The following is a 72,089-nucleotide window of genomic DNA, read 5'->3' on the forward strand; positions in this document are numbered from 1 at the left end:
CATGACCCTCCAGCATGACAATGCCACCAGCCATTCTGCTCTTTCTGTGCGTGATTTCCTGCAAGACAGGAATGTCAGTGTTCTGCCATGGCCAGCGAAGACCCGGATCTCAATCCCATTGAGCACGTCTGGGACCTGTTGGATCGGAGGGTGAAGGCTAGGGCCATTCCCCCCAGAAATGTCCGGGAACTTGCAGGTGCCTTGGTGGAAGAGTGGGGTAACATCTCACAGCAAGAACAGGCAAATCTGGTGCAGTCCACGAGGAGGAGATGCAATGCAGTACTTAATGCAGCTGGTGGCCACACCAGATACTGACAGCTACTTTTGATTTTGACCCCCCCTTTGTTCAGGGACACATTATTCAATTTATGTTAGTCACATGTCTGTGAAACTTGTTAAGTTTATGTCTCAGTTGTAGAATCTTGTTATGTTCATACAAATATTTACACATGTTAAGTTTGCTGAAAATAAACGCAGTTGACAGTGAGAGGACGTTTCTTTTTTTGCTGAGTTTAGTTTCCCATTAAATGGTCAAAAAGGAATAAAAAAATTATAATCTTGCTAAGGCTGTCTGAGTGGAGCAGGGAAGGGGACCAGAGCAGTGCATTAACCACATATCACGTTTAGGTAAGACCCAGATGCAGACACTGTAGAAGTAACAATAGTTTATTACAACCACAGGGGCAGGCAAACAACAGGTCAAGGTAGGCAGGGGTCAGTAATCCACAAAGGGTGTAAAGTAGAGCTCGACCGATTAATCGGAATGGCCGATTAATTAGGGACAATTTTTTTTTACACCTTTATTTAACTAGGCAAGTCAGTTAAGAACACATTCTTATTTTCAATGACGGTCTAGGAACGGTGGGTTAACTGCCTTGTTCAGGGGCAGAACAACAGATTTTTACCTTGTCAGCTCGGGGATTCAATCTTGCAACCTTATGGTTAACTAGTCCAACGCTCTAACCACCTGCCTGTCATTGCACTCCACGAGGAGCCTGCCTGTTACGCGAATGAAGTAAGAAGCCAAGGTAAGTTGCTGGCTAGCATTAAACTTATCTTATAAAAAACAATCAATCAATCAATCATAATCACTAGTTAACTACACATGGTTGATGATATTACTAGTTTATCTAGCGTGTCCTACGTTGCATATAATCGATGCGGTGCGCATTTGCGAAAAAGAACTCGTTGCTCCAACGTGTACCTGACCATAAACATCAATGCCTTTCTTAAAATCAATACACAAGTATATATTTGTAAACCTGCATATTTAGTTAATATTGCCTGCTAACATGAATTTCTTTGTGTCACTTCTCTTGCAACAGAGTCAGGGTATATGCAGCAGTTTGGGCCGCCTGGCTCGTTGCGAACTGTGTGAAGACTATTTCTTCCTAACAAAGACAGCCAACTTCGCCAAACGGGGGATGATTTTAAAAAAAGCGCATTTGCGAAAAAAGCACAATCGTTGCAAAGACGACTGTACCTAACCTAAACAATCAATGCTTTCTTAAAATCAATACACAGAAGTATATATTTTTAAACCTGCATATTTAGCTAAAAGAAATCCAGGTTAGCAGGCAATATTAACCAGGTGAAATTGTGTCACTTCTCTTGCGTTCATTGCACGCAGAGTCAGGGTATATGCAACAGTTTGGCCGCCTGGCTCGTTGCGAACTAATTTGCCAGAATGTTACGTATTAATGACATACAATTGAAGGTTGTGCAATGTACAGAATATTTAGACTTTGGATGCCACCCGTTAGATAAAATCAGAATCAAATTCTACATAGCTGATAATAGTGCTGTACAGAAACCGAGCTAAAACCCAAACAGCAAGCAATGCAGGTGTAGAAGCACAGTGCTAGGAAAACTCCCTAGAAAGGCCAAAACCTAGGAAGAACCTAGAGAGGAACCAGGCTATGAGGGGTGGCCAGTCTCTTCTGGCTGTGCCAGAACGGTTCCGTATTTCACTGAAAGAATAAATGTTTGTTTTAAGATGATAGTTTCAGGATTCGACCATATAATGACCTAAGGCTCGTATTTCTGTGTGTTATTATGTTATAATTAAGTCTATGATTTGATAGAGCAGTCTGACTGAGCGATGGTAGGCACCAGCAGGCTCGTAAGCATTCATTCAAACAGCAATTTTGTGTGTTTGCCAGCAGCTTCTCGCAATGCTTCAAGCATTGCACTGTTTATGAGCTTCAAGCCTATCAACTCCCGAGATTAGGCTGGTGTAACCGATGTGAAATGGCTAGCTAGTTAGCAGGGTGCGCGCTAATAGTGTTTCAAACGTCACTCGCTCTGAGACTTGGAGTAGTTGTTCCCCTTGCTCTGCATGGGTAACGCTGCTTTGAGGGTGGCTGTTGTCGATGTGTTCCTGGTTTGAGCCCAGGTAGGAGCGAGGAGAGGGACGGAAGCTATACTGTTACACTGGCAATACTAAAGTGCCTATAAGAGCATCCAATAGTCAAAGGTATATGAAATACAAATCGTATAGAGAGAAATAGTCCTATAATTCCTATAATAACTACAACCTAAAACGTCTTACCTGGGAATATTGAAGACTCATGTTAAAAGGAACCACCAGCTTTCATATGTTCTCATGTTCTGAGCAAGGAACTTAAACGTTAGCTTTCTTACATGGCACATATTGCACTTTTACTTTCTTCTCCAACGCTTTGTTTTTGCATTATTTAAACCAAATTGAACATGTTTCATTATTTATTTGAGGCTAAATTGACTTTATTGATGTATTATATTAAGTTAAAATAAGTGTTCATTCAGTATTGTTGTAATTGTCATTATTACAAAGAAATAAATAAAAATTGTCCGATTAATCCGTAGCGGCTTTTTTTGGTCCTCCAATAATCGGTATCGGCGTTGAAAAATCATAATCGGTCGACCTCTAGTGTAAAGGGTCCAGAACGGCAGGCAGTCTCAGGGTCAGGGCAGGCAGAACGGTCAAAACCTGGAGGGACTAGAAAACAGGAGCAGGGAAACAAAACTAACTGGCAATAGACAAAAAGAGAACACAGGTATAAATACACGAGATAATGGGGAAGATGGGTGACACCTGGAGGGGGATGGAGACAATCACAAAGACAGGTGAAACAGATCAGGGTGTGACACCACAGTTAGAATTGGAGCGGGGAAGAGGACCTGAGCAGTGCATTACCATAGAAGCTTAATGGTAGGAATATGTAACCTGAAAGCTAGCGGTTATTGGCATAGACGATTGTTAGAGTCTTTATTATTTTTGCCTGGTGATGTCCTGAGTCAATCCACAGCTCCAGCCATGCAGAACCTGCTGAATGGAAGGTTCTGTGTTGATTTTCAACCGGCAACTATTGGGGAAATAACACTGATCACATGTTTCACATGTACAGTGTTTGTTTCATCAGCTGTTGTACACATTTCATACAAAACAAAGGAAAAACTGAATTTTGGCTACACTGAGCATTTAATATGAATGGCAAAACAAACACAGTAAAAGTAGTCATTCATTACAGTATTCATATTGTTTTTGAATTAAATATAACATTTACAGTGTTTACTACCTACAGCTCCAGTTCTTGAAGGGAACATCACCCATTTGATTCTTCTTTTTGAGGTGTTCATATCAATCGCATGACAAATTGAACACAAATGTCCAGTTTATAAAAAGGCCACCACTACTTGACGTAGCTAAGAGACCAAAAGTGGCAAGTTTAAACACAAACCCATATAGTGTACCGTTAAATAGGCCATTTAGCAGACACTTATCGAAAACAACCTACAGTACACGGATGCATACATTTGTATTATACAATGACCATCTATGGCATAGGCAACGCTTTAGTATCCAGCATCAGAATGAAACTGACAGACGTCAGCCTGCTTTCTGTGTTGTGTGAGGATGCAGGAAGGAAGTCATGAGATGTGACTGATTAGGGAGGCAGTGACTGCGTCCCAAATGGCACCCTATTCCCAATTTAGTGAACTACTTGGGCTCTGGTCAAAAGTAGTTCACTAGAGAATAGAGTGCCATTTGAGACATAGCCTTTCACTGTCTGGGACTTCCTGATCGTCCTGGAAGTGCCTGTACTACTTCCTGTGGTTCTACTTCACTCTATAACCACAACCACCATCACCCCTGTGCATCAGCTCAGTCAGGAGGAGATGCTCCTTCAATTTTGACTCATTCGACCAGGATACCCTCAACCAGGGATGTTGTCATAAAAAAATTGATGCGCAAAATCCCTGAGCTTCATGGGTAAATAGATCCCTAACCCTAAACTGGGTTTACTGTCCACTACCTCATTGACCTCAATGTATCTGCCATGTGTGGGGCATAAGGGAATAATTGAGGCTCCATAGACAAGGAGCAGTAGGGACAAAATAGCTTAAAAAGAGAGTGAACTGAGTATCTTAAATATGAATACAACATTTGATAACTGTAAGAGCAAACCAATGAATTTGATTCAAGACTGTTTCAAGACAGTGTTCTAGACTGTTTCGAAAATAATAACAAAAAATAAATTCAAAAATAGATATAAAATATATACTGTGTAGCAATCACACTCTTCTCTTTCATATTTATATTATTGGCGGTTGGCCTTTGTCCCGATTCTTCAGTTACATGAAATACCTGATTATTTTGGAATAAATATCCTAAAATCACCCTTGGGTGACAAACAACCACTTCGTATAATCCTCACACACTGTGATCCTTAAAGCCAGCAACTTCCTTTAACACCATGGCCAGAAAATCCTTGTGCCTGTTTAGCACAGCCCAGCCGTAGATCTTCTTCTCATAGTCATCACGGAGCACATCTTGGGGCTTAGTGGACGTAGTAGTGGGTGTGTTTGGGTCCAGAATCTGCAGGAGCACCTCTACGCGGCCAGAGAGTTTCTTGAGACGGTTCCTGGAATCCCTCAGGAGGCCCAGAAGAATCTGAGTGTCATTATCTGAGACCTCCAACATGTCAGTCATGTATTTGGTTACCACGTTGATGTGCCAGTGGAAGATCATGGCTTTGTTGGAGATGTTCCGAAGCTTCTTCTTAGTGGTGGAGATAGCGATGGTTGCTGAGGGAACCCCATCCATGCTGGGGGCCTGCTGGCCGTTCAGGAAGCCATTCGTTTTCATCTGCAAACACGAGGGGGGTAATTCAAATCAGTTCACTGACATTCTCCTTGTGCAATTGACCTGTTTTCTAGTATAGTTCAGAACTATGCTGAGCAGTGTAAAAAAGGTACCGTTATAGCCTATGATCTGAATCGGTGGTTGTTACACAGTAGTTACAGCTTTCCCATGAATAATACAGTTCTGAGAAAAGCATATGAAATCATGTGGGTTAACAGTCATCACTGTCTAACCCTGTGGAATATTGGCAGAAAGTTGAGCTTCAAACAATAATTGCCGTGACACTGCGACGGGCAGTTCTGAGAAAACCCACGTGATCTCATATGGTTAAGTCATCACTTCGAATCATGAGGAATTTGGGAAATTCATTCACCAGAAGAGGCCGTCACTACGGTTTGTCACGGTGACCCCCGGTTCCCTACAGGCCCTCAATACTTGGGTTAGCCCACTGAGATAAAGCCCAGTCATTATCCTGGGGAGCTAATGCAATTCATCAGGTCTCGGGCAAAGATATTGACCGAACCACCTCAATTCCATCTTGTTACTTACGTAACTAGTCAGGAGGATGCCAGCTTCATGATCTGACAATTTGGAAAGCTCTATGGTTTGGTCTAAAGCCTTCTGATACTTGTCCACATTTCCAGAGTGGGGTGCTGCACGGGCTGTCTCCAACTTGATCACTAGAAAGACGCTGAGTAAAGCTGGTGAAGGGCAACATGGTTATTACAATGGTTGCTATACAGTGTGTATGTATACTTAGGGACATAACACACACTTTACGCATGCACACAAAAACTTGACAATCAAACAATAGTAGGTTATTCTTTTAACAATCCAAGTATGTCACAAATGGTTAACTGTTGTTGTAAGAGTACAGTAAAAATATTTACCAAACATATTGTAAGTCTGTTAGAGTTCTTCTGTGCTGGTGAGCGAAGGAGACACTTATGATGGCTTGATCAACTCTAGTATAAGAGTGGTGTCTCAACCACAACCAATAAAGGAAATGTCACATTTTCTTTGAATTTCTATAAAAATGTCATGTTTAGTGTGGAACGTTCTCCTCCCATTTAAATGCACACCCACTCATCTAATATAGATTACAAGTCCACTCAACAAGACTGAAGAAACATAACGGTTGTCATGAAGACATTGCATAACTTAGTTTGACAAAGTATGTGTAATGTCTCAAACCCATATCTAAGCTATTTTAGTGTAAATTCATCCATACAAAAGTAAATTAACAATCAAATGTTGACTGGGGGAAAATGAGGTGACAATGTATCCATAATGAAGTCCAGAACCAATACATTATTTAATAATACATTTCTTAAATTGTGCAAATTGAAAAAGAAAATTGAAGAATAAGACAAAGTACAGAAATGTTGACCCTTAAAAAAATATTGATGTTGAAACTGCATCACGGCACTGAATAAAGCTACTCTTTAACCTGGTAATTATGGGATGTTATTTTTTCCCCCTAGTTTTGCCTGCGTACGTTTTTCAAGAAAATATAATTCTGATATATTTAACAATTAACACTAATTTCCACCAATACACCTCAAACTTTACTTTTTATTTTTTGGTATGTCTTTTTTCTCTAATATGATTGTCCAAAATAAGACTTGTGCTGACACATCACTGAGCAGCTTCAGTTATTGGGGTGCGATTATCCCATTTACGTGCCTTACAAGTACAATTTGTGAAGATATGGCGAATAAAAAGCACCAATGGAGAATCATTTTTTACCAATGCATAAGTTGTGCTTCACATAATTCACTCAACCATGAAATAACTTGACCTTTGACACAAAGGGTGGCGTTCTGACACAGCATTACGATATAAACATCACTGGAAGACAGTCGTGTTGTTTATAGTACTAGTAACATGTTTGTGCCCTGCGGCAAGCAGGTAAGTAGCATAAGAAAATCCCTCACGGTTACATTTTATAAACTGCAGGTATTATACATTATTACATGTTATAAACATGTACAAGCCTTTATAATGCGTTATTACAAGGCTTGGGCTATGACTCGATGGCTGTTATTTAGTCAGGATCTTTATGAGACGATAACAAGACATGAGGGGGTTATATATGCCTATAACAAGTCATCTAATGAAAACATAACCGCATCATAATGCATTATACCTGCAGGCCTTAAGTACAGTGTTACCATCATCACAACTGTACTTCAGTTCACCAATCCCCTTGACCCATTGTGTGCATTGGTCGGGGGAACTGGCAGCGTTCAATCAGTGCGTCTCCCAGGGGATTCTGGGAAGACAAGATGCTCTCTTCAGACACCCCTTCCTTGAAGCGCTTTTGGTGGTCATGGCAACAAAGTTTATGGTTAATACTGCTCACGCTGCAGTGCTAGTCTAGGCACGGAGTTCGCATCTCTCTTCAGCCCTGTACTGCCCCAGGACACGGAGAGGGGAGTAGTATGGACCAAGCCGTCAGGTCGCCATCAGCAGGCTGGCTCTTTCCTGTGCTGCTGGAGCATCTTAGTCACACTCACTATGTCCTCTTCAGGTACCTACAGTAGAACACAGGAGAAGAGAACAGAATGGAATATGGTTCCAATTCCTACTCCACCAGCATCTTAAATCAAATGATATTGGTCACATACACATATTTAGCAGATGTTATTGCGGGTGTAGCGAAATGCTTGTGTTCCTAGCTCCAACAGTGCAGTAATATCTAACATTATACAACAGGTCTAATCCTGAATGCTGATAGATTAAAACCACATTCCAACTGTTGTCTATTCCACAAGTTACCACCGGCTAAATCTATGATGTTGAAATGCCTATTTATTCTGTTCCATCTGACTGCGCAATCCACGGTCTCATCAGTCCAGCCAGGCACTTAATAAACTTGATCTCCACTACAAAAATCATCTTGTCATTCTCACATTTCCTTTAGACTAACATTTTAGTTTTCAACAGCGGAGATTTGTATAAACCTTGCTGTCTCTCCGACATGAATCATGAATCAGCTGCCATAATGTCCCAAGAAATGTCATTTAAAAAAAGGTCAAACGAAACAAAATGCAGCTAGTTTGCAGTCTTTCCAGCTTTAGTTTGAAGTGATTGTGTTAGCTGTGTAGTTGGTTAGCTCCTCTGAACGACAGTGTCCAGACGAGTGAGCACATTTTCTATGCCAGGCGAAATCGTGCCTCATTAGCTCATTTATTTATTTATGTAACCTTTATTTAACTAGGCAAGTCAGTTAAGAACAAATTCATATTTTCAATGGCGGCCTAGTGGGTAAACTGCCTTGTTCAGGGGCAGAACAGATTTTGACCTTGTCAGCTCGGGGATTCGATCTTGCAACCTTCTGGTTACTGGTCCAACGCTCTAACCACCTGCCGTGTGTGTGTGTGTGTGTGTGTGTGTGTGAGAGAGACTGAGTGAGTGTATCAGTCAATCACTCAGTCGGAGTACAGACCCAACTGAGTGATTGACTGACACACACAGGCTATCACTTCCTCTCAGCTAGCCCTGCCCCAAAACATGCGTGCACCAGTTCATGCAAAAAAAGTTAAAAAAAAGGCATTTATAATCTATTAATAATAAGAATTAATAATCCACTCGGGCGCATATAGATGTATCCAAATAAATGTCAATATAAAACACCTTAAATGCAAATGTCCCTATTTTGCTGTTATTTTGGCTTTTTGACATGACTAAGTTAGCTGTAGTTAGCTAGCTAGCAACCAAGGGATAAGAACATTGCCAACCAGTATGGCAATGGAACATTTAGAATGAACGAACAGAACAGAACTGAACAGATAGAACGAATGATCAGCCCACTTGTGTAGCAAACCTAGATGTGTGTCGGGATTATATCTACTTGAAGAATGAAATAATATGAATAAATTAATCAAAATATTTTTTTTTAAATACAATATGTCAATTATTATTTGAAAAAAATTAGTAACCAGTTGTATAAGAGTGATAATGCCCGAGAAGCCGGTGTTTGGAGGATATATTGGCACGGTTTGCAGGCCCGGGACAAAGTCTCGGCCCTAACAACCTCCGTGCCAATATATCCTCCAAACACCGGCTTCTCAGGCATTATCACTTAAATATGCAAAAATACACGCAAATTTAAAAGTAAAAGAATGGAACTAAGAAATATTAGGACAAGCAATGTCGGAGTATAAGTATATAGGACGGGATAAAAGACAAAAAATGGACAGTATGTGGATAGAACATATAGTGTATCTGATTAATAGGTAGGATACAATTGTATATGTACAGCAATAGTTGAATAGGATGGCCTTGACTAGAATACACAATATATAGTTGAAGTCGGAAGTTTACATACACTTTAGCCAAATACATTTAAACTCAGTTTCACAATTCCTGACATTTAATCCTGGTAAAAATTCCCTGTTTTAAGTCAGTTTGGATCACCACTTTATTTGAAGAATGTGAAATGTCAGAATAATAGTAGAGAGAATTACTTATTTCAGCTTTTATTTCTTTCATCACATTCCCAGTGGGTCAGAAGTTTACATACACTCAATTAGTATTTGGTAGCATTGCCTTTAAATTGCTTAACTTGGGTCCAACATTTCAGGTAGCCTTTCACAAGCTTCCCACAAAGTTGGGTGAATTTTGTCCCATTCCTCCTGACAGAGCTGGTGTAACTGAGTCAGGTTTGTAGGCCTCCTTGCTCGCACACGCTTTTTCAGGTCTGCCCACACATTTTCTATGGGATTGAGGTCAGGGCTTTGTGATGGCCACTCCAATACCTTGACTTTGTTGTCCTTAAGCCATTTTGCCACAACTTTGGAAGTCTGCTTGGGGTCATTGTCCAGTTGGAAGACCCATTTGCGACCAAGCTGTAACTTCCTGACTGATGTTTTGAGATGTTGCTTCAATATATCCACATAATTTTCCTCCCTCATGATGCCATCTATTTTGTGAAGTGCACCAGTCTATCCTGCAGCAAAAGCACCCCCACAACATGATGCTGCCACCCCCGTGCTTCACAGTTGGGATGGTGTTCTTCGGCTTGCAACCCTCCCCCTTCTTCCTCCAAACATAGCGATGGTCATTATGGCCAAATAGTCCTATTTTTATTTAATCAGACCAGAGAACATTTCTCCAAAAAGTACGATCTTTGTCCCCATGTACAGTTGCAAACCATAGTCTGGCTTTTTTATGGCAGTTTTGGAGCAGTGGCTTATTTCTTGCTAGCGGCCTTTCAGATTATGTCGATATAGGACTCGTTTTACTATGAATATAGATACTTTTGTACCCGTTTCCTCCAGCATGTTCACAAGGCCCTTTGCTGTTGTTCTGGATTTGATTTGCACCAATGTACATTCATCTCTAGGAGACAGAACATGTCTCCTTCCTGAGCGGTATGACGGCTGCGTGGTCCCATGGTGTTTATACTTGTTTGTACAGATGAACGTGGTACCTTCAGGCATTTGGAAATTGCTCCTAAGGATGAACCAGACGTGTGGAGGTCCACAATTGTTTTTGAGGTCTTGGCTGATTCCTTTAGATTTTCCCATGATGTCAAGCAAAGAGGCAGGTACACCTCCAATTGACTCAATTGATGTCAATTAGCCTATCAGAAGCTTCTAAAGCCATATAATTTTCTGGAATTTTCCAAGCTGTTTAAAGGCATAGCCAACTTAGTGTATGTAAACTTCTGACCCACTGGAATTGTGATAGTTAATTATAAGTGAAATAATCTGTCTGTAAACAATTGTTGGAAAAATTACCTGTGTCATGCACAAAGTAGACGTCCTAACCGACATGCCAAAACTATAGTTTGTTAACAAGACATTCTTTACTGTGGCCCTTCGATTTGGATGGGGGCGTGCTCCCTCTGCTGTCTCCTGAAGTCCAAGATCAGCTCCTCATTTTGTTGACTTTGAGGGAGAGGTTATTTTCCTGGCACCACTCCGCCAAAGCCCTCACCTCCTCCCTGTCTCGTCTGTCGTCGGTAATCAGGCTACTGCTGTTGTGTCATCTGCAAACTTGATGATTGAGTTGGAGGCGTGTGTGGCCACGCAGTCATGGATGAACAGGGAGTACAGGAGGTGGCTGAGCACACATCCTTGTGGGGCCCATGTGTTGAGGATCAGCGTAGTGGAGGTGTTTTTGCCAACCTTAACCACCTGGGGGGCGGCCCATCAGGAAGTCCAAGACCCAGTTGCACAGGGCAAGGTTCAGACCGGGGGTCCTGAGCTTAATGATGAGCTTGGAAGGTACTATGGGGTTGAAGTGGGGCTGTTACAGTGACAGTATTACCGCCACACCGGAGGTCACCAATCGTGACCGTTTAGTCATGGTAACTAGGCTTCTTCAAGCTCTGATGCTGCTGGTCATTAGTTAATTGCATTTTTGAATATTTGCGCTTATAGCCATCTGCTGTGTGCGCATTGCTGCGCTTATAAATGTGAAGAAATAGTCTATCAACCTTTTAAGCTAAACGTGTTGCATTAAAAAAGTGTTTTATTTCATGCGAGTGGTTGTATTAATTTGGGATCTATCACGTCCCACAACTGTCCCAGAGTAGGTTTGGAATATTTATTAATTGCACAGAAGGACAACTTTTAGAATAGGTCAACTTTTAGAATAGGTCAACTTTTGTACTAATGGGGGAGAGTAGATTGACATAGGCTAGTGCTTTTAATGTTCGTTAGGCCTACTCATCTTGTTGAAGGTTAAATGTAGACAGTTCTTCTAACATCTTCAATATGCGTCTCAGAATTCAGAATGCAGTTGCGTTCCGATATGTTGGTATTCACTTGTAGCCTACTTTTGTAGCTGAGATACCTGTGAGAAGCACCCGATCACGTGACGGAAATTGGCTAATAAGAATTTAGATATCTGAGCGAGCCATGTGAGGGAGTGCTTCGGAGAGGTGCTTGAGAGGTGCTTGGGAGAAGGGAACTAAAATTAATATATTCAGCCCAAGGGCACAACAGCCACTCTGGCTGCAAAGGGCATGGATTTATTAGATGGCATTACGCTGGAAGCCTGGTTAGTAGATTATCAAGTGCTTGTTAAAAATTGTGCATGAGAGACTGATGAAGTGTATGCAGCCTGCACAAAAAACTAAGCAGAGCTCATGCCTTTCATGCAACTTTTTTCAAAATCATCATTAGTCGCATCATGCAGCCTTAGAATGTATTAAAAATCTAAACATATAACCCAACATTTGTATCACAACTAAAGTTGCAAAGACAACTCTAGATTTTGCATATAGGAGGACCTGTTTCTTTGTTAACCGCTCAACACAGAATATCCGCATGTGCGCACTTCCTTGGAAATCGTTTGAAAAAAATAACCTTTCTATTTTATTCAGTTCAATTGTATTGTACATACCATAAAATAATACCACAGATTTTTAGGCATATCTTGTCTGCTAAATGAACTAGTGTAGCCCATAGCCATATTGGGGCCTAACATACAGACAACTAAGCGTACGCTATTCTGGCCTTCTGAATATTCTGACCCTTCATATCATGTTTCTATGACCCAAAATAAATAATGGATTTATTGTGATGGCATATATTAAATTGATTTATTATACTTTTTTAAAATGTAGATGTTCCAAAGGTCTGCATCTGTGGCTTGTAGGCTAAATGTGTTCACGTAATTAACAGTCAATTACCTTGAGACCGGCAGTTATTTGCTTGACAATCCCCAGCTGACAAAATGTCATAATCGCCACATGTTGAAGGCTGAGCTGTAGTTAATGAACAGCATTCTTACATAGGTATTCCTCATCCAGATAGGATTGGGCAGTGTGCAGTGCGATGGCGATTGCATCATCCGTGGATCTAGTGGGTGTCAGCTAAGGTGATATGATCCTTAACTAGCCTCTCAAAGCACTTCATGACAGAAGTGAGTGCTACGGGGCGATAGTCATTTAGGTCAGTTACTTTTGCTTTCTTGGGTACAGAAACAATGGTGGACATCTTAAACCAAGTGGGGAGAGCAGACTGTGATAGGGAGAGATTGAATATGTCCGTAAACACTCCAGCCAGCAGGTCTGCACATGCTCTGAGGATGCAGCTAGGGATGCCATCTGGGCAGGCAGCCTTGAGGGGGTTAACACGCTTAAACGTCTTACTCACGTCGGCTACGGAGAACTAGAGCTTACAGTCCTCGGGACCGGCCCGCGTCGGTGGCACTGTGTTATCCTCAAAGTGGGCGAAGAAGGTGTTTAGCGTGTCCAGGAGCAATATGTCAGGTTCCGCGACGTGGATGGTTTTCCATTTATAATCCGATTGTCTTCAGCATGAGAAGCATTCTGACTGACAGCTTATCTCTTAGTCAGGTATCTCACGTCAAACTATCGGTGTCATTCAGGTGTCAACTATGCAGATAGTGCAGAAGACACGTCAAACCAACAAAAGCTGGAAAGTCCACAGGAAGCGGTTGATTTAGCATCCTCTGACAAATCAAACATTCATTCTGTCATCTGATAGCGCTGCTGACGTTCTTGTGATGTTTATAAGCCCTGTTGCAAACACCTGCTACTGTATTCTTGGATAAAAAAAACTATCACAGTCATTAAACTACACGTTACCCTTTATCCAGGGGTGAACAGTGCCCTCTGTTGGTCAGAATCAGAACACACCCTCTTCTAAAGTTCTATACTCCATGTTCTGTAGAGTAAAGCTGGGTGCCAGTGGGTGCCACATCAGCAGCTAAAGGCTTGCTCACCAGGGCATGGTCGAAGCTGAAGGTGCTGATATAATAGGCTGAGATGTCGTTGTCGGCTAAGGGCTGGGATATCTGGGCAACAATGCCACACTCGTCTGGAGAAGAGAAGAGAGATGGAGTGATCAACAATTAAGTATTTGTGGTATCAGTATCAGTCTACCCAGGCTAGAGTTGGGCATGATCCTAACATACTTATAGTGGGTCTTTCAGAGGATGGATTAAAAGGTAGTTTACCGAAACCCAGAGGCTGTCCCCCAATGCGCACCATCCTCCACAGCTCCCTGGAGGAACTTGTGAAGAGAAGATCAGCAGGGAACCTAGAATACACACAGACACACACAGTGTTGGTCATTGCTGCTACCAAGTATCACAGGCCTGAATTCAGGAGGAGCAATAGCCCCACCATCTGGCTATCGCCTACCATTGAACGCCTGACTAGCGTCTGTGTGACGCCTGGAGCCATAGTGCTATTATAATACCGTAAAGTCTCAACTGCGGGAGGGTCTACATATTTCTTTATTCTATTTTAGGCTCAAAAGAAGTGTCCTCTTTCATCAGGGGTGTCAAACTCATTCCATGGAGGGCCTAGTGTCTGCTGGTTTTTGTTTTTTCCTTTCAATTAAGACAGATACAACCAGGTGAGGAGAGTTCCTTACTAACCAGTGACCTTAATTCCTCAATCAAGTACAAAGGAAGAGCGTAACCCGGAGACACTCGGCCCTCTGTGAGTTTGACATGTCTTATATGGCACTGCAGGCACATTTTGAATAACAATAGTAATATATACAACATGCATCAATCCACTGTCTCTAAGGTGTCCATCAACTTTTCTACTTTGCTTATAGCCCTTGGGGCCCGTGCGTGATGTCTTCAACTGTGTAGGCCTATCATGACCCGCTGCACTGTTTTCCTCGAAGTCTTAAACTAACCATCGTCAAATCCTTTCAAATAAAACAAGGTGCGAAAAAGAGTCAAATAAGCACTAGGCCTCATGTTATTTGTTGTATTACATTGTTATTGATTACTGCATTGTTATGTTTAGTGCTTGCAAGAAAGGCATTTCACTGTACTTGTGCATGTGACAACTTGAAACATTTAATTTCTATTGTTTTTTTGATATGTTTCTGCTGATAATTTCTGCCATTTGGTAGGCTATTTGTTCGCCAACAAAAATTGGATACATGCAGCTTCTCTTGTCATTAGCCTACTTGTTACTCTAGAATACGAATTGAAGCCTTGCTCACCATAATAATGTTATAAATCAATAGAATGATGAATGCATGAAAAATCTAGTTGACATCGGTAGGCTAAAGTTCTCTTTCATGTCTGCTTCTCTCACGGAGCGAGGACTTTTAGGACCGGAAGCGAGGACTTTTAGGGCCGAGGAGGTTTCCGGGCAAAATTTCTGATACAAGTCATGTCAAGCATGGTGTTGTCATATAAGATTGAAATGGGAAAATAATAGGCCTGGGTAAAAATGATGATGCATTTGATTTCCTAGCACTTTTGGAAAGATCTGGCGAGACTCTCCCTATTGGAGGAAATAACGACCAATATAGCATAATTGGTTCTGTCAAACAGGTAAGACTACCCTACTTATTTCTTAAATAGGGCTCCAACAAAGCTTTTAGTAAATTGGCCTACTCAACTTTCAGCACTGGGTGCTGTCCATATTTATTTTTGAAATACAGTGTATTCTGAAAGTATTCAGACCCCTTCCCTTTTCCCACAGTTACATTACAGCCTTATTCTAAAATGGATGAAATGAAACATGTTCCTATTTTTTTTTTTTTTAAGTAATCCATTTTAGAATAAGGCTGTAATGTAACAAAATGTGGAATAATAACAAAAAGAGTCTGAATACATTGCGATGGCACTTTAGGCCTAGATCCAGGAGTGCCGGCTGCATATTAACTAGCCTAATCTTTTTTCTTATATACCATAAAACAAGTTGTTACTGTTCTTTGTGATAGGCCTATTTTAGCTACATGTACTATATTACTGTCATGCTAAGCATAGGGTTGTCTTATAAGATTTTTTTCATTGTATAAGATGGACATTTCATGTACATGTTCCTTTTATTTTTAAATTTTTTTTTTTTTTTTTTTTTTTACCGTTATTTTACCAGGTAAGTTGACTGAGAACACGTTCTCATTTGCAGCAACGACCTGGGGAATAGTTACAGGGGAGAGGAGGGGGATGAATGAGCCAATTGTAAACTGGGGATTATTAGGTGACCGTGATGGTTGAGGGCCAGATTGGGTATTTAGCCAGGACACCGGGGTTAACACCCCTACTCTTACGATAAGTGCCATGGGATCTTTAATGACCTCAGAGAGTCAGGACACCCGTTTAACGTCCCATCCGAAAGACGGCACCCTACACAGAGCAGTGTCCCCAATCACTGCCCTGGGGCATTGGGATCTTTGTTTAGACCAGAGGAAAGAGTGCCTCCTACTGGCCCTCCAACACCACTTCCAGCAGCACCTGGTCTCCCATCCAGAGACTGACCAGGACCAACCCTGCTTAGCTTCAGAAGCAAGCCAGCAGTGGTATGCAGGGTGGTATGCTGCTGGCAGATACAGATTCATTGTCAGATATGAAATATTAAACTGACACGTAACATGTAAGTGTCACGTGTAAACAACATCTACATGATGTTAGCAATTTATGTCTATTCTTCAATAACACAAACTCCAAAGCAAATCAGGGGTAGAAAAATAGGTTTATTCAGAGAGGACAAATCAAGATGTTATGCTGGGAGGCAGATGTTCAGTCTCCCCCTGTCCTCAGCATTTCACCCCTTCAGAACAAAGGACAGGATGCCACTTATAACCCCCCACCCTAGCCTGGGGTTGACCAATCAGAAGTCCTTACAGGACAACTTGGCCAATGGCCAAATAACAAGTATCCAACTCCAGACTCAATGTACAGACCAATGAAAACGTGGCCCACGTAGAACACGTTGCTCTGAGTTCAGGAGTGACATTCCACAGATGTTGAACTGAAAACCAACTCCTATTTACAATTCGCTATTGACCATTAGTACTCTAATTTTTAGTCCTCTCAAACTCTGCGTTGTGTATTCATCTTCCAAATACTATTACAATGACGTGTGCATGTCACATGACATGAACGCGTCGGCAGTTTGACTGCTAAGAAAAAAATATAAAAAATAATAATTAGGTGGGTGCTTATATGTCCTATTTCCTGTGTGTATTATACGCATGTGTGAAATGGAGATGGGGGAGTTTGGTTTTGCATATCTTAAGACCCTCAGAGAGTGGGGTCACGGCCAGGGTCAGCCATTATCAATGGGGACCCTGGAGCAATTAGGGTTAAGTGCCTTGCTGAAGGGCACAGACATTTTTTACCGTCTTGACTCAAGGATTCTAACTACCGTAGCAATCTTTTGGTTACGCTCTAACTGCTCTAACCGCTAGGCCACCATTGACCACCCACAAAGTGAAACTAAGGCAGCTCAGATGTAAGAGAAGTGAGAGGAGATTAGTCTTACTGTCTTTGTGCCTCTGTGTCCATGACCAGAGAGACGTAGCCATCGATCAGAGAGAAGGAAAAGAACTTGATACAATCCAGGTCCTGGCTGGGAAGAGCGCCCTCTTTAGGACTGGGGAAGAAAATCATTTACACCATAGACTCAGAATAAGAACACTTATGTGCCGTCTTAAAACAACTGTTTTTTTAAACAAAAATATGGCAGAAGCATTACCGTAAGTAAGGATAAACCCGGCATTAACGAGGGATTTCACACTGCAGCCATCTTGACTTGAACTGGTAAGGCAACAACTCTGATAAAAGGGACAATGGAGCAGAGCTCACCTGTTGGAGTAGAAGAGCACGTCGATGAGTGTTGTTGCGATGGCAGGCAGAGTGTCTGGGTCCAGACTCATCACACAGAACTGGTTCTGAGGTATCAGCAAAGGGTGCACTGTCAGCTGGGGGGCTGGATATGAAACAGAAGGTTAATAATAGTTTAGAACCTGAGCCCAACCTGAAATAACCTATAGCACTGGGACAGTGAGAAGTAGTGTTATAGAGTACAAGCATGTCTTCACTTTATCATGTGGGGGGATTTTATTGGAAAACATTGCTATTCTGTTACCCATAGTTCCCTCAAAAAACAGCACAGACTGATATTATATATTCTCTCCGTCTGTCCCTTTCTGTGACTCCCTCCAATACATTCAGTCTCACCCCTCCCCTCCCCTCCCCTCTCTCTGCTGCGACGTACCTTCTTTGCCGTTCTTCTGAAAGCCATTGCGGACATCTTGGCAGAGAACAGCCGAGTACTCTCCCCCCACCTCTCTGTAGATGTTGAACTCTTCCTCCAGTGTGTTAATAACGACAGCCAGGGGTCCTTTCTCCCTCACCTACAGTAAGACAGTATTAATAACGACAGCCAGCGTCCTCTCCCTCACCTACAGTAAGACAGTATTAATAACGACAGCCAGGTCCTTCTCCCTCACCTACAGTAAGACAGATATTATAACGACAGCCAGTCCCTTCTCCTCACCTACAGTAAGACAGTATTAATAACGACAGCCAGGGTCCTTCTCCCTCACCTACAGTAAGACAGTATGAATACGACAGCCAGGTCCTTCTCCCTCACTACAGTAAGACAGTATTAATAACGACAGCCAGGTCCTTCTCCCTCACCTACAGTAAGACAGTATTAATAACGACAGCCAGGTCCTTCTCCCTCACCTACAGTAAGACAGTATGAATAACGACAGCCAGGTCCTTCTACCTCACCTACAGTAAGACAGTATTAATAACGACAGCCAGGTCCTTCTCCCTCACCTACAGTAAGACAGTATTATAATGACAGCCAGGTCCTTCTCCCTCACCTACAGTAAGACAGTATTAATAATGACGCGCAGGTCCTTCTCCCTCACCTACAGTAAGACAGTATGATAACGACAGCCAGGTCCTTTCTACCTCACCTACAGTAAGACATTATTATAACGACAGCCAGGTCCTTCTACCTCACCTACAGTAAGACAGTATTAATAACGACAGCCAGGTCCTTCTACCTCACCTACAGTAAGACAGTATGAATAACGACAGCCAGGTCCTTCTCCCTCAACTACAGATAAGACAGTATTAATAACGACAGCCAGGTCCTTCTCACCTCAACTACAGTAAGACAGTATTAATAACGACAGCCAGGTCCTTCTCCCTCACCTACAGTAAGACAGTATTAATAACGACAGCCAGGTCCTTCTCCCTCACCTACAGTAAGACAGTATGAATAACGACAGCCAGGTCTCTCCCTCACCTACAGTAAACAGTATGAATAACGACAGCCAGGTCCTTCTCCCTCACCTACAGTAAGACAGTATTAATAACGACAGCCAGGTCCTTCTCCCTCACCTACAGTAAGACAGTATGAATAACGACAGCCAGGTCCTTCTCCCTCACCTACAGTAAGACATTATTATAACGACAGCCAGGTCCTTCTACCTCACCTACAGTAAGACAGTATTAATAACGACAGCCAGGTTCTTCTACCTCACCTACAGTAAGACAGTATGAATAACGACAGCCAGGTCCTTCTCCCTCACCTACAGTAAGACAGTATGAATAACGACAGCCAGGTCCTTCTCCCTCACCTACAGTAAGACAGTATTAATAACGACAGCCAGGTCCTTCTACCTCACCTACAGTAAGACAGTATTAATAACGACAGCCAGGTCCTTCTCCCTCACCTACAGTAAGACAGTATGAATAACGACAGCCAGTCCTTCTACCTCACCTACAGTAAGAGTATTAATAACGACAGCCAGTCCTTCTCCCTCACTACAGTAAGACAGTATGAATAACGACAGCCAGGTCCTTCTCCCTCACCTACAGTAAGACAGTATTAATAACGACAGCCAGGTCCTTCTACTCACCTACAGTAAGACAGTATTAATAACGACAGCCAGGTCCTTCTCCCTCACCTACAGTAAGACAGTATGAATAACGACAGCCAGGTCCTTCTCCCTCACCTACAGTAAGACAGTATGAATAACGACAGCCAGGTCCTTCTCCCTCACCTACAGTAAGACAGTATAATAACGACAGCCAGGTCCTTCTACCTCACCTACGTAAGACAATATGAATAACGACACCAGGTCCTTCTACCTCACCTACAGTAAGACAGTATGAATAACGACAGCCAGGTCCTTCTCCCTCACCTACAGTAACACAAGTATGATAACGACAGCCAGGCCTTCTCCCTCACCTACAGTAAGACAGTATTAATAACGACAGCCAGGTCCTTCTCCCTCACCTACGATAAGACAGTATGAATAACGACAGCCAGGTCCTTCTCCCTCACCTACAGTAAGACATATTAATAACGACAGCCAGGTCCTTCTCCTCACCTACAGTAAGACAGTATTAATAACGACAGCCAGGTCCTTCTACCTCACCTACAGTAAGACGATATGAATAAACGACAGCCAGGTCCTTCTCCCTCACCTACAGTAAGACAGTATGAATAACGACAGCCAGGTCCTTCTCCCTCACCTACAGTAAGACAGTATTAATAACGACAGCCAGGTCCTTCTACCTCACCTACAGTAAGACAGTATTAATAACGACAGCCAGGTCCTTCTCCCTCACCTACAGTAAGACAGTATGAATACGACAGCCAGGTCCTTCTACCTCACCTACAGTAAGACGTTATAACGACAGCCAGGTCCTTCTCCCTCACCTACAGTAAGACAGTATGAATAACGACAGCCAGGTCCTTCTCCCTCACCTACAGTAAGACAGTATTAATAACGACCGCCAGGTCCTTCTACCTCACCTACACGTAAGCAGTGATTAATACGACAGCCAGGTCCTTCTCCCTCACCTACAGTAAGACAGTATGAATAACGACAGCCAGGTCCTTCTCCCTCACCTACAGTAAGACAGTATGAATAACGACAGCCAGTCCTTTCTCCCTCACCTACAGTAAGACAGTATTAATAACGACAGCCAGGTCCTTCTACCTCACCTACAGTAAGACAATATAATAACGACACCAAGATCCTTTTTCTACCTCACCTACAGTAAGACAGTATTAATAACGACAGCCAGGTCCTTCTACCTCACCTACAGTAAGCGGACAACATACGGGCTGACAGTCAGTGACATTGAGAGAGAAAAAAAAGAAGCTACATTGTAGTCACTTTTATTACTTCAAATAGACTAATGGCCTATTTGTACTTATAACATTTATTTTACGTTTGGAGTGGGACAAATGCAACTGCTTTGCAAAGCTATACCTACTTCATCACAACTTATCATCGCCGTCTTCCGTTACATGCAACGCTTTGACCCACTGTTTTGACCCATTGCTTCCATCATTGTGTAATATGCTATTTTTTGACACGGATTTGAAGGGACAAATTAAGTGAGGATGGCAGGTTTGAGTTCGAGAATTAAAAAAAAATTCTAACACCTGAAACAGCTTATTCCTGCAATAGAATTAAGCATAATGATTATGGCTCTATGTCAAAAGTCTGTTTATTTTTCTGCATATTAAAGCATACCTCTTGAGCTGTCTGTATCCTCCTGACTGATGGTTCTTTTTTAAAGGAACTAAATATGCTTCTCTGCATCTCTGTTCAAATCTGGGTAAAATATTGAAAGGAATGCGAGTCTTATTCAGTATTTAGTTATTGCTTGTTTTTCTAAAGTCTAGCAACCTTGCCAGCAGGCATGCCAGCTAAGATAATTAGACAAGGTACTCGAACTTAATTAATAGCCTAAAATGGCTTGGTAGCTAGTTATGAGGTATTAGAGAGAACCAATAATACTTTGTAAAAAAATGTACTCATCAAGAAGGAATCAGTAGGCTACATAGCTTGATCAAATTAATTTACAAGCATACCTCCTGAGAGTCCTGCACATCACGGGCAGCTATAGGCAGATCAAACGCTGTGTGTCTTTGCTCTGTTGCGCACCTTGGAAGGAACCACTTACTTGGGAAAATAGGGGGGGGGGTACACTTTACTTGGTCCAGTCAGTGTGCCCCCTCCTCCTTTTTATAAATAATGATAACATGTGGGCTTAAAAAGGAAGATCAGTAATTCATTTAAAATCTGAAAAATTAGGACAAATCTGTGCCCTTGTGCCCCCTATGGGCATGATGCCTATGGCTATCGCTTAGCAACTGTTGTAATGGTTAGACACCAGGGGCACGTTTAGGAGGGAGTAACATTACAGAATGTTCAGAGGCCTGTAGGCCTATTACATTACATTGAAAAACAATGAAAGAATCACATCAGACAACTCAATAAGCCCCAGCAGGTAATAACTGAAGGGGTCACAGAGACAGGGGACTCACCAGGATGAAGTCCGTCTGATAGGTCGAGAGCATGAAGACTGACACGTGCTGCTGGGCCAATGGGGCGATGACAGACTTAGCGATTTTGGTCACGCCCACCGCCTGCGAGCTGCTGGAGGAGTTGCCGTTGGAGACCACGTTGAGTGGCAGCCACACGGAACTTTCGACCAGTAGATGCTCCGAGGGCTGCAGCTCTGCAGGGGGAGAGGGGTGGTTAGGTAATGTCAGAACACACACACACACACACACACACACACACACACACACACACACCACTTCACTCAAACAAAGACTATCCACTAGTGGTCTATACTGTATTGAGCAGAAAACCCACAGCTAAGTTAGGTCTTCTTTCTAAAAGCAATCGTACATACAGGCCCAATGCAAAGTTGCTACTTTCCAAACCTGACCTTATGTCTACACAGCTATTTTAAGTCATTTCCTCTGATTGGACCCCACCCCCACTGCCATCCACTTCCTTCAGGGGGGGAAGGGGGGGGGGGGGGTAATGGCATCATCCACTCTCCACCATCCCATACATCCCCACCATCGTTCCTACAGTATTTTGGGAGTAGGATGAAGTGCCCCCAGAGACTGATCTAAGGTCAGTCTAAGATTTGGGGAGAGTAAGCTGATTCTGGTGCAGTACTTCTATCGCTAGACTTCTTAACAGCGTGTGTGTGTGTGTGTGTTTATGGTCTGAGAAGGGGTCAAGGGTCAGGGAGGGTTCAACCAGGTCCTCCTCTCACTCTCCGCTCTAGTTGCATCAGTCTATTCACACAGGATGGGCACGGTACAGGGAAACTTTTAATGTAATATTTCATTTATACAGGAAGTATAGGAAGTGGGAGGAAAGTGCACTAGGATATTGGGTTGTATACTGAGATATGTGCACAATCACCTTTTGAAATACAGTGAAATACACTAGCAGATGCATCGTACTGGATTTAACAAATTGTTTACCAAAATAAATTGAAATAAACACAACCTGCAACAATTTCAAAGATTTTGCTGAGTTACAGTTCATATAAGGAGATCGGTCAATTTAAATAAATTCATTAAGCCCTAATCTATGGATTTCACATGACTGGGAATACAGATATGCATCTGTTGGTCACAGATACCAAAAAAAAGTAGGGATGCGAGTCAGTATCTGGTGTGACCACCATTTGCCTCATGCAGCGTGACACATCTCCTTTACATAGAGTTGATCAGGCTGTTGATTGTGGCCTGTGGAATGTTGTGCCACTCCTCTTCAATGGCTGTGCGAAGTTGCTGGATATTGTCGGGAACTGGAACACGATGTCGTACATGTCGACCCAGAGCATCCCAAACATGCTCAATGGGTGACATGTCTGGTGAGCACGCAGGCCGTGGAGGAACTGGGACATTTTCAGCTTCCAGGAATTGTGTACTGGTCTTTATATGTCACACCAGGTAGATGTCACCTGTCAGGTAGATGGGTTATCTTGGCAAAGGAGAAATGCTCACTAACAGGGATGTAAACACATTTGTGCACACAATGACAGAATTAAGCTTTTTGTGTGTTTGGAACATTTCTGGTATCTTTTATTTCAGCTCATGAAATATGGGACCAACACTTTATATTTTTGTTCAGTGTATTTTGTTGCTATGTTATTTAATCTTATATAGCAATGCGTTTCTATATTAGTTGCTATAGAGACTATTTCATTCCACATAAGAAGAACACTGTCATGCAACAATTCAGTGTTCTCAGGGATGAGCCTGGTTTGAATTAAAAATGTGTGAAGTGAACTTCAATTACTTCAGGGGATGAAGAAAAACAACACTTTCAGGCTGGGAAACTAAGGGTATTTATTCACAACAGTGCCAGGACTCTGATCTCGCTCTCAAAAATGAACAGTTAACATTACACTTACAAAGATCCAAAAGCATAATGACATTTCAAATGACATGTCTATATAGTGTTGTAATGATGTGCAAATAGTTAAGCAATTATCTTTTTGTTTTCTCATGATTTGGTTGGGTCTAATTGTGTTGCAAGGCTCTGCTCTGCTTCTTTCTCTCTATCTATTCCCCTTCAAAAGGGGAACTGTTCCGGTTGGAATCATTTGTCAGAAGCAGCCCCTTGTGGCTTCTCTGCACCAGCTTTCACCTCTTAAAATAGACAGAAAGAGAGAGAAGGCCTGGAGGCAATATGTGCCTGTAATGTCAACTACATCTGTGAGATACAGACATTGGGAATAAAATACCTCCAAAGAAAAAGAGTATCGGCCATAAAAAAAAACATGTGACGTTGAAGTTGTTGTCTTCAGGATGTTAAGGGAGTGTGATTGAGAATAGGCTGGGGGTGGAGGTTTGTTAAGTGGTGCATCTCTGGTTGATACAAAGGAGGACTCATTTACCTTTAAATCCCTCTTCATCCAGTACAACAGTGTAGTTCTCTGGGGTCTCTGTCAGACTGAAGAACTTGCATCTGAGAGAAAGGGAGAGAGAAGATTAGATCACCATTTTCAGAACAAACTAAAACATATTGCCACTATGAGTGTTACTGTGTAGTATGGCGATGGTGTGTGAGTTAGGGGTGATTTAAACCTAGTGCCCTCTGGCCAAGCACCAAACTCTAGTCTTCACTGTGCCAATATTCCCCCGGCATGCCTGGTCTGCTCACAATGTGTGCACCCAATCGAACAAGGCTCTGCTTTGCTTCAAATCACCCACTGTGTTTTTTAATCCTAGAGAGAGCCGAGCCAAACACGGCCGTTCTGAGATGGGACGGCAGATCGGTCCTTCTTTCGAGGGCCCCATTCATTAGGCCCAATGCTGTGCTGCCTAGCAGTGGGGAACACTGGGTACATTGGGGTAAGCGGGGGACTCCGACTGGCTTCATTATTTCAGGCCTGAACCCAAAATACTTTGGTCTCAGAGACAGAGGAGTTTTGGAGACACTCTGTCCACAATGTTGTCTTTGTGGCAGACTGCCCCCTGGCCAGCAGGAGAGATCGGTTCACGAGGACTATGCATAATACAAAGTAGAAGTTTTGCAGCAGAGGAGTGAAAGAACAGGAAGTCCATTCAGCATAAACATACAGTATGTGGCTCATTCAAGACCACACCTCTTCTCCCTTGCAAGGTTGCTGCAAAACTGAGGAGGAAATAGCCTGGCCCCAGATCAGTTGGTCCTGTAGACTTGTATAGTCAACTCCTATGGTCGTTGTCACGAACGCAGAGTTAGTCAGACCAATCTTCTGGATGATTAAACAGCGCAACACCTTCCTCTTCAGTGTTATTCTGCCTCAGCAACAGACAGCAACATCCCTCTCTGCTGTCGTTAGAAAACGTCGCCCCCCCCCCCCCCCCCCKRGGCTATCCKCCCATCTGTATAACACTAGAATCCTGTACAGGGTTCTACTCAGCAAAACGTAATCCGCTGGTTTCATGAGACAGGGCAATCAATCCAGAGAGAGTCGTGCATCTGAAATGGCACCCTATTCCCTACAGAGTAGTGTACTGCACACCATACAGTAGGGAATAGGGTACCATTTCGGACGCAACCAGTGAGAGGGGACAAAATACATAGCTCCACCCAGCCATCTGTAGAGCGAGCAAGGCAGCGAGCTAACTCAGCAGACCATTGTCTACTGTCACCTCACAGTCAGCCCTTCCTGTTGACCTCTCACCCTGTCCGGCTCTACAGCTACATACGGCTAGGTAGCCCAGTGCCCGTCAGAGCATGAACGAGGCCAGTGAAAGTTTGCTTCATTCTCAACCTCGGAATTTAGTGCTAGATTTCCGACGTGTTATTGTAAAGCCTGCAAGAAGAAGGGGGAGAGGATGGTGCTAACAGGTAGTCTGCTTTGTTAAGGTTGCAAACATTTAAAAGCTCATTAATGATAATATTTTTTTTACCAAAGGGAGAGTGTAGCCTAATTGATGCAGGCACATTCTTAAAATGGTTTGGAGCTGGGTATTTAACTTCCTATCTACGTGACGCTGTTGCTGGGTTAGGATAGTTTCCTGTTTCTGTGCTAGTCATTCTACATTTTCTATAAAAGCTTCTACAAAACATCTGCGGCCCTGACACGGAGGTTTAACATTCTAATTCTTTATTCCATTCATGTGTCCCCAGTCTCATGTGTCTTCATGATGCAACAAAGGCACAGTCAGCACATTTATGATTGGTGATAAACTATTTATTTATTTTGTGGTGTGAGGGGAAGAGAGCAAGTGAAAGAGAAAAAGTGAGTGTGTGAAAGAGAGAGACTTGAAAAAAAATGGCACTCAAAATGATGTTCTTTACCAATACAGAGGAGAGAACTGGCGTTCCATCAGAGGAAAGGTGAGGGTTGTGAGCCGTGATGGCGTTCTGTGTTATGAACCATCTCCCACCAACTCTGGATGAACATGCTGTTTGTGTCTAAACTTGTGGTTGGCTAGAGGCTGACCTAATGGGCGTTCCACTTTCACAGAATGTCTTCCAATGAACAATGGATGAAGTTTACCCAGCTCTCCCCCCTGCTGCTAACCCAGGGCCCTTGACTGCCTACTGTAGAAGGCAAATGAAAAAAAAAAAATCCCCATTAGTTTTGGCTCAGAGTTGCTACCCATGCTCTCTCGTTAGCAAGCTGCAGAGGTAAGGGGGCAGGCAGGCAGCAACATAGGCTACTGGCTAACATTATACAGTATGAGTGTGCATCCCTGACCACCACCACAGCCTTACAGATGAACACTGTAGCAGACACTAAATTCAGCTGGGTGAGAGATAATCCTTCTCCTTTCCTTCAAACCCTTATCATGTAGGCTGACAGTGCTTATTTCAGCAGAAGAATAACACTGACAAGAAGAAACAGAAACTTGGTGAGAGAGAGAGAGATGATCAATAAAGTTACCATTACCAGCTGAACACTAGAGTAGGCTACTTAAGATTCAATAATACACTCCTACAGATATTCTACAACAGATTGTTGAGGAATGAAAATGGTGCTACTGAAGAAACTGTCAGACAGAGCTGTAACAAGAAAACAGCCTACAAGATCTGTTTGCTACTATACTGTGCTGACTGCCGAGTGGTTAGGTAGCCTATCCTTAAAATTTCTTCTATGGTTGTTTGCTTTTGAGTGATTTTGTGCCAAATATTCTAATTTATTGCAGAGGGAGATCTGTAGTCTAAAACCAATTATATTGTGAAGCGGTCTAAAAAAAACATTGTTTATATTAGGATTGTTGTTGTTATGTTCCCCAAATGCATTCATGGTAACTCAAAACAATTCAGTCTAAACCATTATTTTTCCACATGGCCTGATCCTTACCCCAAAACAGGAAAACAACCAGGACACAACAGAATATGACATAACTAGAAAAGCAACAACAAAGAGAGACAAAACCCATGTAGGCTAACAGCCTAAGTCCCTAAGCTGTTACTGCATGACAGGGCAATTCTACTTCATTCTGACTTTTCTTTGGATTCAACCCTAGTAGCTGACCTGTCATGAAGTGTACCCATAGGCCAGCAGGTACAATGAATAACCTACTAATGACTCACTGGAGGGAGAAGCTGAGAAACTCTTTAGGTGACTAACACCTTTAGAAGCTATCATTGAGCAATATATCCAGTGTGTACATGTCTCTACACGTCTAAAGGAAGTGTCGGGGGGGGTGGGGGGTTGGGTCAAGGCCAAATCTATCATCAGTGACGCTTGTCAGAGGAGTACGGCGCCTGAACTGGTAGACTGATGTTACTGGATTGATCTGTGAAACTTTTATGATAAGCAAGTCCTTGAAGTCAGCCGGTAGAGCTGCTTAGACCTCGCAGAACACAAAGTGGGGTCTAGGCTATAAAATCACCTTCTCCAACTTGGCATGGATGGCATTTCTTCCCAAACTATGTAGGCCTACCGTGTATGTTGAGCCTCCTTTCCACCTCTGAATACATAGGCCTACCATTACATAGGCTACTACTATATAATATACTGCTAGCCTGTATAGTATCTGCCAGATGTTTAATCCTTTCTTCCGGCTGATGCATATGCAGGACAGGCCGAGTCATAAACAATTACATAACAAAGGCAGGATTTCCAGGGATTAACTAAAAATTGCCACTGCAGCCACCATCCGTTCCAGACACATTAAAAGCTTTATATTCAGGCTCTTTAAAGATGAATTTCCAGAGAGCTGCCTTTGCCATGACAAGACAAGTCTTAGGGAAGTGATCAGGTCCCATTGAAAGGAAAGTGCTTTCATCATCATATCATGTAAGAACAGACAAGTACCTGAATAGAAAACAGTGAAAGCGAGGTGGGGTTGACTAGCCTAATTACTTTGCCCAAAGACTACCTGTATCTGACCACTGAATACGTGTTTTGTTTGTTGGCATAGTTACCAATAGGCCTATAACAACTAAACATACTTTAGGTTTTCTAATGATCACTCTTCAAATACTAGCTACATTTACTGAGTTACTGTTCAGCAAATGAAAGACTGATATTAGTATTGAAAATTAAACACTAATACATTTTGAACTGGTGTACTCATTCATTGACGACAAGTACAATAAACAGTGCACCACATTAAATTGTTTGGTTACCTTTGGTCCACGTTTTAATCATTGTTTAGGGGTGCAGCTGGCTACATTGACATAGCATGACATGCACAATTACGGCCTTAATTGAACGGGATAGCGTCGCTAACTACAATATATCATAACATTTACATAGCAAATGAATGTGAGACAGGATTAACAAATTAGCAAACGTTAGCTAGCAAGCATGTCTGCTATCAGCGAGTGTGAACTGACTATTTTTTGTTGTTGCGGGTTTTAGGATCGCTGACGGTTTTAAATTAGCTAAAATAATCTCGACATGCAAACAACCTTACCTTGCTCTGTTCCGCAGGAAAATGAGTTTGATGAGGGGGTGAGTGAAATTGACCAGACCATTTTTGCAAATGCTGGTCACTCGCAGTCTGTGATCCAGAATGTGCAAATCCATGGTTCTGAATAGCGCAATCCCCTCGTTGGTTTGAATGAATCCCTGACTATTTGCAGGAACGATCCAATAAAAGGTTCCTAAATTAACGTTTTGAGAGTGTTATTTTCATTCCTGGGGACTAGACGCTCGCTGCTTAGTTATTTAACTGTATGTCTTGCATTAATTAGTCAGCCACAGATAAAGAGGAAAAACATCAGACGCAATCTGACTCCACTACTGTATATTCAAATAAAAGGCATCATATAATAACACGCCCCCTGCTCTTAAAGCTACACAAGTGAATTTGTCCAAATTAAAAGTTTTAGCTTCACTGTCCAAATAAATACGAATGAGTGTATAATAACATATTCTGATATAACAATATCTGATACCCATAGCCTAATTATCACACCTATACACAAAACAATAACAATTCTAGAACACTGTTTGTAACTTGGGGTCTGAAATACCACCACTGCAAAAACATGTTTCCATACATTTAATACATTTCCAGGTCAAATAATATGTATAACTTTTTATTTTATTTTAAATTCAATAGATTAACATGACACTATCACAATCAATGAAACATAGAAAAAGATTACTTAGCATTTAATAATCCAGTGTTCATGTTTCTCAGTTCAAAGATGCATCTACTTATATCTATTGATTCGCTTCTTCAGATGGTTGACAAGGGAAGAGACTCACATTAGCCCACATTGACCTATAGGTTTCTTATACCTGAGATATGGCATTAGCTTCTACATGTCCACTGAGTAGGCATTTCTTACTCCTGTATGTTCACACACTCAAGATGCATAATCATAATACAGTAGCAACAAGTTCATTTCCCTATCATAGCTATTTAATTCACAGTTTCATAGCTACTTCATACCTTATTGAAGTTATTGAAGATTGCCTTTCCCTTGTTTGGCACATAATTCACCTGAAATATAGTTTATCTATCAATTTAGGTGAAATAAAATCTCTCCCCTATTCACCATGGTAGCAAAAATGGAAACTGGATTCTATTTTGAATGCAGTCTTCAAACTGAGGGCTTGCCAGTGCATCAAAACATTAGTTTTCATCAAAAGGTTCCATCTACCACAGTTCATAGATTCAAGCTTTACAGGTAGGCCTAAGTTATCTGCACCTACAACAAAAGAGAAAAAGACAGAGAGAGACACGATGGAAAAACGCCCATAATCTGTTCTCGCTTTGGTCTTCCAGAACGGGAACTTGACTGAATCTGGTTATTGCAGAGGTGAACTCTTTGTAGGAATCATAATTCTAGACTCCATGCTCCTGATCAAAGGCACTAGGAGAGGAGATGTGACAGAGAGAGAGGTTAGAGGTCAACATCAAACATCTAAAACCGTGTTTCTCAACTCCAATCCGTGAGTACCCTCAACAGTACACATTTTTATTGTAGCCACTGACAAGCACACCTGATTCAACTTGTCAACTAATCATCAAGTCCTGGATGAGTTTGTCCAGGGTACTGTTGTGGGTAACCGAGGAACGAAGTTGGGAAACACTGATAAAAAGACAGCAGCCTATATTTTGTCAAGACGGAGTAATACATGGTTTTCATTAAATTATTTGAAATTATCAGTACATCATGGATGTACTTCAGTGTCTGATCCGACAACCCACAAGACAATTCATTTAGACATACAAACATAGTGAAATACTGAGAGTTTGATGCAATTGAAAAACATCATTATTCTGAAGCCTCTCTCACAGTTGAAGACAAAAAGCACAATGCATTGCCAGAGAGGTTTTGATTGATGTCTATGTGTTTGTTTTGTGTGTATTCTTTCCTACCTGTATAATAGACACTAGAATCCCATCCCTCCTTCTGCCAGGCAGAGTTTCTTGTCTCTTCTCTGGATTGAAGGTCTTTATAGGCTGTAGATGGAATCAATTATTTAGTATGCATGTGTTCATAATATACAAATAGGGGCAGGTACAAAAGACATTGACATACATAATAAACAATAATCCAACGTGTTGCACCATAGTGCGTGTATTGACAGTAGTAAACTGTCTGTCACAAACTCATTGGGATAATTCCAAAAACACAGCATTGTTTGGCTTCATTTGATAAAATACTGTCAATGTTATGCATACGGGTATCATCAGCCAACTCACCCCACAGATGATGAACTTCATACAGGTCTCCTATCTGAGAGAAGAACCCTCCAACTGCCTCATCGTTCTCCTGTCGATGTTTGATAGCCCTCGCCCTATCAAGATAGGTAATGAATACAATCAATATTGGACATATTTGACATTCTACTGAAACATTTACTGATATTACTTATTGTATACCAGCTTTATTTCTGCATTAATTATTTACAAAATGACATGCAACTTAGATGCATATGGTACATGCACATTTCTTTCAAACAATGTACATATTGCAGTCTCATGAGAAGTCTTACCAATGATTCCCCCATTCAATCATCGTTCCAGGCTAAAAGTTGGTTGAGAAAAAGAAAAACAATGTCTTTAACCACTTTTCCATCCAGTTTTTATGCAAGTAAAGTCATATCGTATAAAAAAAATGATCACGCCTCTCTCACGACATAAATGTATAAATGTCGACAGATAATGTGTTAGTTTGACATGGTGGGATCTTTTTGTGTCTGTAAAATTAATTATGCGGGAAATGGCTGTCGAAAGGCTTTGATGCACAAATATTTATATAATAACCATCATATTGAAGTAAACTTGGAGTCATGCAATGATATAATGTGTGGTCCTCCCACCATGACTTGGAAAACCATGCCGTTTATTAGGCTACAGATGAAATAAGTAATGATGAACTTCACAGGGTGGTGAAAGTGTACGGTGATGAGCTTGACACTGCTTTCTAACAAATATCGAGGGTCTTACTTTGGTGACATGATGATCGATGTTTGACTGCCTTTTGACAAATAAAAATATTATCGCTATTTTCCATAATAATCTCATCATGTAGACCACAGGATGTTGGTGGCATCTTAATTGGGGAGGACGGGCACGTGTTAATGTCTAGAGCGGAATAAGTGGAATTCTATCACATACATCAAACACATGGTTTCCATTTTTACGCTACTGCTACTCTCTGTTGATTATCCATGCATATTCACTTTACCTCTACCTACATATACAGTCGTGGCCAAAAGTTTTGAGAATGACACAAATATTAATTTTCACAAAGTCTGCTGCCTCAGTTTGTATGATAGCAATTTGCATATACTCCAGAATGTTATGAAGAGTGATCAGATTAATTGCAATTCATTGTAAGTCCCTCTTTGCCATGCAAATGAACTGAATCCCCCCCAAAATGTCCACTGCATTTCATCCCTGCCACAAAAGGACCAGCTGACATCATGTCAGTGATTCTCGTTAACACAGGTGTGAGTGTTGACGAGGACAAGCTGGAGATCACTCTGTCATGCTGATTGAGTCCGAATAACAGACTGGAAGCTACAAAAGGAGGGTGGTGCTTGGAATCATTGTTCTTCTCTGTCAGCATGGTTACCTGCAAGGAAACACGTGCCGTCATCATGCTTTGCACAAAAAGGGCTTCACAGGCAAGGTATTGCTGCCAGTAAGATTGAATAATCAACCATTTATTGGATCATCAAGAACTTCAAGGAGAGCGGTTCAATTGTTGTAAAGAAGGCTTCAGGGCGCCCAAAAGTCCAGCAAGCACAAGGACCGTCTACTAAAGTTGATTCAGCTGTGCGATCGGGCACCACGTACAGAGCTTGCTCAGGATTGGCAGCAGGCCGGTGTGAGTGCATTGCACGCACAGTGAGCGAATACTTTTGGAGGATGGCCTGGTGTCAAGAAGGCAGCAAAGAAGCCACTTCTCTCCAGGAAAAACATCAGGGACAGACTGATATTTGCAAAAGGTAAGGGATTGGACTGCTGAGGACTGGGGTAAAGTCATTTCTCTGATGAATCCCCTTTCCGATTGTTGGGGCATCCGGAAAAAAGCTTGTCGAGAAAGACAAGGTGAGCGCTACCATCAGTCCTGTGTCATGCCAACAGTAAAGCATCCTGAGACCATTCATGTGTGGGGTGGCTTCTCAGCAAGGAGTGGGCTCACTCACAATTTTGCCTAAGAACACAGCCATGAATAAAGAATGGTACCAACACTCCTCCGAGAGCAACTTCTCCAACCATCCAGGAACAGTTGGTGACGAACAATGTTTTCCAGCATGATGGAGCACATTGGCCCATAAGGCAAAAGTGATAACTAAGTGGCTCGGGGAACAAAACATTGATATTTTGGGTCCATGGCCAGGAAACTCCCCAGACCTTAATCCTATTGAGAACTTGTGGTCAATCCTCAAGAGGCGGGTGGACAAACAAAAACCCATAAATTCTGACAAACTCCAAGCATTGATTATGCAAGAATGGGCTGCCATCAGTCAGGATGTGGCCCAGAAGTTAATTGACAGCATGCCAGGGTGGATTGCAGAAGTCTTGAAAAAGAAGGGTCAACAACTGCAAATATTGACTCTTTGAATCAACTTCATGTAATTGTCAATAAAAGCCTTTGAAACGTATGAAATGCTTATATAATTATACTTCAATATTCCATAGTAACATCTGACAAAAATATCTAAAGACACTGAAGCAGCAAACTTTGTGGAAATTAATATTTGTGTCATTCTCAAAACTTTTGGCCACGACTGTAAGTAAGCATAGGCTTTGTTGTACCCTCTTCACAACTGTCTTGGTGTGTTTGGACCATTCTAGTTTGTTGTTGATGTGGACACCAAGGAACTTGAAGCTCTCAAACTGCTCCACTACAGCCCCGTCGAAGAGAATTGGGGCGTGCTCGGTCCTGCTTTTCCTGTAGTCCACAATCATCTCCTTACTCTTGGTTACGTTGAGAGATAGGTTGTTATTCTGGCACCACCCGGCCAGGTCTCTGACCTCCTCCCTATAGGTTGTCTCGTCGTTGTCGGTGATCAGGCCTACCATTGTTGTGTCATCTGCAAACTTAACGATGGTGTTGGAATCGTGCCTGGCCATGCAGTCATGGGTGAACAGGGAGTACAGGAGGAGACTGAGCACGCACCCCTGGGGAGCTCCAGTGTTGAGGATCAGCGTGGCAGATGTGTTGCTGCCTACCCTCACCACCTGTGGGCGGTCCGTCAGGAAGTCCAGGATCCAGTTGCAGAGGGAGGTGTTTAGTCCCAGGATCGTTAGCTTAGTGATGAGTTTTGAAGGCACTGTGGTGTTGAACGTTGAGCTGTAGTTAATGAATAGTAGACATGAGGAGTTGCTTCACGTTCTGATGGAAGGGTTCCAGGACGTGGCCGAATGTCACGACCTAGCATTGGACGCATTGCGGGAGCAATTCCGTGGGTTGCCTACCAGGCAGCCTACCACGACGGTAACCTCCCAGCCAGTCAGTAACCCGTCTGGTTGCAGCGCAATCACCCCGGTTTCCCGGGAACCCCGCTTAACTCCCCGAAGCGCTACGATGGAGATACCAGAACCGGCCGGGCTTTTCTCTCCCAATGCTCCCTCGTTTTCGAGCTGCAGCCTTCTTCGTTACCCTCAGACCACTCAAAGATAGTGTACATTATTACGCTAATGTCCGGGAGGGCACTCGCCTGGGCCACGGCGGTGTGGGAGCAACAATCCGCCTCCTGCCTCAGTCTGGAGGTATTCGTGGCGGAGGTGAGAAAAGTTTGAGGCGCCGGTGTCCGGGAGAGAGACTGCCCGGAAGTTACTCAAGCTTCGGCAGGACACCCTCAGTTTGGCAGACTATGCGGTGAAGTTCCGCACGCTAGCAGCGGAGGGTACATGGAATCCTGAAGCGCTGTTCGACACACGGATTATCGGAGGAGGTAAAGGATGAGCTGGCAACCAGAAAACTACTAACGGATCTCGACTCACTCATCGCTTTAACCATCCGGATCGATGATCGGCTACGGGAACGTAGGATGGAGAAGAGGTCCGATTGCAGTCCCAATCGCTCACTCAAGGATCCCACCTTGCATCTGATGAACTCCGGAAGTCCCCGGCGTCCGGTAGTCAGTGCATGCTCGGGGTAGACGTCCTGGTAATCCATCTGGCCCTGCGGCCTTGTGAATGTTGACCTGTTTAAAGGTCTTACTCACATAGGCTGCAGAGAGCTTGATCACACAGTCATTTGGAACAGCTGATGCTCTCATGCATGTTTCAGTGTTACTTGCCTTGAAGCGAGCATTGAAGTTATTTAGCTCGTCTGGTAGGCTCGTGTCACTGGGCAGCTCTTGGCTGTGCTTCCCTTTGTAGTCTAATAGTTTGCAAGCCCTGCCACATCCGACGAGTGTCAGAGTGTAGTACGATTCGATCTTAGTCCTGTATTGACGCTTTGCCTGTTTGATGGTTCATAGGAGGGCATAGAGGTATTTCTTATAAGCTCCCGGGTTAGAGTCCCGCTCCTTGAAAGCGGCAGCTCTACCCTTTAGTTCAGTGCGGGTTACCTCAATTACCTCGGCTAACCGGTGCCCCCGCACATTGACTCTGTACCGGAATCCCATGTGTATAGCCTCGCTACTGTTGCTAGTTAATTATTTGTAATATTGATATTGTAAAAAAAAAATATCTTATTTTCATTTTTTTCTTATAGAATTATAATATATATTTTTTAGTCTTTATCTGTATTTTTCATTAAAAAATGTTTTTCTTAAAACAGCACTGTTGGTTATTGTTGTATTCAGCACATGTGACAAATAACATTTGATTTGCTCCATTCCAGCCATTATTATGAGCCTTCCGCCCCTCAGCTGCCTCCACTGATGTAGACTAGACAACCCACACAGCCTACATGCAGTATATCTGCGAGCTGTTAGCTATTGCGCAGGTTGCAAGACCAGAGTAGGCACATTTGCTATTTAATGCAACCGTTTCTGTGATAAAACTAATCGGTAGAGTTGAAAATGCAATGTAAACATATTGAACACATAGATTTTTATTCTCTACAGTGGTTAGAGCATTGGACTAGTAACCGAAAGGTCACAAGATCGAATCCCCGAGTTGACAAGGTAAAAATCTGACGTTCTGCCCCTGAACAAGGCAATTAACCCACTGTTCCTAGGCCATCATTGAAAATAAGAATTAGCTCTGAACTGACTTGCCTAGTTAAATAAAGGTAAAATAAAACTTAAGCGAAAAAGTACATTTTATGTGCACTACATCATCACATACTGATTGTTACCCTGAACAAGTCCATTTGCTGGAAACATGCCACTGGTGGAAAAATGCACATATTTTCTTAATGCGGATTCTAGAATATTCGCATGAAAATCTTTCGCCAATTAGATGGAAATCTAGCTACTGGAGATAATTACACTGAAGTATGAACACAGGAAACGTTTAACTTCATAACCACCCGTGTCCTTCACCAACAGAACGCAACAGCATCCCATTTACATACCATACTCCTAGACATGCAGGTGCTGCAATCAAAACATACAGTTCTGTACAAAATGCAGTGTGACGTAGGCCTACATACTCATTAGATACAGTCAAGCCAGACGTGATGGTTGTGTTTGAGAGTAGACGTTTATCTTATCTTAGGTACATGATGTCCATTGTGTTCTGTCGGTCCACTGTTTGTATATCTCTGGGTGTCCTCACAGCAGTATCTTACCTTGAGTTTCTATGAGCACAATTCGTATGTCTAGGTCATCGCAGGACTTATCTTAAAGGGATAGTTCAGGATTTTGGCAATGAAGCCCTTTATCTACCTCCCCAGCGTCAGATTAGCTTGTGGGTACCTATTTTATGTATCTGCGTCCAGTACGAAGGAAGTTAAGAGGTAGTTTTGCGAACAAATGCTAACTAGCATTAGAGCAATGACTGGAAGTCTGCATGCTAGCTGTTCCCATAGACGTCCAGTCATTGCGTTACCACTAGTTGGCGGACTTCCTTAAAACTGAATGCAATATAAAAATGGTATCCACAAGTTCATTGGACTCTGGGGAAGTAGATAACGGGCCTCATTGCTAAAATCCTGAAGTATCCCTTTAAGTTTGTATGACCACAGTTTGCATGTTTCTAGTCCCAATCAGTGTCTTACCTTGAGTTTGTATGAGCGCATCTCGTATATGTTGGGTCCATTTCTGGGTGTTGGCTCGTTCCAGAAACTGAACTCTAGAAGAAGCTGGTTCCGCCGTGAGACCAGCATTTTACTCCTCTCCTTCCTGAAGTGCAGATAGTCCTTTAAAAGAGTTTCATGTTGTTTGAAATTCATGAATTAGTAAACTAAAGAAGAATAGTTGTTTCACGTCAGCGAGTAGTAGAGCCATGCTTTCCCCCAAAACAATGAGGATACTCTGAAATTTATACAGTTGAAGTCGGAAGTTTACATACACCGTAGCCAAATACATTTAAACTCAGTTTCACAATTCCTGACATTTACTCCTAGTAAAAATTCCCTGTCTTAGGTCAGTTAGGATCACCACTTTATTTTAAGAATGTGAAATGTCAGAATAATAGTAGAGAGAATGATTTATTTCAGCTTTTATTTCTTTCATCACATTCCCAGTGGACATGAAGTTTACATACTCTCAATTCATATTTGGTAGCATTGCCTTTAAATTGTTTAAATTGGGTCAAACGTTTCAGGTAGCCTTCCACAAGCTTCCCACAATAAGTTGGGTGAATTGTGGCCCATTCCTCCTGACAGAGCTGGTGTAACTGAGTCAGGTTTGTAGGCTTCCTTGCTCGCACACGCTTTTTCAGGTCTGCCCACATATTCTCTATAGGCTTGAGGTCAGGGCTTTGTGATGGCCACTCCAATATCTTGACTTTGTTGTCCTTAAGCCATTTTGCCACAACTTTGTAAGTATGCTGGGGGTCATTGTCCATTTGCAAGACCCATTTGCGACCAAGCTTTAACTTCCTGACTGATGTCTTGAGATGTTGCTTCAATATATCCACATAATTTTCTCTCCTCATGATGCCATCCTTTATGTGAAGTGCACCAGTCCCTCCTGCAGCAAAGCACCCCTACAACATGATGCTGCCACCCCCGTGCTTCACGGTTGGGATGGTGTTCTTCGGCTTGCAAGCCTCCCCTTTTTCCTCCAAACATAACGATGGTCATTATGGCCAAACAGTTCTATTTTTGTTTCATCAGACCAGAGGACATTTCTCCAAAAAGTACAATCTTTGTCCCCATGTGCGGTATGACAGCTGCATGGTCCCATGGTGTTTATACTTGCATACTATTGTTTGTACAGATGAATGTGGTACATTCAGGCATTTGGAAATTGCTCCCAAGGATAAACCAGACTTGTGGAGGTCTACCATTTATTTTTTGAGGTCTAGGCTGATTTCTTTTGATTTTCCCAAGATGTCAAGCAAAGAGGCACTGAGTTTGAAGGTAGGCCTTGAAATACATCCACAGGTACACCTCCAATTGACTCAAATGATGTTAATTAGCCTATCAGAAGCTTCTAAAGCCATGACATCATTTTCTGGAATTTTCCAAGCTGTTAAAAGGCGCAGTCAACTTAGTGTATGTAAACTTCTGACCCACTGGAATTGTGATACAGTTAATTATAAGTGAAATAATCTGTCTGTAAACAATTGTTGGAAAAATTACTTGTGTCACGCACAAAGTAGATGTCCTAACCGACTTGCCAAAACTATAGTTTGTTAACAAGAAATGTGTGGAGTGGTTGAAAAACGAGTTTTAATGACTCCAGCCTAAGCGCATGTAAACTTCCGACTTCAACTGTATATAACAATATCAGATTTACAAATATTTGACATAACTTGATATACATTTTGAATGATCTGTTGTGGTACTGATTTGTCCAGAACATCCTTTCTAATTGCTTTTAAAATGCTAAAAACATATAGTTTACACAGCCTACCTTATTGTTGTTCAATTTGGTCAAGCATTCAGTCAATGCTGGGTAGCCTCCTGTATACCGCCAAAGGTGCACTGCAACAAACAGACAGCAGAGGTCAGTGATGTATTGGCCAAACTGTTTACCTCCATCAGCTAGATGCTTCTGGTGAGTGACATCATTGTACAAGAGGCCTATCTTCAGGAAAAGGTATGTGATAACATTAGATCAGGGTTAACAGAGAACATAAGATTACATCAACAGATCATATTAGATAACAGTCGATTAGGGTTTCGTGACACTGTTGTTATGCACCGACGTCTCTGCCACTTACCAGCTTGGTCTTGGTCGCCATACCAAGTATTCCAGCTCCCCACAACATCACAGGGATAGTCCTGGTCTAAGTGGAGTTTGCGCTGCACCTCAGACCTGAATTCATGGGGGAAAGTATAAAGACACAATATCACAGATACTGTATATGTCTGCATTTTCATCGATTGTGCAGTCCTACTCACAGATATCTAGTAAACATCTACTGTGAATTACCAAAAGAGGAGACTGTCAGTTAGTATTTACAGCACATATGAGCAAAACTAAAAATGAAAGATGAACTCACTCTAGATTGTTGTACGCCTCCAGACACTCTGGCTTGACATTGTGAACTGAGAGAGAAAGGGACAGAATAAGCTAGTCTGAATATTGGTGGATGGACATTAGGCTAAAAAAAGGGAAATATCATATAACATACTCAGCAGCATCAGTCATATTATTAGACTAATGCGTTATTCCTTCTGCAAATAAACTATTTTTGGATCATCGTCTTCCTACCCAATTTCCCTGCTGGTTATAATGGTCAGGCTAAAGTTATAGACAAGTCAAAGGACAAACTATCCAAAGTTAAAGTATGTGATGAGAACTAGACATTTCTAATGACATTTTTGTCACAACAAAACACATGATAGCATTGTAATGATACCATGTAATTACACATTCTCACTTTATTTAGCCCCAGATCTGCATGCATCTTCCTGTAGGTCCCTTGGTGCAATAATATGCCTTAAATTATGATGATCCTTTCACTGTTTTCCAAAGAGACGGATCGATAAAATGTCACACAGAGGCTATGCCGTGTACAAAGCAAATGAATCCAATTCAACATCATTTTCTGTATTTGTCTCACATTTAGTTTATTATTGAACCTCAACCACTCCTGCAGAAGAGTATATAGATGTGTTGATGCAGCTAGGATATAATATATTATTACATACACTGAATTTTGTAGAGGTCGCTGGTCTCACTCTTCGACAGCAGGTTGGAGTGGGCATCTTTCCTGGCCTCCACTTCGTGCACAAACATAGACTGGAACCATCCTTTATCTGAAAACCTCCTTCACAATTTTTTGTTGTTGAGAATTTAAAGAATCAAAAGAATTTAGAGTTTTTGCAGGATCAGGCAACTTGGCATTGATATACAATAGAAACATGTCTGATCAGTATAGGCCATGAAATCTAAATGAGTCCACTGGTGGCACTGCAATTATCACGCTATGATGAGTAGCCTACACCCTGGGTATGAGTGTGATCAATAGCCATTTATGTTAGTCTGGTCAGTTGAATGAGAACAGCATTACTCATGTGTTATTTACAAGGACCTGCCTTGGATATTGCATAGAAGATTTCCAATATTACTTGTGAAGATGTGTTACCATTTGAAATCCAAGAGTGTCATGGATTTGTCCATTAGTAGTGGCTCAGAAGAACTTGGTTGAATCAAGTTATTGACCAAGCAGTCTGACAGGCCTACAGATCATCTGCTCTGGTGTCACTGACTCAAATCAGATGGATTGAATGGAAATGCTAAAGCTGGCAAAGCAGTTAAAAGCTGAGTGTAGGCTAGCAGTGGATCACTTTAAAAGTGGGATTATAAACTGGGTGGTTCGAGCCCTGAATGCTGATTGGCTGACAGCCGTGGTATATTTAAGCAATAAAGCCAGAGGTGGTGTGGTATATGGCCAATATAGCATGTATAACAGACATTATAAACTGGGTGGTTCAAGCCCTGAATGCTGATTGGCTGACAGCTGTGATATATCAGACCATATACCACGGGTATGACAAAACACTTTTACTGCTCTAATTACGTTAGTAAACAGTTTATAATTGCAATAAGGCACCTCGGGGGATTGTGATATATGGCCAATATACCACGGCTAAGGGCTGTGTCCAGGCACTACGCGTTGTGTTGTGCTCAAGAACTGCCCTTAGCTGTGGTATATTGGCCATATACGACAACCCCTCTGGCCTTATTGCTTAAGTATACCACGGGTATAACAAAACATAGATTTTTTACTGCTCTAATTATCTTGGTAAACAGTTTATAATTGCAATAAGGCACCTCAGGGGTTGTGATATATGGCCAATATACCACGGCTAAGGGCTGTATCCAGGCACTCCACGTTGCGTCGTGCAGGGAACAGCCCTTAGCCATGGTATATTGGCCATATACCACACTTTATCTGCCATTAGTGCTTAAAATATAGAATATGGAATATTGCATGCTGACTTGAATTTGCAGTAGGAGGAAAGGATAGAGTAGTTGTTGTTTGTTTTATTCAGTTGCCATGTTGTCAAAGTGTTTGGTTACATTGTGTCAGCATTGGAAAAGTGATAACACCACACAGTTGATCCCATTTGAAATGGGTCAAAGTTCAGGTGCCCAGCAAATTATTAAAGTAGGCTAGTAGACTCAGTTAGTGCAACTTTTTCATCATTAATCAGGATGTATCCTCCTTTCAATCGTTGAACCTTCATCATTTGACCAACAATTGCACATAACGTACACATTTAGCAGGCAGTTATTGTTGGATATATCGTCCCTCTACGATTCAAAGCGACCTAGTTCACATAATTAGGGTTCACATTCTCAAAGTATTTAATTGCGCTTTGTAAGATTAGGTTAAGTACATTCTCTGTTGAACAAAGATGCGAGTAAATGTTAGCATTTAAAACTTCCAACGGTTTCACTTTACCTTGCGACCCGCAGCTTGACAGCATTCCTGTATAGTAGTTGGCCCTTGGGCAATATTGAACACGTCGCCGCCATCTTCCCCAGACACTGAATGGAAACCTTTCCCTCGTTTGTGTGAATCTTTATATATACGGCCTATGTAGTGACGTTATGACGAGAGCTAAACAGAATCAACCGTTTAATATTTAACCAAGGATAAGTATCTGACTGTTAGCTGTAGTCAGAGAGGAAAAGGCGAAGCGAGAGGTTTTACTCTGCCCAAAATCTGTCCACGAAAATAAACCCACGAAGTGAGGGATTATTTGTATGGAAGACAATGAGTATCGAATTTGGTCAACAAAAAAAGCAATTGTTAGTTTGCTATGTGAGGCTTATTTGATTGAATAGAAGTTTCGTAATGGTTAGGTTGTTACGAATCGAATGATATATGTGGAGATGCGTGGAATAGCGACAACTTGGGGAAAAAATACTTTATATCAGAGTTGTGCCTGTTGTCATAAGTTAGCTGACAACTTCACAAAAACGATGCGCACACTTCAATGTGGCAGAAGTCTGTGAGTTATGATTCTGGATGGCCAGATAGCTACCAACGATGAAAATAAACTGCCATGTGGGGAATCGTAAGTGACTCGTTTCATCTTGTTCTTGTGTGGGATTTATGACAGACTACAAACCAAAAAGCTGTATTGCCCCCACCAACTGGACAGGGTTGAAAAAAAAAGGTAAAAATACAATTCATATGTGATAGGGAAAACAAACTTAATCCACCCAAATAAAAATAGTACATTGACAAAAACAAAACTCCCACTAATTTCTTCTTTCAAATCTCCATATCAAGAGCCTGAGAGGGTGGTAAAGGCTTGTGACAGTACTCCATGCAACTCCTCTGCCGAGAAGTCTTTCGGTCCCAGCCAGGAACCGCTCAGCCAGGAGCCACATACACAATATCTATTTTCCTGGACTTCCTCTCCACTTTGGCAGTGCCATTAATCACCATAGCTATAAAGGCCACAAAGTCCACCTTCTTAACCTTTAACATATTTATTTAATTTTTTATTTAACCTTTATAACATATCTGGGTCCTGCTGGTGAAAGGCAACCCCTGCAGCCTGCAGTGAAGGCCTATCCACCACATGTACTCTTCAGAAGCACCATTCAAACCCTCAATCGTTTTAACAGCCGCTGCATATGAAATGCTCTGGACAACCCTGACTTTGGCTACCTCATTCTCCTTCAGCCTTGTCAGGCATTCCAAAGACGTGTCTTCATGGTTCCCACCGCAATTACAACATGTCACATAGTCATCACTTATAACACATTAAATTATATTTTCCACAACCTGGCTTCAACTTTCTGCAAACACTTGAAAAATGTCCAAAAGCTTTACAGTGATCACACTGCACTGGTCTTGGGATAAATGCTCTGACTCTGTAGTTAATATACCCCAACTGCACTTGAGTTGGGAGAGACTCCATATCAAAAAATGAAATAACTTATATCCTTCACTTTTTCTTCATTCACCACACAATTCATCCCATGTGCATCAATCCCTCCATTAATATTTTTAATCTCTGCAACATCCACTTCCCACGAGACGCCAGATATTACCCCCTTGAGGGGTGTCATGTTCCAAAGAGACACAACCGACACGTCAAACTTCTCAAATCGGATAAGACGCAACACACATTCCTTCTGATCCTCAGAAATACAAAAAATCGAAACAAGTCCTCCTCTCGTGATCCTCACAGCCTTCACTTTACCCAGTACTCTCTCCACCAGTTTGGATATCTCAAATAGATTCTTCTAAATTGGTAATCCAATCAGCTGCTCTTCATTAACAAACCGTACTCCTAAAAGATAAGAAAGAACATTCTCAGCACTGTACGCTACTGTGCTCTGTTTTTTCATTATTTTGGACAATATTCAACCGGCTGTGATTGGGAGTCCAATAGTGCGGCACACAATTGGCCCAGTGTCGTCCGGTTTAGAGTTTGGCCAGGGTAGGCCGTCATTGTAAATAATAATTTGTTCTTAACTGACTTGCCTAGTTAAATAAAGGTTTCATATTTTTTTAATGTGTTTTGACTGATTTCATGTCAATGTTAATATGTCTCAAATTCGCTAGCTAACTAACCAACAACTGTAACAATGGATTTGAGAGACTAGTACCCATTGTGAAAATGTTTTTATGTTTTCAATAAACATTGGAGACAAAATATAGTTTACATGTTGTCAACAATCTATGCCAACCCCGTCTGTTTTGCCTTATAGATACGCACGGCGAGGCAGGGCTTAACGTGATCACGCCTCCGAGTAGGGTACAGCCTTAGGGTACTCTCGTTACTTCTATGTTAAATTGTCTACTTTACTCATAACCCGACAATGGATGTATTAGTATTATAATTAAATGTTGTATCATTCTATAAACATTTTGTATATGCTTGTTAGGTCGTTTTTAACATACTTCCACATCGTCTGAATCAACAAACTACAACATACCTAAAAAATAAAAAATAAATCGACCCATTTTTTGTTAGCATGAACAGATAGACTGTTGTGTGGAATTTACAGTGCATTTGGAAAGTAATCATACCTGTCATGTCTACTGCTCCTCCCCTCCAGCGTTCGAAGTCACCGGTAAACTAACCACCGGTCCTGGCATCAATCATTAAACGCACCTGTATGTCATCATCAGACACACCTGGACTCCATTACATCACTTATTACCTCCCCTATAACTGGCACTCCCTTAGGTTCTTTCCCCAGTCAGTATTGTTTATGTGTTTCATGTCTATATGCTACTCGTGTTTGTTATATTGTTTGACGTTCCGTTTATTATTAAACTCACCACTTGCACTTGCTTTCCGACTTGCTTTCCGTTACAAGACCCCTTCACTTTTTGAAACTTCGCTCCAGCCCCGCTCTGGAACAGGTTATCATCAAGGATCTCTCTGTACTTTGCTCCGTTCATCTTCCCCTCGATCCTGACTAGTCTCCCAGTCCCTGCTGCTGATAAACATCCTCACAGCATGATGCCGCCACCACCATGCTTCACCGAAGTGATGGTGGCAGGTGGAGTGCTGCAGAGATGGTTATCCCATCTCCATAGAGGAACTCTGGAGCTCTGTCAGAGGGACCTTCGGGTTCTTGGTCACCTCCCTGACCAAAGCCCATCTTCCCCGATTGCTCCGTTTGGACGGGTGATATTTTTTGGTACCCTTCCCCAGATCTTTTCCTCAATACAATCCTGTCTCGGAGCTCAACGGACAATTCCTTCGACCTCATGGCTTGGTTTTTGCTTTGACATTCATTGTCAACTGTGGGACCTTATAGAGACAGGTGTGTGCCTTTCCAAATCATGTCCATTGAATTGAATTTACCACAGGTGTACTCCAAGTTGTAGAAACATCTCAAGCATGATGAATGGAAAAAGGATGCACCTGAGCTCAATTTCGGGTCTCATAGCAATCGGACTGAATACTTATGTGAATGTGATTTCTAAAATCCTGTTTATGCTTTGTCATTATGGGGTATTATATGTAGATTGATGAGGAACATGTTTTATTTAATACATTTTAGAATAAGGCTGTAACGTAACAAAATGTGGAAAAAGGGAAGGGGTCTGAATACTTTCAGAATGCACTGTACATCACAATTATCAGCCAACGAGGTAACCCTGCTTTTAAGATGCCGAAAAGCTGTTCCGTACTGTTTTCTCTGAACAATAGTAGGAGAAAAAGAACAGCAAATGAAGTTTCATCAACTGCCCAAGAACCAGGTTGGAAGAACCTCATGGTTTCAGGCTATTACGCCGCGATGATGATGGAAAGCTGTGGGCTCCGGTTGCTTGATACATTTATCTGTGTTCGAAGCACTTCATCACTAGTATGTCGCTAACTCTTGTTTGTATCTAACTAGCTATGTGTATTTCATAAAACTTGCTAGTTAGCTTGTAGTTAGGACTAGTGAGCTGTATCTGTCCAAATAACAGCTGTAATATTCTTCTGCATTTGGATATTCATGCAAACCTGGAGATTCCTCAAAGTACAGTTGAAGTCGGAAGTTTACATACACTTAGGTTGGAGTCATTAAAACTTGTTTTTCAAACACTCCACACATTTCTTGTTAAGCATTTTTCCACAGCTGGCCATGCTTTCCACCTGGCTACCCCTACGCTGGCCAACATCTCAGCACCCCCTGCAGCAACTTGCCCAACCGCCTCCCGCTTTTCCTTCACCCAAATCCAGACAGCTGATGTTCTGAAAGAACTGCAAAATCTGGATCCCTACAAATCAGCTGGGCTAGACAATCTGGACCCTCTCTTTCTAAAATTATCAGCCAAAATTGTTGCAACCAATTACTAGGCTATTCAACCTCTCTTTCGTATCGTCTGAGATCCCTAAAGATTGGACAGCTGCCGCGGTCATCCACCTCTTCAAAGGGGGAGACACTCTAGACCTAAACTGTTATAGACCTATATCCATCTTGCCCTGCCTTTCTAAAATCTTCGAAAGTCAAGTTAACAAACAGATCACCGACCATTTCGAATCCCACCGTACCTTCTCCACTATGCAATCTGGTTTCCGAGATGGTCATGGGTGCACCTCAGCCACGCTCAAGGTCCTAAAAGATATCATAACCGCCATCGATAAAAGACAGTACTGTGCAGCCGTCTTCATCGACCTGGCCAAGGCTTTCGACTCTGTCAATCACCGCATTCTTATCGGCAGACTCAATAGCCTTTGCTTCTCAGATGACTGCCTCGCCTGGTTCACCAACTACTTCTCAGAGAGAGTTCAGTGTGTCAAATCGGAGGGCCTGTGGTCTGGACCTCTGGCAGTTTCTATGGGGGTGCCACAGGGTTCAATTCTCGGGCCGACTCTTTTCTATGTGTATATCAATGATGTCGCTCTTGCTAATGGTGGTTCTCTCTCCACCTCTATACATCTGGCCCTTCTTTGGACACTGTGCTAACAAACCTCCAAATGAGCTTCAACGCCATACAACACTCCTTCCGTGGCCTCCAACTGTTTTTGAATGCTAGTTAAACTAAGTGCATGCTCTTCAACCGTTCGCTGCCCGCACCCTCCCGCCCGACTAGCATCACTACTCTGGACGGTTTTGAGCTAGAATATGTGGACAACTACAAATACCTAGGTGTCTAGTTAGACTATAAACCCTCCTTCCAGACTCACATTAAGCATCTCCAATACAAAACTAAATCTAGAATCAGCTTCCTATTTTGCAACAAAGCCTCCTTTACTCATGCTGCCAAACATATCCTCATAAAACTGACTATCCTACCGATCCTTGACTTTGGCGATGTCATTTACAAAATAGCCCCCAACACTAATCAGCAAACTGGATGTAGTCTATCACAGTGCCATCCGTTTTATCACCAAAGCCCCATATACTACCCACGACTGCGACCTGTATGCTCTCGTGGGCTGGCCCTCAGTACATATCCGTCGCCAAACACCACTGGCTCCAGGCCATCTATAAGTCTTTGCTAGGTAAAGCCCCGCCTTATCTCAGCTCACTGGTCACCATAGAAACACCCACCCACAGCATGCGCTCCAGCAGGTATATTGCGCTGGTCATCCCCAAAGCCAACTCTTCCTTTGGCCGCCTTTCCTTCCAGTTCTCTGCTTCCAATGAATGGAACGAATTTCAAAAATCTTTGAAGCTGGAGTCTTATGTCTCCCTCTCTAACTTTAAGCATCAACTGTCTGAGCAGCTTACCGATCACTGTACCTGTACACAGCCAATCTGTAAATAGCACACCCGTCTACCTCCTCCCCATATTATTACTTACACTCTTGCTCTTTTGCACCCCAGTATCTCTCCTTGCACATTCATCTTCTGCACATCTATCACTCCAGTATTAATGCTAAATTGTAATTATTTTTACGTCTAGGGCCTACTTATTGCCCAGCTCCCTACTCTTCTACATTTGTATACACTGTACATAGATTGTTCTATTTTTCTTTTCTTTTGTGTTATTGACTGTACGTTTGTTAATGTGTAACTCTGTGTTGTTGTTTTTGTCACACTGCTTTGCTTTATCTTGGCCAGGTCGCAGTTGTAAATGAAAACTTGTTCTCAACTGGCCTACCTGGTTAAATAAAGGTGAAATAAATAAAATTTTAATAAAACACATGTGCATCTGTTGGTCACAGGTACCTTAAAATAAAGTTAGGGGCATGGATCAGAAAACCAGTCAGAATCTTGGCGTGRCATCATTTCCTTCATGCAGCGTGACACATCTCCTTCGCATAGAATTGATCAGGCTGCTGATTGTGGCTTGTGGGATATTGTCCCACTCCTCTTTAATGGCTGTAAATATTGGCAGGTACTGGAACACGCTGTCGTACAGGTCAATCCAGAGCATCCCAAACATGCTCAAAGGGTGACATGTCTGGTGAGTATGCAGGCCATGGAAGAACTGAGACATTTTCAGCTTCCAGGAATTGTGTACAGATCCTTGCAACATGGGACCGTACGTTATCATGCTGAAACATGAGGTGATGGTGGCTGATGACTGGCATGACATTGGCCTCCAGGATCTTGTCACGGTACCTCTGTGCATTCAAATTGCCATCGATAAAATGCAATTGTGTTCATTGTCCGTAGCTTATGCCTGCCTATACCATAACCCCACCGTTCACAATGTTGACATCAGCAAATCTGCCTCGTACAGTTGAAACCCAGATTCATCTGTGAAGAGCACACTTCTCCAGTGTGCCAGTGGCCATCGAAGGTGAGCATTTGTCCACTGAAGTTGGTTACGACGCTTAACTGCAGTCAGGTCAAGACCCTGGTGACGACGACAAGCACGGAGATGAGCTTCCCTGAGACGTTTCTGACAATTTGTGCAGAAATTCTTTGGTTGTGCAAACCCTCAGCTGTCCGGGTGGCTGGTCTCAGATGATCTCGCTGATCATGAAGCCGGAGGTCCTGGGCTGGTGTGGTTACATGTCATCTGTGGCCAGTTGGACATACTGCAAAATTCTCAAAAACAACGTTGGAGGCGGCTTATGGTAGAGAAATTAACATTTCATTATTTGACAACCGCTCTGGTGGACATTCCTGCAGTCAGCATGCCAATTGCTCGCTCCTTCAAAACTAGAGATATCTGTGGCATTGTGTTGTGTGACACAACTGCACATTTTACAGTGGCCTTTTCTTGTCCCCAGCAATGTGCACCTGTGTAATGATCATGCTATTTAATCAGCTTCTTTATATGCCACACCTGTCAGGTGGATGGATTATTTTGGTAAAGGAGAAATGCTCACTAACAGGGATGTAAACACATTTGTGCACAACATTTGAGAGAAATAAGCTTTTATGCGTATGAAACACTTCTGGGATCTTTTATTTCAGCTCATGAAACATGGGATCAGCACTTTACATGTTGTGTTTATATTTTTGTTCAGTGTACAGTAGTTACGTGACATATCTAAGACCGGCGAAATAGATCGAGATTAACTTCTCTCGCTAGCCGGCAAGGTTAAAAAACTAGGGGTAAACAAACAGTGACGTAAGTATGAGGCAACAGCTTTACTAGCTTTGCTGTCAGTGTTAGCAAGTTGGGTAATACATTAGAGTGGCAGAATAAGTACCATGCAAACCATTTGTTGTTTTGACAACCAAGTAATGCCAAGAGTGTGCAAAGCCATCATCAAGGCAAATGGTGGCTACTTTGAAGAATCTCAAATATAAAATATATTTTGATTTGTTTAACACTTTTTTGGTTACTACATGATTCCATATGTGTTATTTCATCATTTTGATGTCTTAACTATTATTCTACAATGTAGAAAGTAGTAAAAATAAAGAAAAACCCTTGAATGAGTAGGTGTGTCCAAACTTTTGACTGGTACTGTATATACTAGGCGGTGTCAGAGGAAGGCCCAAAAAAGACTCCAGTCACCCAATTAATAGACTGTTCTCTCTGCTACCACACGGCAAGCGGTACCGGAGCACCAATTCTAGGTCCAAAAGGCTCCTTAACAGCTTTTACCCCCAAGCCATAAGACTGCTGAACAATTAATCAAATGGCCACCCAGACTATTTACATTGACACTCTCCCCCCTTTGTTTTTAAACTGCTGCTTCTCGCTGTTTATTATCTATGCATAGTCACTTTATCCCTACCTACATGTACAAATTACTTCGACTAACCTGTACCCCCGCACATTGACTCAGTACCGGTACCCCCTGTTTATAGCCTCGTTATTGTTATTTTATTGTGTTACTTTTTATTTTATTTTTTAGTGGATCGCACCTTCAGGGGGTACCCGATTGTTACTGTGGGGGAGAGACAATAATAAGTGTTTAGGGTGTGAGGCAAGCAAAATAAAGATGTTGCCTTTCAAAGAACGTTCTTACATTCTGAAGTGATGGCATAAGTCTTATAAAGATTTGCAACAAAATTTCAACAAGTAAAGTCATGAGTTTAAATCCAATACTTTCTGTTTTACTATGCTGTCTTTATTAGGAGCGTCTGTTTAATAACTCTGAATGTTAGTTGAGAAAAGTGTATAAGCATAACAGGCAAAAACCCTTATATTGATGTCCTCTTGAGTGTTGTTTTCTCTTAGAGCCTCTCCTAAAGCTACTGCTCCATCCTTCCCCAGACCATTATGGGACAGATATAGATCACCTAATCAATCATTTAAACAAGATCAGAGAAATCAATATAAATGGGTTAACAATTATCATTATGCTTTCTTTGGGCTCTGGCGTTCAAACGGTGAGGACTAGGTGCACTGGCGTAACACGGTTTCTCTGGCCCCCCTTCCTAAAAAAGAATCAAATAAATTGAATATGTCAGCCAGACAGCCACTCACAAAGTATAGACTACCGATCGCTGTCCAAGGTGCTGAAATGTGTATGCGGCCTACCTCAACCTGCATGACATGAGAAGTCCTCGCGCACTCTCCCAGCTTGGATAGAAAGTTGTTTTGCTTAAACTAGTTACAGTATGTGAGCGGCCCATAGTAGCTACCCAGACAGTCTTTTCTGAGACATTGTGCATTATGTCCATTGCGCTGCACACAATTTAAACTTAGTCTTGAATGATGCACGCCAAGATATACCAGAGATAAGACTGTTGATTTTGCTACCACACATCTCAAATGCCGGTTCACCAGTATGAACGAAATCGCAAACTGCTTTTTTTGTTTGAGCCCTCAAGTAATGTTGTCCACTAAAGATAATATCTGTTTGCATCTGCCAATTTATTGGCTGTCCAGTATCCAGACGACCTGTCCCCAGAGCTTTCTTTCTGTAATGTGCTGAGGCCGGCAATTAAGGAGAATGAGAGGCTCAATTAAAGATGTTGCAGAATTGCTGTATTTGAAGCACCACTCCCTTCTGCCCAGTTTCCCTGATGTTGCTATGGCAATCAAGCTGTGTTTAACCATCCCTGTAACTGTCTCTTCTGCGGAAAGATTGTTTTCTAAACTAAAACTGTCACGCCCTGATCTGTTTCACCTGTCCTTGTGCGTGTCTCTGACATCACTCCAGGTGACGCCCATCTTCTCCACTTATCCCCTGGGTATTTATACCTGTGTTTTCTGTCTGCCTGTGCCAGTTTGTCTTGTTTGTTCAAGTCAACCAGCATTTTCTCAGTTCCTGTTTTTCCCCAGTCTCTCTTTTTCGCATCCTCCTGGTTTTGACTCTTGCCTGTCCTGACTTTGAGCCCACCTGCCTGACCACTCTGCCTGCCCCTGACCCTGAGCCTGCCTGCCGTCCCGTACCTTAGCCGCTACTCTTGATTATCGAGCCCTACCTGCCTTGACCTGTCGTTTGCCTGCCCCTGTTGTTGCAATGGACATTGTAACTTCAACACAGTCTGCACTTGGGTCTTACCTGAAACCTGATAAAACCCCATAAAGATCTACCTAAGAATCATTAGGCTCTCGGTCTGATATGAGCTCTTGAACACCTGAGTAAGCTTCATTCATTGCACTGGCGCCACCATAGTCTTGACCATGACATTTGTTTACCGATATTCCCTTACTTTAAATCAGTTCAATCATAATTTTTTCAAGGCCTGAGGCACTTTGATCAGTCACATTCTTGAAGCCCAGGAAACAAACACTTAGCTTCCTAGTACATATGGAAATTAAAAAGGTTTATGAATGACGTTTTGGCGGGTAGATATCGATGACAGACACATGGGGCCTCAGAGCTCGTGGTCTCCCCTGCCTTGCGTCAGGTTGCGGTGGTGTCCAGTCAACCAGGGACTAGGTGTGTTACCCCAAGGCAGCATTATATCAGTAGCCTACAATATTTAGTCAAATGATCTGACATTTACCCCGCACCCCAATAGGAATTGGGTTTCACCAGTCCAATTCCAATTTGCAGACGAGGAGAGGGAGCCACTGTAGACTAATTGAGATGAAACGCAAGAGAGAGCAATACCGTCAGTGAAGACATTTTCATCACAATGATCAGAACTCCTTCCAAAACATGGTATTAACCGTTATAGATAGTGATGGCTCTCGATTTACCTAATGTGGCATTGAAGAAAGGTGAATGTAAACCAATAAAATGTCAGTATATCTTGATTGACACAGTTAATCATTAGGGCGGGGAATTGCCAGGGACCTCACGATAAGATACTTAGGTACCGATACGATATGTATTGCAATTCTCACAATTTGGTTCTGTGGTTTTATTGTGATACGATGTTCCACAAACATATTGCTCACCATCTGTCTGCTGCAGAGGGACGAGAAAGAGCCATAATAAAACACCTGTTTTGCTCCCTATTTAGAACGAAGATGGAGAACAAGCTATGAAAGAAAAATACTGCAGTTTTGGTGCAGGTACAACCAACAAGCTCAAAAATAACATTACCATGGAGATGGTTCCTCTCCCCCTACTTAAACGAAGCAATTGTCTCTGTTTCAATTATGCAGATCTTGTCTGAACCTGCACAGTCTGGTTTGTCATTCACTCTCGTCAGCACCAGAAGGTTTATGTCACAAATTTCATCCACGTCCTAATTGAGTAGACTTTTAATGAAGGAGATTTCTTGACCTTTGAATGCCACAATCTACTACAGAAGCTGTGGTCTGTGGCTGCCTGCTCTGCATCAAAATGTCACCACTAGTGTGTGTGTGTGTGTGGTTGTGTGTGGGTTGTGTGTGTTGTGTGTGTGTGTGTGTGTGTGTGTGTGTGTGTGTGTGTGTGTGTGTGTGTGTGTGTGTGTGTGTGTGTGTGTGTGTGTGTGTGTGTGTGTGTGTGTGTGTGTGTGTGGTGGTGTGTTTGTGTTGTGTGTGTGTGTGTGTGTGAGTGAGTGAGTGCATGCGTTTTATAAACTCAATGATCGTCACCGACTGCAGTCTTTTCAGTTGTCTGCAACGGATGTTATTAAGGCTGAGAAACACGCTCGCATTGAGGGATTGATTAGGGAATTGAGACCTTGAAATTGAAGGGATTCACTTTTGTTGAGCAGTTAGGACATACATCTGTTCATTTAACAGCCAAAGTGCTGGGAACTATAGTGGCGTGCGAAAGTATTCACCCTCCTTGGCATTTTTCCTATTTTGTTGCCTTAGAACCTGGAATTAAAATAGATTTTTGGGGCGTTTGTGTTATTTGATTTACACAACATGTCTACCACTTTGAAGATGCAAAATATTTTTAATTGTGAAACAAACAAGAAATAAGACCAAAAAATTGAAAACTTGACCGTGCATATCTATTCACCCCCCAAGTCAATACTTTGTAGAGCCACCTTTTGCAGCAATTACAGCTGCAAGTCTCTTGGGGTATGTCTCTATCAGCTTGGCACATCTAGCCACTGGGATTTTTGCCCATTCTTCAAGGCAAAAATGCTCCAGCTCCTTCAAGTTGGATGGGTTCTGCTGGTGTACAGCAATCTTTAAGTCATACCACAGATTCTCAATTGGATTGAGGTCTGGGCTTTGACTAGGCCATTCCAAGACATTTAAATGTTTCCACTTCTTTGTTGCTTTAGCAGTATGCTTAGGGTCATTGTCCTGCTGAAAGGTGAACCTCCGTCTCAGTCTCAAACATCTGGAAGACTGAGACAGGTTTCCCTCAAGAATGTCCCTGTGTTTAGCGGCATCCATCATTCTTTCAATTCTGACCAGTTTCCCCGTCCCTGCCGATGAAAAACATGGTGTTCTCGGGGTGATGAGAGGTGTTGGGTTTACGCCAGACATAGTGTTTTCCTTGATGGCCAAAAAGCTCAATTTTAGTCTCATCTGACCAGAGTACCTTCTTCCAAATGTTTGGGGAGTCTCCCACATGCCCTTTGGCGAACACCAAATGTGTTCGCCCAAGAAAAAATTAAAATAAATTATTTTCTTCTTTAAGCAATGGCTTTTTTCTGGCCACTCTTCCGTAAAGCCCAGCTCGGTGGAGTATACGTCTTAAAGTGGTCCTATGGACAGATACTCCAATCTCTGCTGTGGAGCTTTGCAGCTCCTTCAGGGTTACCTTTGGTCTCTTTGTTGCCTCTCTGATTTAATGCCCTCCTTACCTGGTCCGTGAGTTTTGGTGGTCGGCCCTCTCTTGGCAGGTTTGTTGTGGTGCCATATTCTTTCAATTTTTTAATAATGGATTTAATGGTGCTTTGTGGGATGTTCAAAGTTTCAGATATTTTTTTATAACCCAACCCTGATCTGTACTTCTCCAGAACTTTGTTCCTGACCTTTTGGAGAGCTCCTTGGTCTTCATGGTGCCGCTTGCTTGGTGGTGTTGCAGACTCTGAGGCCTTTCAGAACAGGTGTATATATACTGAGATCATGTGACACTTAGATTGCACACACGTGAACTTTATTTAACTAATTATGTAACTTCTGAAGGTAATTGGTTGCACCAGATCTTATTTAGGGGCATCATAGCAAAGGGGGTGAATAAATATGCACGCACCATTTTTCCATTTTTAAATTTTTACTTTTTTTCGAAACAAGTAATTTTTTCCATTTCACTTCACCAATTTGGACTATGGTGTATGTCCATTACATGAACTCCAAATAAAAATCAATTTAAATTACAGGTTGTAATGCAACAAAATAGGAAAAACACCAAGGGGGTTGAATACTTTTGCAAGGCACTGTATACCAGAGGTGATGGTGGAGTGGAGACTTTAATCCAGTCTTCTTTATAACAGTCATTTCTTTATAACTGTGTGACTCGAACACATATTCTTGGTTTTTTTACCTCTTTTTCTCCCCAATTGGTAGTTACAGTCTTGTCTCATCGCTGCAACTCCCGTACAGACTTGGGAGAGGCAAAGGTGGAGAGTTGTGCGTCCTCTGAAACACAACCCAACCAAGCCACACTGCTTCTTAACACAATGCTCACTTAACCTGGAAGCCAGCCGCACCAATGTGTGAGAGGAAACACAGTACACATGGCGGTCGTGTCAGCGTGCACTGCACCTGGCCCACCACAGGAGTTGCTAGTGTGCGATGGGACAAGGTCATCCCTGCCGGCCAAACCTTCCCCTAACCCGGACGACGCTGGGCCAATTGTGCGCCGCCTCATGGGTCTCCCGGTAGCGGCCAGCTACAACAGAGCCTGGACTCAAACCAGGATCTCTGATGGTACAGCTAGCAACTGCGATGTAGTGCCTTAGACCACTGCGCCACTCGGGAGGCCAGGACAGAATATTCTTTAATGGAAAAAGTCCTCGCCCAGAAGAATAGGAAAATGTCATGTTTTTACGGCCTATTTTGGAATTTTGTTATACTCTTTCAAAGTGTCTCAAGACGTCCCAACTTGATGTCTCCTCGACTCGAGACACCTTAAGACGAAGGTGATGGCTGGGTATGTTCTTTAGCACATTTGAGGTGTTCTTCAAGGCTGTTCTTGGACCACTGCTGTTCTAATTGTAAATGCACAGTTCCTCTCCATTCAGCACCTCACCACACCCCACCCAAGACACACGTTCCTACCTGCCGCATCTCCCATGGTGTTGTGGCTAAGGTCTCGCACACACACACACACACCACCACACACAACCAACCCAACACCCCACAACACACACACACACACACACACACACACACACACACACACACACACACACACACACACACACACACACACACACACACACACACACACACACACACACACACACACACACACACACACACACACCCTACCGGCTGCATCTCCCATGGTGTGTGGGCTAAGGTCTCACACACACACGCACACACAACACGCACGCACACGCACCACACCACACCACACACACACACACACACACACACACACACACACACACACACACACACACACACACACACACACACACACACACACACCCTACCGGCTGGATCTCCCATGATGTTGTGACTGAGAGCTAGTGTCTCCAGCTTGGTGTTGGAGGTCAGGGCTTGGGCCAGGTGCTGTGCATCCCTGTCAGGGAGCTGGTTCCTGGAGAGGTGAGACCAGGATGGTGTCCTCCAGAAGCATAATGGAAAGGGACCGGGTACCATGCTTCCCCAGTCTGTTCTCCCCCAGGTCAACCTCTAGCAGAGGAACACACTGAGGTCAAGCAGGGTGAGTTACAGTGGAGTTAAAGCATTCTGTTTTGTCTGTTCCAGTCTTGATGTTTCTAGGGAAAATGGAGCTCCTTAATGCAATGGTAAAAACCTAACGTGATCTGAATTTAGCAGATATCTACGTGTATATCCCACAGTGGATCATTTTCTATACTCTTCTTGTCAGCGGTTAACCTATTATTCTAATAGCAGTGTCATTAAGGCATTGGGAGTGACAGTTATTAGGTTTGCAGTAAGGACAATTGGAATTATGACGGTGAATATAATGATACACTCAGCGGTGAAACAATCTGACATATCGACTGCTGAGGGAATGAACGTCAGCAGGTAGACCCTTAAGGGCCAACCAGGGTCCTTTATGTAAAAATAACAACGCTCGCTCTCCTCTCACTCCTCTCCCCTGGATCATGAACTGTGTGTGGCGCTAGCTAGACACTGACAATTTTAAATAGGGCCCTACTGTAGGTGTCGAGGCACAACCAGGGTGGCAGGGGGTGAGGGTGGCACACAGGTGTGTGTGGGTGGCACCCCCGCCTCCCTGAGGCCCCGGAGCGGAGGTTGGAAGAGCACCCCCTGTGATGTAACAGTTCTCCTTTAACATGGTGGCCCCGCCCATCCCTTCCATCCAATTATCTCTGAGGTTGAGCTTCAGCAGGGAAGCGTTGGTTACCAAGGGAACCACCGGCACTTTGGTGCCCTGCAGAACATATTTCACACAAAGTGAGATTATTTTGTTTGTTTCTCTATCTCTCTTTTTTCATGAAGAGAGAAGGATGTGCTCTCGAATGAAGCAAGTGGGCTGTGAGAGCAGGTGTCTGTCTGTCTGTTTTATTTCCTATTAGGAATGCACCTCACCCATCATAAGGATGGCAGAATGACCTTGTTCTTTATTGAAGGACCTCTTATTAGGCTTGGGCGGTATACCATATGGGTCTTTCTATAAATAATGGGGCCAATGTGTGACATTGGGATCAATATTTCAAAATGGTTTGAAACCAAAATAAAAATGATTTTTATGCAGTTCCACATGTGTACTTAGAGGGAAAAAAAGTGAATATATGCAACATCATAGGCCTAGGACTATGCATCCTTTAAGCAGGGTTCATCCAGACAATGGCAACTCAATGTTATACACTTGTATCATTTATATAATTGTACATATAGGGCCTAATATAGAACCGCCTCCCCCCAAAAAAATAAGTATACAGAAAGTGTCAAAAAAGTAGGCCACTTTAGGAAAAAAAAAATATATTTAGGCCTTGCCAATGCGCTGATATTCAAATTATTATAAAATATGTGAGAATAACGTGGACATTGCCTGACCAGATAGAGATGTTCTGTAGCCTGTGTAGCCGACGCAGGCACACATAAGAAAGCCATGCATAGCGGTAGCATTAATCTCATCATCTTTGTTTTTATCATGAGAAAGTGACCGAAAACCAGGTTCCTTTTTTAATAATTTTTATGGAAAGCCAAGTTGAAGGCAACATTAGATGTTGTTGTTTTCATAATAACCTCACGTGGTTTTACTGCAACAGAGTAGCACAACACCATTCAAATGAAGCAACCTGAAAGTGGCCACATCTCTCACAAAAACTGATCAAAAATGAATTTACGGATAATTATAAGGGTGCAGAAGATCTTATAAATTGGCTACAATAATTACAATAACTTTTCAAGCAACATATTTAGGAAATGTCAGATTTTCTAGGTAAGCATACTTCAGTATTGAATTTCTGAGCTTCAAATTCAAGTTCAAGTAGGCTACTTCAAGCCCCTTGTATTGATTAAAATTGCAGGTCTAATATGGTAACAAAGTGTATTTGTCATGTTATTTCATTACCAGATTATTTTGTCAATAAGCCCACTAGGCTATGTAATTGTTGTCATTATATCCAGAATAATTAATAGGAATAGCTCTGGGTGTTGCGCAATAGTGTATACTACACGATTTCACACGATTTCACATACTTGACTTGGTGTCCACTCCAAGGCACAAAAGCATCTGAAAACATGAACTCATTACTTTCATTCTTTCTATGTTAAATCTAACTAGACTCTGCTGTAAATCAAGCAGACAACAACAGATGATCAACATCCATTGGCTAGGGATATTAGATCCAACGTGGATCCAGACACAACTGTCTTCACCAGAGTAAAGAATGAGACACCAAAATATTAATCGCATACACTACCACAACAGCTGTTCATCACTTGACTGTCGTTCAGACAATTCCTTCCTGGATCAGATGAGGATGTGTGAAAATTGTAAAGTGGTTGTTCCACTGGATATCATAAGGTGAATGCACCAACTTGTAAGTCGCTCTGGATAAGAGCGTCTGCTAAATGACTTAAATGTAAATGTAAATGAAAATATCATGCCTTAACTAATCAGCTGGACACCAAATGGCATCCAACAAGTATTATGCGTAATTATTGAAGAACCATTTTAAAACCTCTACAGGATCGGTGGGCCCCCTGTGGGATGGTTGAGCTAACGTAGGCTAATGTGATTAGCATGAGGTTGTAAGTAACAAGAACATTTCCCAGGACATAGACATATCTGATATTGGCAGAAAGCTTAAATTCTTATTAATCTAACTGCACTGTCGCATTTACAATAGGTATTACAGTGAAATAATACAATGCTATTGTTTGAGGAGTTATGAAGTTATGAACTTGAAAATGTACTAATAAACCAATTAGGCACATTTGGGTAGTCTTGGTACAACATATTGGATTATTCTTAAACTTTGCAGATATACTGCTGCCATCTAGTGGCCAAAATCTAAATTGTACATCGGCTGGAATAATACATTATGGCCTTTCTCTTGCATTTCAAAGATGATGGTACAAAAAAAATGCATGTTTTTTTCTCTGTATTATCTTTTACCATATCTAATGTGTTATATTCTCCTACATTAATTTCACATTTCCACAAGCTTCAAAGTGTTACCTTTTAAATGGTATCAAGAGTATGCATATCCTTGCTTCAGGTCCTGAGCTACAGGCAGTTAGATTTGGGTATGTCATTTTAGGCAAAATTTAAAAAAGGGGCGGATCCTTAAGAGGTTTTAACGACAGTAACGATTTAGGTTTTAAGTATCAAGGTAAGGTGACTCTTTTAGTTAGAAGCATTCGATTTTGCAATGCATACATTGATGGAATATACAAGGATTACAAAAGGGTTCTTCGGCTGTCCCTTTCTGGTTCCAGGTAGAACTCTTTTGGGTTCCATGTAGAACCCTCTGTGTAAAGGGTTCTACATGGAACTCAAAAGGGTTCTACCGGGAACCATAAATTGTTCTTGAAAGGGTTCTCCTATGGGGACAGCTGAAGAACCGTTTTAGGTTCTAGATACCACCTAGGTATGATCCCCCTTATCTTAATGTAAGAATTGGCTGATTATGACTTATCAACAGCTGTAACAAATTGTCTAGTGTCTGGTACCCTAGTTTATAGAAATACCCATATATAGTGAGCTCCAAGAGTATTGGGACAGTGATACATTTCTTGTTGTTTTGGCTCTGTACTCCGGCACTTTGGATTTGAAATTATACAATGACTTTGAGATTAAAGTGCAGACTATTGTACATTGCCCCCCATTTTCGGGGACACAAATTATTGGGCAAATAGGCGTAAATATCATAACCCTGGAAAAATGCTAACCTCCCCTGTTATTGTAATGGTGAGTGTCATGTTCACTGTCTTCAAACTCCCTGTCATAGATGAGCCAAGGCGCAGCGTGCATGTAATTCCACATTTCTTTTAATCGTAGTGAAACTTTCACAAAAAGAACAGGTAAAAAGAAACAAACGTGACGCAACTGTGGCGCACACAAACACACACAGAAAAATAAATAATTACCCACAACATTAGGTGGGAAAAAGGCTGCCTAAATATGATTCCCAATCAGAGACAACGATAGACAGCTGCCTCTGATTGGGAACCACACTCGGCCAAAAACAAAGAAATAGAAAACATAGAATGCCCACCCAAATCACACCCTGACCTAACCAAATAGAGAAATAAAACATCTCTCTAAGGTCAGGGCGTGACAGTGAGAGCTTAGCATGTCTTGGGGGTATGATATTTGTGCATCTGTAAGTTTCTCACTCATCATTATTCATGATTCATTCAGGACTATCTGTAATTGCGGTAGCATCCACATGAATGTAGAAGTGTTTAGAAACATATTCTTATTTACAATAAAAGTAACTCCAAAATGGCAATACATTATTTACCATTAATTTCATTCATAGCGGTAGTGTTGTTATTACAGAATGGCACAAGGTCGGCAAGACAATCTGGATACCGAACAAGCCTACCTCTCATGTCCGAGAGGCTTTAGTTGCCTGGTTTAATAATATAGGAGATGCTCCATTGTTTAAATTGAATGAAACAGACAGCGTTCATGCAGAGGGAGGCATGGGGTCAGTGAATGAGTCTTTCTAAGAACAATGAAAAATGTGTTGGGGCTAATGACAGAGTACAAGACTGAAAGACGACTCACTTGAGCATTTTTCTTTCTTTCTTTTTTTCACCTTAGCTTCAGCCTCCAGTCAGCCAGCTGTATCAGTAGAGTTGATGTTAAACAGTATGCAGAAGACATCAATCTAGATTATCTACCGGGCAATTAGATAACAAGCATATGGCTGGCTACTTTGGTTTATCAGAGCTGTTTCAGAGCTGTTTTAAGTGCACAGCTTTTTCGGATCCAAGTAAGTTTTCACTTGAATCCTCCGTATACAGTATATGACAGTGGTATGTAGCCTTAATGATAGAAAGTTAAAGTAAAGAGCAACTGAATCCACTCATGTTTACATTATTTTAACAGGGTCCTGGTCACTACTGCTGGAATGGCGTCGACAGACAGACATGGCGGCTCTGCTTCTAGCTCCTAAGCTACTTAGCAGTATTTAGTTTTTTTTGTGTGTTATTTCTTACATTATTAGTCCAGAATGTTTTTTGTGTTATTACATACAGCCAGAAACAACTTTTGAATATCAGAGCGGCGGTAACTCACCAGCATTACGATCAGAAATACGACTTTCCCGAATTGGATAATTTGTACGTACCCCAATTGAACTTATCCCAGAGGCTGCTCCAAGACGCTGCCAGCGGAGAAGAGGTATTCGGGGGGACTTCTAATCCGACTCAGGAGGCATGCACACCATCCACTATTTCTGAGTATATTACTCGCTAATGTTCAGTTTCTAGACAATAAAGTAGACGAGCTCAGGGCGAGGATCTCATTCCACAGAGACATCAGGAACTGTAACCTATTCTGTTTCACAGAATCATGGCATTCTCTGGATATACTGTCCCGTCCATACAGCCAGCTGGGTTCTCAGAACATCACGCAGACAGGAATAAAGAACTCTCCGGGAAGAAAGGCGGTGGTGTATGTTTTATGATTAACTACTGTTGGTGTGATTGTGATAACATTCAGAAACTCAAGTTATTTTGTTCACCCCACCTAGAATACCTCACAATCAAATGCCGACCATATTACCTCCCTTGATAATTCTCTTCAGTTATAATCACAGCCATGTATATTCCCCCTCTAGCCGATACCATGACGGCCCTCAAGGAACTACACTGGACTTCATACAAACTGGAAGCTACATATCCTGAGGCCGCATTTATTGTAGCTGGGGATTTGAATAAAGCAAATTTGAGGAAAACAATACTGAAATTCTATCAACACATTGACTGTAGTACTCACTCTAGAAAAACACTCGACCACTGTTACTCCCCCTTCCAAAAAGCCTGCAAGGCCCTCCCCACCCTCCCTTCGGAAAATCAGATCACGACTCCATTTTGCTCCTCCCTTCCTGTAGGCAGAAAATTAAACACGAAGTACCCATGCTAAGGTCTATTCAACGCTGGTCTGACCAATCGGAATCCATGCTTCAAGATTGTTTTGATCACGCGGACTGGGATATGTTTCGGGTAGCCTCTGAGAATAACATTCAGGTATACACGGACACAGTGACTGAGTTCATCAGGAAGTTTATAGGGAATGTTGTTCCCACTGTGACTATTAAAACCTACCCAAACCAGAAACCGTGGATAGATGGATAAACTGAAAGTGCGAACCACTGCATTTAACCATGGCAAGATGACTGGGAATATGGTCGAATACAAACAGTGTATTTATTTCCTCCGTAAGGCAATCAAACAGGTAAAACGTCAGTACAGAGACAAAGTGGAGTTGCAATTCAATGGCTCAGACACGAGACGTATGCGGCAGGGTCTACAGACAATCACGGTTCACAAAGGGAAAAACACCCACGTCGCAGACACCAACGTCTTGCTCCCGGACGTCTTGCTTCTGGACAAGCTAAACACCTTCTTGGCTCGCTTTGAGGATAACACAGTGCCACCGATGCAGCCTGATACCAAGGACTGCGGGATCTCGTTTTCCATGGCCGATGTGAGTGAGACATTTATGCGTGTTAACCCTCGCCAGGCTGCCGGCCCAGACGGCATCCATAGCTGCGTCCTCAGACCATACGCAGACTAGCTAGCTGAGTGTTTACGGACAAATTCAATCTCTCCCGATCCCAGTCTGCTCTCCCCACCTGCTTCAAGATGTCCACCATTGTTCCTGTACCCAAGAAAGCAAAGGTAACTGAACCAAATGACGACCGACCCGTAGCACTCAGTTCTGTCATCATGAAGTGCTTTGAGAGGCTAGTTAAGGATCATGTCTCCTCTACCTTACCTGACACCCTAGACCCACTCCAATTTGCTTACCGCCCCAATAGATCCACAGACGATACAATCGCCATCGTACTGCACACTGCCCTATCCCATCTGGACATGAGGAATACCTACGTAAGAAGGCTGTTCATTGACTATAGCTCAGCATTCAACACCATAGTACCCTCCAAGCTCATCATTAAGCTCGGGGCCCTGGGTCTGAACCCCGCCCTGTGCAACTGGCTCCTGGACTTCCTGACGGGCCACCCCCAGGTGGTGAAGGTAGGAAACAACACCTCCATTTTGCTGATTCTCAACACAGGGGCCCCACACACAGAGACGCACAGAGACGCATACAAAGCTCTCCCTCGCCCTCCATTTGGCAAATCTGATATAATTCTATCCTCCTAATTCCTGCTTTACGAAAAAATTTACGCAGGAAGCACCAGTGACCCGGTCTATAAAAAAGTAGTCAGATGAAGCAGATACTAAACTACAGGACTGTTTTGCTAGCACAGACTGGAATATGTTTCGGGATTCTTCCGATGACATTGAGGAGTACACCACCACGTCAGTCACTGGCTTTATCAATAAGTGCATCGAGGACGTCATCCCCACAGTGACTGTATGTACATACACCAACCAGAAGCCATGGATTACAGGCAACATTCGCACTGAGCTAAAGGGTAGAGCTGCCACTTTCAAGGAGCGGGACTCTAACTCGGAAGCTTGTAATAAATTCCGCTATGCCCTGCGACGAACCATCAAACAGGCAAAGCGTCAATACAGGACTAAGATTGAATCATACTACACCAGCTCCGACACCTGTCTGATATGGCAGGGCTTGCGAACTATTATAGACTACAAAGGGAAGCACAGCCGACAGCTGCCCAGTAACACAAGCCTACCAGACAAGCTAAATAACTTCGATGCTCGCTTCGAGGCAAGTAACACTGAAACATGTATGAGAGCATCAGCTGTTCCCGGACGACTGTGTGATCCCGCTCTCCGCAGCCGATGTGAGTAAGACCTTTAAACAGGTCAACATTCACAAGGCCACAGGGCCAGATGGATTACCAGGACGTGTGCTCCGAGCATGCGCTGACCAACTGGCAAGTGTCTTCACTGACGTTTTAAACCTCTCCCTGTCTGAGTCTGTAATCAGGCCTTCCACAACGGTGGTAGGCCTGATCACCGACAACGTTGAGACAGCCTATAGGGAGGAGGTCAGAGACCTGACCGTGTGGTGCAAGGACAACAACCTCTCCCTCCATGTGATCAAGACAAAGGAGATCATTGTGGACTACAGGAAAAGGGGGACCGAGCACGCCCCTATTTCCATCGACGGGGCTGTTGTGGAGCAGGTTGAGAGCTTTAAGTTCCTTGGCGTCCACATCACCAACAAACTAGAATGGTCCAAGCACACCATGGTTCAAGCACACGTGGTCCAAGCACAAGTGAAGAGGGCACGACAAAATCTATTACCCCTCAGGAGACTGAAAATATTTGGCATGGGTCCTCATGTAACCGATGTGAAATGGCTAGCTAGTTAGCGGTGGTGCGTGCTAATAGCGTTTCAATCGGTGACGTCACTCGCTTTGAGACCTTGAAGTAGTGGTTCCCCTTGCTCTGCAAGGGCCGTGGTCTTTGTGGAGCGATGGGTAACAATGTTTCGTGGGCGACCGTTGTTGATGTGTGCAGAGAGTCCCTGGTTCGCGCCCGGGTATGGGCGAGGGGACGGACGTAAAGTTATACTGTTACACTCAGATCCTCAGAAGGTTTTACAGCTGCACCATTGACAGCATCCTTACAGGTTGCATCACTGCCTGGTATGGCAACTGCTCGGCCTCTGACCGCAAGGCACTGCAGAGGGTAGTGCGTACGGCCAGTACATCACCGGGGCCAAGCTTCCATCCAGGACGTCTATACCAGGCGGTGTCAGAGGAAGGCCCTAAGGATTGTCAAAGACTCCAGCCACCCTAGTCATAGACTGTTCTCTCTGTTACCGCATGGCAAGCGGTACCAGAGCACCAAGTCTAGGTCCAAGAGGCTCCTAAATATCTTCTACCCCCAAGCCATAAGACTGCTGAACAGCTAATCAAATTGCTACCCAGACTATTGGCATTGACCCCCCCCCCCCCGAAACGCTGCTTTCGACTTTCTGTTATTATCTATGCATAATCCCTTTAATAACTCTACCTACATGTACATATTACCTCAATTACATTGACACCGTTGCCCCCGCACATTGACTCTGTACCGGTACCCCCTGTATACAGCCCCGCTATTGTTATTTACTGCTGCTCTTTAATCATTTGTTATTCTTATTTTTTAGGTATTTTGCATTGTTGATTAAGGGCTTGTAAGTAATAATTTCACTGTTGTATTCGGTGCATGTCACAAATAAAATTTGATTTGATTTTGATTTGAGGAATGTTTGTAGGTGTTTGTTTCTGCATTGTAATCGGGAGGAAAAGCAGAGAGGAAGAGGAGGGGGAGGAGGAGGGGAAGGGAGGAGAGGGAAGGGAGAAGGGAGAGAGAGAGAAGTGAAAGTGTTAATGATGATGCTTCCTAGAGAGAGAAAACAGAAAGAGCATATGTGAATGTCAGAAGATCGATCTATCAGAGATGAAACGGTTAATGACAAATGCATGACTCACATCAGCCATTTCTTTTTCCTCGAGACGAGAGACTGAGAGTGACAAACCACACACTCTGCCCCTTAGCTCTCCGACTCTGATGCCCTTTATCAGAACGTGTGATTCACCCACCTCTCTCATTCTCTTTTTTAATAAGAACTCACAGTGCTACAGTGTGCTACCTGTTTCGTTCCATAAAATGAGTCCCTTTTGGGTAATGTTTATTTCATGCAATTTTAACATTCTGTCACGAGGAGCACTTGCTCAACTTAATAAACAAAAGTGTTTTCCCATCCCCTTCAAAAAAGACTATAGTAAGTGCCTATTACGTGCCAAATAAAGTAGCAGGGTTGACCATAACAGGAAAGACGATTTCATCTAAAATCAGCCATAAATCCCCTTGTGCTTGTGACCAGAGGAATGGAAGCTTCTTGTTCACAATAGGAAGTGGCAATTGATTGAATGCAAAAAATATTTAATTGTTAAGACATTTCTAGACTGTCTATCTATGGGTAACAGGGTTGACGTGTTATGCTCGACCCACTCAGTTTTCCACCACAAAACACCAGAAAGGGGCCCAAAAAGAAGAAGTGTGCTTTCATACTATGATTTGACTATCAGATGTTCAATGTTTCTTTTGAATAAAAAAAAATTGAATAGTTTCAAATGAATGAAATGTAAAAAAAAGAAGAAAAAAAAAAGAAAGTTCAGTTCACGTAACAAAATGAGGGACAGGTTTTTTTAATCTTAAATTGAATCACATTAAATAAATGATAATCTTATGATATTTATTTTTATATTTAATTGAACCTTTATTTAACTAGGCCAGTCAGTTAAGAGCAAATTCTTATTTACAATGATGGCCTACCCAGACCAAACCCTAACCAGGACGACGCTGGGCCAATTGAGCGCCGCCCTATGGGACTCCCAATCCATCATTAAGCTTGAGGCCCTGGGTCTGAACCCCGCCCTGTGAAACTGGGTCCTGGACTTCCTGACGGGTCGCCCCCAGGACGGGTCGCCCCCAGGTGGTGAAGGTAGGAAACAACACCTCCTCAGAATTTGCATCCTGTAGCTCTAACTCCCCCAAAATGTTGGACACTGTAAAGTCCATGGAGAACAAGAGCACCTCCTCCTAGCTGCCCACTGCACTGAGGCTACGAAACACTGTCACCACCGATAAATCCACAATAATCGAGAAATTCAATAAGCATTTCTCTACGGCTAGGCATGCTTTCCTCCTGGCTACCCCAACCCTGACCAACAGCTCCACACCCTCCGCAGCTACTTGCCCAAGCCTCTCCAGCTTCTCCTTCACCCAAATCCAGATAGCAGATGTTCTGAAAGAGCTGCAAAACCTGGACACCTACAAATCAGCTGGGCTAGACAATCTGGACCCTCTCTTTCTAAAATTATCCTCCGCCATTGTTGCAACCTCTATTACCAGTTTGTTCAACCTCTCTTTCGTATCGTCCGAGATTCCTAAAGATTGTAAAGCTGCCGCGGTCATCCCCCTCTTCAAAGGTGGTGACACTCTAGACCCAAACTGTTACAAACCTATATCCATCCTGCCCTGCCTTTCTAAAGTCTTTGAAAGCCAAGTTAACAAACAGATCAATGACCATTTCGAATCCCACCGTACCTTCTCCGCTATGCAATCCGGTTTCCGAGCTGGTCATGGGTGCACCTCAGCCACGCTCTAGGTACTAAACGATGTCATAACCGCCATCGATAAAAGGCAGTACTGTGCAGCCGTCTTCATCGACCTGGCCAAGGCTTTCGACTCTGTCAATAACCGTATTCTTATCGGCAGACTCAACAGCCTTGGTTTCTCAAATGACTGCCTCGCCTGGTTCACCAACTACTTCTCAGATAGAGTTCAGTGTGTCAAATCGGAGGGCCTGTTGTCCAGACCTCTGGCAGTCTCTATGGGGGTACCACAGGGTTCAATTCTCGGGCTGACTATTTTCTCTGTATATATCAACGATGTCGCTCATCCTGCGGGTGATTCTTTGATCCACCTCTACACAGACGACACCATTCTGTATATATCTGGCCATTCTTTGAACACTGTGCTAACAAACCTCCAAACGAGCTTCAATGCCATACAACACTCCTTCCGTGGCCTCCAACTGCTCTTAAACACTAGTAAAACTAAATGCATGCTCTTCAACCGATCGCTGCCCGCACCCGCCCGTCCGACTAGCATCACTACTCTGGACAGTTCTGACCTAGAATATGTGGACAACTACAAATACCTAGGTGTCTGGTTAGACTGTAAACTCTCCTTGAAGACTCATATTAAGCACCTCCAATCCTTCACTCACGCTGCCAAACATACCCTCATAAAACTGAATATCCTACCGATCCTTGACTTTGGCGATGTCATTTACAAAATAGCTTCCAACACTCTACTCAGCAACTGGATGCAGTCTATCACAGTGCCATCCGTTTTGACACCAAAGCCCCATATACCACCCACCACTGCGACCTGTATGCTCTCGTCGGCTGGCCCTCGCTACATATTCGTCGCCAGACCCACTGGCACCAGGTCATCTATAAGTCTTTGATAGGTAAATCTCCCTCTTATCTCAGCTCACTGGTCGCTCCAGCAGTTATATCTCACTGGTCATTCCCAAAGCCAACACCTTCTTTGGCCACCTTTCCTTCCAGTTCTCTGCTGCCAATGACTGGAACAAATTGCAAAAATCACTGAAGCTGGAAACGTATATCTCCCTCACTAACTTTAAACATCAGCTATCTGAGCAGCTTACCGATCGCTGCAGCTGTACACAGCCCATCTGTAATAAGCCCATCCAACTATCTACCTCATCCCCATATTGTTTTTATTTACTTTTTTGCTCTTTTGCACACCAGTATTTCTACTTGCACATCATCATCTGCACATCTATCACTCCAGTGTTAATTTGCTAAATTGTAATTACTTCGCTACTATGGCTTATTTATTGCCTTACCTCCTTACTCCATTTGCACACACTGTATATAGATTTTTCTATTGTGTTATTGACTGTACTTTTGTTTATCCCACGTGTAACTGTGTTGTTTGTGCCGCACTGCTTTGCTTTATCTTGGCCAGGTCACAGATGGTTAAATAAAGGTGAAATAAAATAAATGTAAAAAATAACGGGCCTCTGTACGCCTATGTAGATATTCCATTACAATCAGCCGTTTCCAGCTACAATAGTCATTTACAACATTAACAATGTCTACACTGTATTTCTGATCAATTTGATGTTATTTTAATGGACCAAAAATGAACCTTTCTTTAAAAAAACAATCCATTCCTTACTTAGATTTATGTGTATTTTGGGTATATGTTGTGAAACTGTTAGATATTACTTGTTAGATATTACTGCACTATCGGAGCTAGAAGCACAAGCATTTCGCTACGCCCACAATAACATCTGCTATTACACGTGTAATAAAATTGGATTTGATTTGATTTGAGAGAGGGCACAGAGGGAGATGTCAAAATGCGGAATTTTGGCACTGTAGCAAATCTTTATTCATACAAAAATCTGATTTGTTGAATTTTCCATCTGGTCTATAATAAAGGGTTCTTCATTTAATATAACAGGCTTTTAAAATCCAATATTGTTGCACAATTTCTATTTAAAATATTAAAGGGATGCAAAAAGGACTGATTTCATGTAACGACGCAGCCACCTGCCTCCAGGCTCCAAGTCAGTTTTATAGTTGTCATCTGCAACCCTCCCCCTCTCCTGTCAGTCTTCATCGACACCACTTCCACTGCCCTCTTCTTCCTCCTCTTCCTCCCCCTCATCCTCCCTTCTCCCAGCCCTCTGTCACATCCCCCTCTGGGCTGGAGTGGCGACCGGACACTGACCGGGTCACTGTCCTGCTGCAGGGTAGGGGGGAGACAGATGAAGGATCTAAGAAATGTTACACTGCTGAGATGTGACCGTGGAGTTTACTGTGTGTTCTCTGAGCCAGAGCCTGGTAGAGAGACATATAGAGTACCAGTCAAAAGTTTGAACACACCTACTCATTCCAGTGGTTATTTTTACTATATTCTACATTGTAGAAGAATAGTGAAGACATCACAACTATGAAATAACACATACTGAATCATGTAGCAACCAAAAAAGTGTTTGCATGGAATGCATTTCAATTAACAATTGTTTCTTGTTAAAAGTTAATTAGTGGCATTTATTTCCTTTTTAATGAGTTGTTTTGTGACAAGGCAAGGGTTGTAAACAGAAGATAGCCCTATTTGGTAGAAGACCATGTCCATATTATGGCAAGAACAGCTCAAATAAGCAAAGAGAAATGACAGTCCATCATTACTTTAAGACATGAATGTCAGTCAAAACGGAAATTTTCAAGAACTTTGAAAGTTACTTCAAGTGCAGTCGCAAAAACCAAGAAAAAACTAAAATCAAGTGCGACGATGAAACTGGCTCTCATGAGGACCGCCACAGGAAATGAAGAACCAGAGTTAACTCTGCTGCAGAGGATACGTTCATTAGAGTTACCAGCCTCAGAAATTGCAACCCAAATAAATGCTTCACAGAGTTCAAGTAACAGACGCATCTCAACATCAACTGTTCAGAGGAGAACAGTGTGAATCAGGCCTTCATGGTCGAATTGCTGCAAAGAAACCACTACTAATGGACACCAATAAGAAGACGAGACTTGCTTGGGCCAAGCAACACTGGTCTGATGAATCCAAATTTGAGATTTTTGGTTCCAACCTTGCGGTTACTAGTCCAACGCTCTAACCACTAGGCTACCCTGCCGCCATGATGGTGTGGGGGTGCTTTGATGGTGACACCGTCTGTGATTTATTTAGAATTCACGGCACACTTCATCAGCATGGCTACCACAGCATTCTGCAGCAATATGCCATCCCATCTGGTTTGCGCTTAGTGGGACTATCATTTGTCTTTCAACAGGACAATGGCCCAAAACACACCTACAGGCTGTGTATGGGCTATTTGACCAAGGAGAGAGATATAGTGCTGCATCAGATGACCTGGCCTCCACAATCACACCGACCTCAACCCATTTCAGATGGTTTGGGATGAGTTGGACCGCAGAGTGAAGCAAAAGCAGCCAACAAGTGCTCAGCATCGGTCTCTTCAAGACTGTTGAGAGAGCATTCCTCATGAAGCTGGTTAAGAGAATTTCAAGAGCATGCAAAGCTGTCATGAAGGCAAAGGGTGGTTACTTTGAAGAATCTAAAATTAAAAATATATTTTCACTTGTTTAACACTTGTTTGGTTACTACATGACTCCATATGCATTGTTATCAAAGTCATCAAGTAGATATGAGTACACATGTTGTTTTTTAACCAGAGGGAGATATCTTGCTCGTGGTGACTTGCTCGTGGTGGTGGATATCCACAACAATGAACATATCAACAGTGCTTACTCTAAAACAACTATTTTACAGGACTGTATAAAGATCCGTTCCAACAATCTCTTAAGTCTGTCTATCTGCCCACCTGCCTGCCTGTCGATGGTTTCCCTACTGAGAGCTGTCCTAGGTCTGCTGGGTGGTCGGCTCCCTATCCCACGCAGCTGCTCTCTCTCTCTCTCTCTCTCTCTCTCTCTCCCTCTTCTCTCTCTCTCGTTTCTGCGCTCGCTCATCTCTCTCTGCTTCTCATCTCTCTCTCTCTCTCTTCTCTCTCTTCCTCTTTCGCTCTTTGCTCTCGCTCGTCTCTCTCTCGCCCTCCGTCCTCTCTCGCTCTCTCCTCTCTCGCTCATCGCTCTCCTCTCTCGCTCTCTCTCTCTCTCGCTCTCAGCTCTTGCTCTCTTCTCTCGCCTCTCTCTCGCTCTCCTCTCTCGCTCTCTCTCTCTCGCTCTCGTCTCTCTCTCTTCTCTCTCTCTCTCTCTCTCTCTCTCCGTCTCTCTCCGTCGCTCTCCTCGCTCTCTGCTCTCTTCTCTCCTCTCTCTGCCCTCTCTCTCTCCTCGTCTCTCTCTCTCTCTCCGCTCTCGTCTCTCTTCTTCCTGGCTCTCTCTCTCGCTCGCTCTCGCTCTCTCTCGCTCTCTCTCTCTCCTCGCTCTCTCTCTCGCTCCTCTCTCTCTCTCTCTCTCTCTCTCGCTCTTGCTCGCTCTCTCCTGCTCTTCTCTCTCTCTCTCTCTCTCTCTCTCTTCTCTCTATCTCCTCTCTCTCTCTCTCTCT

The 72,089-nt window shown here is 42.7% G+C and overlaps 2 protein-coding genes across 4 annotated transcripts; both read right to left on the reverse strand.

Annotated features, from left to right (window-relative positions):
* Positions 1-6,419: 6,419 nt before the first annotated feature.
* Positions 6,420-29,376, reverse strand: LOC111958010 (cytosolic arginine sensor for mTORC1 subunit 1-like). Of its 3 annotated transcripts, none has more exons than XM_070436886.1 (10): positions 29,034-29,376; positions 24,566-24,636; positions 22,179-22,372; positions 18,528-18,559; positions 18,087-18,190; positions 17,675-17,798; positions 17,352-17,462; positions 14,069-14,151; positions 13,835-13,929; positions 6,420-7,665 (listed from the first exon to the last, which is right to left on the reverse strand). In XM_070436886.1, exons 1-10 carry the CDS (start codon positions 29,144-29,146, stop codon positions 7,597-7,599), a joined length of 996 nt encoding a protein of 331 aa, XP_070292987.1. In that variant the 5' UTR covers positions 29,147-29,376; the 3' UTR covers positions 6,420-7,596. The 3 variants fall into 3 exon arrangements, with proteins under 3 accessions (XP_070292987.1, XP_070292988.1, XP_023834943.1); XM_070436887.1 differs by lacking the exon at positions 18,528-18,559 and adding an exon at positions 20,005-20,034 and having other exon boundaries at positions 18,087-18,192; XM_023979175.2 differs by lacking the exon at positions 18,528-18,559 and having other exon boundaries at positions 18,087-18,225.
* Positions 29,377-29,836: 460 nt separating this feature from the next.
* nipsnap1 (nipsnap homolog 1 (C. elegans)) lies at positions 29,837-42,169 on the reverse strand. Its single transcript, XM_023979369.2, has 10 exons — positions 42,018-42,169; positions 40,258-40,376; positions 39,606-39,651; positions 39,324-39,418; positions 39,014-39,084; positions 37,210-37,350; positions 31,574-31,605; positions 31,281-31,375; positions 30,954-31,037; positions 29,837-30,444 (listed from the first exon to the last, which is right to left on the reverse strand). The coding sequence occupies exons 1-10, from the start codon at positions 42,089-42,091 to the stop codon at positions 30,380-30,382; spliced, it is 822 nt and encodes a 273-aa protein (XP_023835137.1). The 5' UTR covers positions 42,092-42,169; the 3' UTR covers positions 29,837-30,379.
* Positions 42,170-72,089: the final 29,920 nt, after the last annotated feature.

Source organism: Salvelinus sp. IW2-2015, linkage group LG33 (assembly GCF_002910315.2).
Source record: "Salvelinus sp. IW2-2015 linkage group LG33, ASM291031v2, whole genome shotgun sequence".
In the NCBI taxonomy this organism is placed as follows: domain Eukaryota; kingdom Metazoa; phylum Chordata; class Actinopteri; order Salmoniformes; family Salmonidae; genus Salvelinus; species Salvelinus sp. IW2-2015.

Excerpts from the sequence above, each read along its gene's own strand:
- LOC111958010 (XM_023979175.2), bottom strand. The coding sequence starts at position 29,146 with ATGGATTTGCACATTCTGGATCACAGACTGCGAGTGACCAGCATTTGC. Across the intron at positions 17,463-17,674 it reads GTGCTCTTCTACTCCAACAG|TCCTAAAGAGGGCGCTCTTC; the intron begins GTGAGCTCTGCT and ends TTTCTTCCCCAG. Across the intron at positions 7,666-13,834 it reads TCAGCTTCGACCATGCCCTG|GTACCTGAAGAGGACATAGT; the intron begins GTGAGCAAGCCT and ends GTTCTACTGTAG.
- nipsnap1 (XM_023979369.2), bottom strand. The coding sequence starts at position 42,091 with ATGGCGGCGACGTGTTCAATATTGCCCAAGGGCCAACTACTATACAGG. Across the intron at positions 39,652-40,257 it reads CGACCTCTACAAAATTCAGT|TTCACAATGTCAAGCCAGAG; the intron begins GTATGTAATAAT and ends TTTCTCTCTCAG. Across the intron at positions 31,038-31,280 it reads TGAAGTTCATCATCTGTGGG|CCTATAAAGACCTTCAATCC; the intron begins GTGAGTTGGCTG and ends TTCCATCTACAG.